Source organism: Panthera uncia, chromosome B4 (assembly GCF_023721935.1).
Source record: "Panthera uncia isolate 11264 chromosome B4, Puncia_PCG_1.0, whole genome shotgun sequence".
NCBI lineage: Eukaryota > Metazoa > Chordata > Mammalia > Carnivora > Felidae > Panthera > Panthera uncia.
In genome coordinates this window covers 122,196,103-122,268,191 of record NC_064809.1, presented here as the reverse complement: position 1 = coordinate 122,268,191, position 72,089 = coordinate 122,196,103, and the positions used below count along the sequence as shown (strand labels likewise).

The following is a 72,089-nucleotide window of genomic DNA, read 5'->3' as shown; positions in this document are numbered from 1 at the left end:
AAAGACCTTGGAATTCCTTACCCATTGGCTTCTTGAGTTCTCTCTAACTTCTTGTCTCCAGAGCCAACGTCTTTGCTGGGCTGAGAAAGTCTGCCTTGCTCTAGTAGGCCAACAGCCAGAGGCCGCGGGGCCTCCAGATGCAGACAGGAACGTGCAGGGTGGGGTCCATGATAGCAGAGGATCCAGGCCCAGCTGGAAGGCAGCCATGGGCGCTGCTGGAGCAGGAGGCTGCAGGAAGCGAAGGAAGGAGGAAGTTATCTTGTTGGCAAACCCCACCCCTCCTCTATTTCCCAGGAGGTCAAGCAGATGTCATCAGATGAATTTTTCCAGACTTGAATGGAAGCTCAAATATGATTCTAACAGGAAACAGTGGGGGGTACACTTTTGCCACTTTCTTTCTTCCTTTTTCTCTTTTTAAACTCAAACTTAGGAGCAACAGCAACTGCCCTGGTATTGTGTTAGGTTGTGCATCACTCTGTGAGGCCCACATGAGCAAGAAACAGTCGCCCAGAAGGACCAAGGCAATTTGACAGTCTCATGCATGCTACATGACTTCCTCCAGGATCAAATTAAGACATGTATTCAGACACATCTTAGGGGAGAAGGTGGGGAGGGGTGCTGGGTGGCCAAAAGAGTTCTGCCACCATGATGGCCTCCAACTAGTTGTTGAGTCATATCCAAAAATGTGTTGCCTGTTTTTCTGTTTATGAATTATCCTTCCCCAAACAGAACAGCTGGAGCATTTTGTTCTCCATTCTTTGAATACAACTGAGCTTTCCAATTTCTTGTTCTCCATAGTTTAACACACACAGCAATAAAACATAGAGCCATTTTCTGTGGTATTTAGTTAATGATGCAGTATCTGGCAGCCTCTCCTCCTTCACCAAAGCCATCCTTGGGAAAAGTTCTCATTCAAACACTCTAGAAGTTGTTTTTAACTGGCAACTCTGAAGACATAGACATTTTTGGGGGCAATCTGGTTCTTATTTTAACTGAAACTAGTTTATTCTCCTCAGAACAAAAGAATGCCAACAATTCATCGGTCCTTCACACTGCTATGTCACCAGCCAAAGTCTTCCTGAGCTCTGAGAAACAGCACTTCGGGAGATTAAAATAGAGAGAAGTCCTGGTGGTTGTGCAAGGCATCTGTTTTTAATTGTTCTTTTTCTTTATTCTGTGTGGCCATGCAGCCAGGAGTATGCTGAGACCCAGTGTACATCACGACTGAGAGCCTTTGGAGTCAGACACACAGAGGTGTGAGCCACACTCCAATGAGAACTGGGATGTGGCCAATACAAGACTGGTAGGGAAGTGGGTATTTCTGTGCCAGACCAGGAATGCAATACTGGATCAATGCAATACTATAACATGCAATAGAATCTTCTCGCAGAGCATCCTACAGTCGTCCCTTCTTAGAAGACCACAGGTACCAAGGAGAATTGGAAATACCATACTCAGGGATTAACCTGATGACCACCCAAAAAAGAACAGGATGCCCCAAGACTCCTGGATCCCATAACTCAAAATATGTTCTCCCTTTATAATTATATCTCAGTCTTTTGGAAGCTGTGGAAAATCCTTATTTTTATAGATTGGAAAAATATTTATTGTTTCAGTCCATCTGTAGAGAAGATGAACCCTTATGAGTCATTTTAGTTAACTTCATCCTATGTCCAACTTTTTTCCTCCTCTCCTCTTCCCACACTTCTTTTCTTCTTTCCCTCACTGAGTTGGTCAATATATAATTATTGAGTGTTTAATTATGTGCCAGATTATCCTGGGCCCTGAGGGATATAGCAATGTATCTGTCAGAATGGGCTACATTATATTCCAGTAACAAACAATCCAAGAACATAATGGTCTTAAAAACAACAAAGGCTTATTCTCCTAATGCTTCTTATCCATTGAGGAATGCAAAAAAAAATATGCAAAACAGAAAAGTCAAGAGGATATATTGATTATTTCCTATATACCAATGGAGTATCAGCTCCTCTGCCCACATTTCCTCATTTAATTTTCACAACAGCCCTACAAGATGTGAAAATGAGGCTTAGAGAAAAATTAGTACCTAAGTTAAGATCTACCACATAGTAGAAGCTCTGTAAACATTAGGTTATTACTATCGTTGTTGTTGTTGTTGTTGTTGTTGTTGTTGTTGCTATTATTCTTATTATTAGAAAGGAGGGAGAGGATTTGGGTCAGCGTATCCCATGCAGGTGGAATAGCATGTTCAAATCAGGAAGGAGGGCCCAAGTTAGAAATGCTCCAAAAATAGGAAGGAGGGCAGAAAGTCTTCAACCCTAGAGAAGTGTGGGATCCCTTTGAGACTCTGATGAATATCATGGACCCACTCCTTAGATATATGTATACACACACAAAGTTTGTACAGATCTTCAGATTTACAGACACACAAAAGCCCATTCACGGATTCCAGAATAATAAATAATAATGGTGACCATGTAGTGCCAACTCTGTGCCAGGCTCTAGTCTAGACACTTCAAATAAATTATCTCATTTAATCCTTAGAGCAACCCTAAGAGGAGCTACTATTATTATTTCCTTCTTTGTAGACAAGGAAACAGAGATCAAGAAGTTAAATAACTTGCCAAAGGTACACTGAAGTGTGAAAGTAAGTGACATTGTTGAGATTTGATCCAAGCTGGCTCTAAAGGAAGTACAATCCCCACTGCACCCTACTGCCACATAAGACCCCACTCCCTGAAGGGTACTGAGCACCCCTCCTGCACTAAAAAAAAAAAAAAAAAAAGACTTGCTTTTTAAAGAGCAGGTTCTTTGACCAACGAAACAAAAGCATGACCACCTATTCCTCTTACCTGGCACCTGCAAACCAAGGCCCATGAAAGTAAAAACCACTTGATTCTATGGCCATCCTGGTTGAGAAATAATCAGTTCCAGAGGTGTTATTAAGCCCCATGCAAATCCTTTGAAATAATGAGCTGCCTCACGCAAGCAGAAACTCCCTCCCCACCGGTCTCTTCATGAGAAGGAAGTGTGCAAAAATTCCTTTTCCACCTGAGGGTCTCACACATACTGATGGCTTAAGCTCTCGCCTGCGTTGTGCCTTCAGGTTTACACCAATCCTTCTCCATTAAGCCCAAGAGTGTAACAGAGAGAAGAGGCCAAAACTGTGGGAAGGTCTCAACTAGCAGGGACAGGTAGCACACCCACAATTAATTATACACATTTATTAGAGAGCTGGTAAGCAAATCAATGTCATCGATGATTTATTCCCTAATTTGCTTTGAGTATGCACCTCATAAATCAATAATAGAAAATGGCATTAAAGCATGGGTGTTAACTGTCAGCAAAAGGCAGTGTACCGATTCTTTAATTAAAAGAATGTGTGTGGTGAACATGTCCATGTGTTATATTAGATATGGTACATTTTAAAATTGCTTTTTCACATCAAAAGAAATGCTAGGAGTTTGGAAGAGGACGAAGAACTGTAAATTCACAGTAAGTGGCAAGAGTCCTGGTGTTCCTGGGTGATATATGGTAATTCGATATGTAGGCTCATTCGAGAGCATTCTGGGAATGGAGATAATGTTCTCTGGTTCCAGGCCAGGCTAAATGGATCCAGGATAAGAGCCATTGCTAACACTCCATCAGAAAGACATAAAAACACAATGAGATGTGGCATCATATCCTTTTGGGTACCAGATAAAATTGATTCTATGTTTCCCAAAAAAGTATATATATATATAAACTACAGAAATTGAGAGGTTATCCAAAATGGACGGTCAATGTAGTAATGCTTTCGCCCTCCCCCAAAGTTCTGCGGATTAGATAACTTTTTTAGATAATAAATCAACAAAAATTAATATTAAAAAATCACAGTATTTGCCTGGATGAAAAAGAAAAGCCATTATAATACAGCATGAATGTCTATTTCAGTCTTGCCTGAAAATATCAGCTATTGTTAAAATAGATGGCACATGGAAGAAATACACTTTTGTACTTTATTTTAACCAAAAGGCCAAGGAGCAATAAGAAGCACACTTCTAAAAGACGAACCTGTTACTTTTGTGTAGGGACACCCATGTCTCAGAGAGAATATAGACTGCTAGCCAATCAATGCTTCTAGCCTAAAAGCAATCAGGCTTCCATGAGAGAGAAGACGCGGGTGAGACATTGTAGCTGACTGGATGTGAGTACAGGCTTCGAATTAGGTAGACACGGGTTGAAATCCTGGCTCATATAAATAACCACTGTATGAGCTGGAGGAGAGCACTTTAATCTTTCAGAGTCTCCGTTTTTACATCTGTAAAAAAAAAAAAAAAAAAGGCATAAGAATATCTATAATTTACAGGATGACCATAAGATTACAAAAGATAATGCGTGTAAATCGATTAGTAGAGTCTCCTGTGCTGCAATGATGCTACACAAATGGTCAAAACAAAGTAAAACATGGCAAAACAAACATACAAAAACCAAAGGTGTGAGGGCACCTGGGTGGCTCAGTCAGTTAAACACCCGACTCTTGATTTCAGCTCAGGTCATCTCAGGGTCGTGAGATCAAGCCCTGCATTGGTCTTGTGTTAAGTGTGGAGCCTGCTTAAAGTTCTCTCCCCCTCTGCCCCTCCCCCACTCACTCTAGCTCGTTTGCTCTCTCTTTCTCTCTCTTTCTCTAAACAAAAACAAAAACAAAAACAAAAACAAAAACAAAAACAAAGGTGTGGGGCAGTGTAGATGCAGATTACAAAGCCATACAGTGAGATAATAAATGGAAGTGTGTGCCTGAGGGTAGAAAAATTTACTGGAGCTGTTGAGTTGGGAGAAGAAAGGACGAGTCTGGGAGAGGGAATAAAATTCCTGAGTAAAGGGCTGCATGATTTTCGGGTGGTCACTTCATATTTTAAGTCTCAATTCACAGGCAGTCTCAAGTCAATGGGAGTTTTGGGCCACATGATCTCTGGGTCCCTTTCAGTTCTAAAGGTCTGGGAATGTGTTAGCCAGAGACCACAGTGGGTTGAAGATTTCCTGACTTCCAGAGGATACCATGGAAGTTCTGTCCCTGCATTTAGATCAATGTTAGGCACCCATTTCTTAAACAACATTCCTGTCGAAAATCCCATTATTCAAACTAGGATTAAGAATGGACACAGTTTCCAAGGTGGGATAGTTGCTGAATTTGGTTCTTTGTTGCTCAAGAATTGTAGAAATTGGGGTCCTAATGAATATTCAACACCAACTACAATGCTTTGTGTGCCCACATGCCTGTAAGAGCCCCGTATGCTGTTGAGGGTGTCTGGAAACAATAGGCAAGGCACAAGAATGACCTGGCAGGGTCCCCTTAAGTAACCATTCTGCCTCTGCCAACTTCTTTTTCACATTCTTTTCTCTTCTTAGAATGCCCTTTATACCCTTGATCTCTGTCTCACTGCAGAAACTCTTTTGTATTTCTCTCAGGCTCTAAAGGTAAAGGTAACCTCCCTGGGAAGTCATTTGTGCTTCTGTCAGATAGATGCAGTCTCTCCCTAACGTCCCTCTTCAGCACGGTGTACTTCTCTGCTGGTATTCATTGCTTTCTCATTTGTGGTACAGCCCCTGCACAGAAGCTTCCTCCAGGGCCCAGGCTTATTTATCCAACTGCCTGCTCCGAGGCAATCCTGGAGCTCATGATATCTCCCTGCAGAGTAGAGTGGTTAAGAACTCTGGAGAGAGCCAATCTGGCTCCATCATGCTTAACTGAGTAATCTCTAGCAAGTGGCTTACTTTCCCATGCAGTTTCTCATCTGTAAATCAGAGGTAGTGGCATCCCCAATTTGGATCATACCTCTTGTTAAAGCTCTGCTAGTGTTCTACGTACTTCCTTCTTTTGTGGCACAGATCATCAATGTAGTTAAGTCATTGATTAGGTAGTTAACACTTTAATATATGTCTTCTCTGTTATAATACAAGCTCCATTGAAGCAGAGACCACCTCTGCATTACTTGCTGCGTTATTTCAAGGTTCTAGAAGTTGGCTGAATGAGTGGAGGAATGAATGAATGACTGAAAGAACATATGTAAAAATGAATTAGACACTTGTTATATTCTCCACCAAATGGTTAGTACCTTGAGGGAAAATTGTATCTTTCTTATCTTTATATCCCTTACAATGCCTAACAATGAATAAGTGTTGAAAATTAAGAAGAATTTAATTGAAGGGTCCTCTCAGTGGAGGGGCAGGTACATTCAGGGGAGCAATGAGAATTCTCCCCATAAATCCTGTGTTCTCCTGAGGTAGACCAGTTGTCTTTCTGCTGTTTTTGTCTCAGCTTCTCCACCTGTGAAAGCAGAGTAATTGGCCCATGACATGCACACACTACATCACTATACCTCAGGCTGTCAGCTCAGGACCCAGGGCCAACCTTGTCCGGTTCCCATGACCTCATCAACCAAAATCATGGGGCAGAGTGGACCCCACCCTAACTGTCGTTTACTGGCATCAACACACAGCCAACCTCAGGGCTCGGACATCCATGCTTACTAAGTGGAGTTGTAACCTCAGCCATACTCATAGGGCTTTATAAAAGATATTTGTGTGGCCACAGGCCATTGCTTCAAATAAACCCACCTCAGGAATACTGAATCTCAGAACCTGCACTTAAACTACATGGGTTTTGAAATTGGGGTTCTTTTAAAATTTTTGTATCTTCAACATCCAAACCTTTGGAAGTAAGCTGGTATTTATCCTTCTCTTATATAACTGTTGCATAAAGCACTGAACATGAGACCTGGAAAAAGTCTAAAAAATCACATATATACAAAGCTATAAATACATGATTGTAGACACATTTTCGTTGAAATATACTTTATATTAAACATAGTGCTATATATGCCAAGTAGTACAAATACAAGCGTAAACATGAAACAGACTCAACTCCCAAAGATCTTGCTGATAAGCAAGAGAAATGGAATCATGATAATAATTTATATCAATTAGAGTACCTTTGGATGCAAGTAACAGAAAATGCTAATTCATAGTGGCTTCAATAATTCAGAAATGTAGCAGCAAGTCCAAAGGTGGGGTAGGTTTTAGAATTGGGTGAGTTTGTGACTGACATTATTATAAAAAATCCAGGTCTTTTTCATTTCTCTGCTCTGTGTCTTCAGTGTTCCCTTCTTCTTCAGTTTAGGAAATGACTTCACTCCTATGTGCCAGATCCAGATGTAACATCTGGATATGACAATTTCCAGAGGCAAAATGAGTCTATCTCTTCTTTTTTCTCTTGTAAACCCCCTCTTCCATCATTGCATTGTTTCAGACCTGGGTCACATTCCCAACTCTACCCCAACCACTGGCAAAATGGGTTACGGAGCATGGTGAGGATTTATTCCTGAGGTTATGAGTGTGGTCAGTGTTCCCAGAAACATGTGGAAGAGGTAGACACCAAAACATAATTGAGGCTCTGGAACTTGGGGCAAGGGAAGGTAGATGGTAGGAGGGCAGCTCACATCTGCTATATTATTTAATATTAACTTGGCATTCGATGCGATGCAACTCCTTTTAATATCCATTATCACTTGAATATGAACTCCATGAGCTCAGATATCTTTTGTATGTTTTGTTCTAGGATCTATCAAAAATACAGTGAAAGTTCCTGGCACATAGTAAATACTCAAGAAATATTTGTTGAATTAATGAAATATTGACTGCATTATTTCACCCTCATGCAAAGAGAAGTTGAGAGTGGTTATATGGATTGTCCAGTCATCTAGCTATAGAATTTCAAAAGAAAAATTTTAATTTGTATTTGCTAGATTTCATATCCAGTGTTTATTTAAATTATTTTGGCTTAGCTGCCTTATTTATTACAGAGGTATGGATAAAGTGTTCTTCAAGGCATCTTCAAGAAATAGGTATTGATTCTTACTGGAATAGTTAGGAAACTTCATGGAGAAAGTATGTACAATTTCTACATGGAGTTCTCAATGCACACCTTCATACAGATAATAGCAAGTAACTCTAGCTGGGTTCAAGTCCAAAATCCCAAATATTCATGCAATAATTATATGCATATAATCTGTATAAGAGCATAAGAAAAACATTTTTCTTATTTAAAAAAAGTTTGCTCTATTTTTAACCACTGTATTTAATAATAACCCACTGGATTTTTTTTCTTATCAGTTTCTACTTTGATATGTCAACATTTGCCTTAAATTGCAATGTAAGATTGGCTTCATGATCTGGAGTAGTGTGCCTGGGACATTTCATTCACTGGTATAGTCATCAACAGCTATTTACTGAGTACCTCACAGGCCACACAGTGTTCTAAACGTGGAGAACATGGCAGGGAACAACACTGGCCAAGCGTCCATTTGTAGACTATGCCAGGTGGTGGTGAGGGTTATGAGGAAGCTCAAAACAATGGAAAGGAATAGAAGCCCAGGATGGTGAGAGAAGAAAGGGATGTTCTTTTATACACAAAGTTAGAGACAGCCTCTCAGCTAAGGTAATATTTGCACAGACTTGAATGAAGTCAGGGTGAAGAACATTCCAGAATTAAAGAACAGAAAGCACAAAGTCCTGGAGACAGAAGAATGCCTGATGTGTCTGAGGAACAGTAAAGAAGTCAGTGAGACCAGAACAGGACGAGGAGGTGAGGTCAAGGGTCCCCAGAGCGCACTGATGAAGGTTCACAGGCTGGGCCGGCATGGCCCATGGCAGGATGGGTAGAGGAGTATGCACGTTGCCTCAAGCAGCCTCATGGAATTCCTTCCATGGGAGAGGATACACCAGCAAAGGCCATTATATGATATCCACACGCACAAATGAAGTTACTCCCAGTTCACCATCTGAGGGAAACCTTGAGGACTAGTGGCAACCAGGCTGGTCTGGGAAGTCAGAAAGGCCAGTGACAGAATCCAGGTTCTGTCATGTGCTTGCCATGACATACTTTGTCCCTGGGAAAAGTATGTAACCTCCCCGAGTCTCAGCTTTATCATCCTAAAATATTATCATACCTACCTCATTTTGCTGTGAGGACTAAGCAAAGTAAGGCATGCAATGCGATTAAAATAGTGTCTGGCAGGGCGCCTGGGTGGCTCAGTTGGTTAAGCGTCCAACTCTTGATCTTGGCTCAGGTCGTGATCTCACAGTTCTTGAGTTCGAGCCCTGCATCAGGCTCTGTGCTGACTGCGTGGAGCCTGCTTGGGATTCTCTCTCCTTCCCTCTCTGTCTGCCCCTCCCCTGCTCACTCCTACGCACACATGCACATGCTCTCTCTCTTTCTCTCTCTCAAAATAAACAAATAAACATGAAAAAAATTTAAAACAGTGTCTGTCATATAATAGGTGTTTGTTAAAGCACACAATTTTTATTATCATCATTATTACTGTTATTATTCACTGGTATTTCCTCAGCATGGCAGATGCACTTACCAGGGGACGCTCTTCCCAAGCTAACTATTCAAAACTGAAGAGTTTCCCCAGAAACAAAAACCATTTGCACTTGCAGAAACAGTGGCAATGTCCCTTAGTGAACGTCTGGTGGCTGCAAGAGGCAGCTGAGAAGCTGGCAGCCCTTCATGTGGATGAGTAGAAGACAGCCCACCTGAGCCAGGTGGAGGGGAGAAAGAACAAAGCACCCTCTCTGACAGCCTGGGACACTGCTGCCTGGATTCCACACCTAAAAGCTCTTTCAGAGCCCTGTCTCAGCATCCCAGGAGCAGACTGTTTTCCCTGTGTGTTCTCTGAAGAGCCAATATGACTCATCCAAACTGCACACCTGGGCCTGTGGCTTGGGCCATGGTGGAGGGCAAAGGAGGGGGAGCTGCCATAAGGCCCAGGGTGCATGCAGGAGGCCTTGGTGTAAGCAACCCCAAGACTGCATGACTGCAAAGCTTTCTTGCCTCCCTACGCTGCCTCCATTTGTCTTTCTTAAACCGCATCCAAGGGGTCTGACCTTATGGGGGAAGATGACTGTGCACCTGAAGGACTTGGGGTATCAGGCAGGAGGGATGGGAGGATGGGGCAGGCATAAAGATACAGAGGGATGCGGGAGGGTCACTGTTTGACAACACAGCAGGGCAACATGGAGACAGAAAAAGTCATCTCGTTCTGCTTCCTGGTCCCAGGATCTTCCTTTCTGACTGAAACAGGGCAGAGCCACATATTGTATTGCTGTTGTGCTGTACAGTTTACAAGCACATGCCTCCAGCAGTCTTTCATTAAAACCGTGCAGTGCACCAGACCCCCATGTCAGTGCCCTGGACTCTCCCCAGCCAGGACTCCTGCTTATCCCTCTTCTGGCGCCAAGCCAGCCCTGACTTCTGTTGGTTTCCTTTTAACACATTTTAATAAATATCTGAGACCCCCTGTGACAAGATGGCACAGGGCTGGCAGCAGGATGTAAAGGTAGAAAACTGAGCCGCTATGTTCACACCTCTGAGTCCAGCCTCACTCCCCATAGCTGCACTGGTACCAACACCTGTCCGCTCCCAGCCTCCCGCCATTCAGCAGGCTCCTTATGAGCCTTTGAGTTCAGCCTAAGCGCTGCCACTCACCAACTATGTGACCTCAGGAAGGAAATGTGTTCTCCTAGAGACTGTTTTCTCATCTGCAAAATGGGGATAATCCCTTTGTCCTGCCCACATCAGCATGACTATTATGAATCCTACAGACAACAGTCACAGAAGACTTTGAAGAAATTAAACATAATATAAAATTCAGATGTCAGAAAGGGCTTTAAATCCCCCAGCTGGTATGAATAGCAAGCATGGGAAGCTTTAGGCACAATGGGATGTCTCTCCCAAGGCATCAATGGTGGGGTTCTAGAAGCTCATAGAGTCCTTCTCAGCTTTATTCCAGTGTTAATTAAATTCCTTGGCCACTGGGAAGGGACTAAAAGACCATCCATAACCAAAGTGAGTAGCCCCAAACACTCACACAACTTCCTTCCTGTCTCTCCTCAAGTGACTTGTTTTTACTGGAACCCAGTTTCCTCTTCCTGTCTGGGAAACTCTGTTTACAAAGACTAGCTCTGTACAGAAAGCAAAAAAAGAAAGCTCTTTCCACCAAATGGCCTTGGGGTTTCACCAGGTTATCCTCCCTAACCTGAACCAAAATAGCTCATGATGCATCATGTATGCTTGGGGTGGGACTGGGGTGGGGGGGTCTTCCCCATATATCTTCCCAGGAGAACCCATTCTGCATGTTTGTCTGTAAAAAGCAATCTGTAGGGATGCCTCTGTAGGCAAATGAATTTGGAAAAATATTCATTTTGGGGAAACTCCATCTCCACCACACTTGTTTACAATATCTAGACTCCCTTGCAAGGCTGTCTTCTAGAGAAGATCTCCTTGTCTCACACTTCAATGCACTCCCCACTGCATCTACTCATCCAAGTCAAATTTTCTTTCACTGTGTACCGCTCCACCCCAAGGTGACAAAGTCCTGGGTGTGTGACCCCAGACACAGCTTTTCAAGCTTGAGTTTCCTGACTTGTAATATGGCTAATAATGGCAGTATTAGCCTATGATGACAGAGCTCTTTGTATCTGCCCTCCCGCAAAGAAGCTATGAGGAGGAAGCTCCTACTGTCTTCATTTCACAGATGAAGACACTGAATCACATGATGGTAAGTAATTCACCCAAGGTAACACACCAGGAGTAGAGCCAGAATCAAAATACAGGCACTTTGGCCTATGGTTTTAAGCAATATTCTATACCTGTCGACCCAATTCATTGGCATGTTTTGAAGGTCAAAAGAGATAACTGGAAAATGGTAAGTATTTAATAAATATTGCTATATTATTGGATGGAAATACATGTCAAAGCACCTGTTATAGTGTCTGATTCATCACAGGCCTTCAACTTATGTTAGTTCCCTTCCCTTCATCCATCATCTCAAAGCAATGCCCCTGACCATCATCTTCCCTCAGGTAGCCCAGAATGTGCTGTTTGAAGGTTACTCCTGAGAGAGTTATAGCATTCAATAAATCTTTCCTCAAAACAGAGTCTTCTGAGTAATTGAATCATTGAGGGGGGGCGGGGATCTGCCATTTTCTAGCTAGTGCTTTAGCTCAAAGGTTCTCAGCCATGGGCACAAGTGTCATCAGTGCAACACAGAGTTTCTGTGATAGTTTCTAAGAAACCTTGATTTTTGGTGAGAAAGCATGTTATTTTTCATGATGGAACTCCAGAGTAATAGTCTTATCTTTACCCATTGTCTTCTCCTCTTTCACTTGATTATCAAGGATAAAGAAAGGAATTATATAATGATAAAGGGCCAGTTCTCTAGGAAGAAATAACAATCCTTAATGTGTATGCACCAAACAACACATGAGGCAAAAATTGATACGGTTGCAAAGAAAAATAGAAGAATCTACTATTACAATTCAGACTTCAACACCCTTCTATAAAAAATAGATTCCAGCAGGCAGAAAATCAGTAAAGATACAGTTGAACTCAACAGTGCCATCAGTTAATCCTCAAGCTCACATGGGACATTCACCAAAATAGACCACACTCTGAGCCATAAAACACACATTAACAAATGTAGTGAAATAGAAATCATACAATATCTGCCCTCAGCCACAGTGGAATTAAACTAGAAATCAGTAACAAATAGATAGCTAGAAAAATCCCAAAATACCTGGAGATTAAGCAATACACTTCTAAATAACACATGGGGGGTCCCAGCTCTTCAGATGAGGGATAGGCATGCTGTGCAGTTGGCCAGAACGTTATAGGCTATTGGACCTGTGGATGAGGAGGAGGAGCAGGCAGAGGAGGGCTGTCTTGATTTGGTCCCCATTGAGATGAAGGAAAAGTCTAGTCCTGGTGCTAAGATCCCAGTCACAATTATCACCGGGTATTTAGGTGCTAGGAAGACAATACTTCTGAACTATATTTAGACAGAGTAACATAGTAAAAGATTAATAGTTATTTTAAATAAACTTGAGAAAGGAAGTGCAGTGGATAAATCCTTAGCTGTCAGCCAAGGTGGAAAGTCCTACCAAGAAATGTTAGGACTTAGAAACGGTTGGTTCTGCTGTTCAGTAAAGGACGGTGGCCTTAGAGCTAATGAGAATTTGATGCAGAAGAAGGGAAATTTTGATTACATACCATTAGAGACCACTGGATTAGCAGATCCTGGTGCTGTGGCTTTTATGTTTGGGGTTGATGCTGAATTAGGGATTGATATTTATCCTGCTGAGATCATAACACTTTTGGATTCAAAATATGGATTAAAACATTTAGCAGAAGAAAAACCTGATGGCCTTATCAATGAGACTTCTAGGCAAGCTGCTTTGGCAGATATCGTTATCATTAAAAGAACAGACTTGGTTTCACAAGAGGATTTAAGCAAATTAAGAACAACCATTACATCCATAAACGGAATGGGAAAAATTTTAGAAACACAAAGATCAAGACTTGATCTCTCTAATGTATTAGATCTTCATGCCTTCAGTCTCTGTGGAGTAAGCTTGCAGAAAAAACTCCACTATGTGCCAATAACACAGTCTCACCCTGATCAGAGCATTGTTATGGTCACATTTAAGTATGAGGAAATGCAAAGGAAGAAAGTCTAAATGTATCTGTCCAGAATCTTCTGTGGGAGAAGAGTGTGACAAGCAAAGATGGAGGTCATATGACTGAAAGGACTGATATTGATCAAACACAAACCAAAACCAGGGATCGTCTAAAATGTCCATGAGCTCTCTGATTTGGAGGAGACTCCGGTGAACAGGGACAGTGACACTGAGAGTACAAATTGATTGGTTCTTTTTTTTTTTTAAGGTTTATTTATTTTTGAAGGAGAGAGAGAGAGAGACAGTGTGAGTGGGGGAGGGGCAGAGAGAGAGAGTGAGAGGCACAGAATCTGAAGCAGGCTCCAGGCTCTGAGCTGTCAGCACAGAGCCCAATGCGGGGCTAGAACTCACAAACCGTGAGATCATGACCTGAACCGAAGTCGGATGCTCAACCGACTGAGCCACCCGGGTGCCCCTGATTGGTTCTTATTGATGGGAATTTAGACAAGGATACCCTTAAATAACTATTTATAGCTACTGTGACTGAAACATAAAAGTGGACAACACATTTCAAAGAAGATCAAGTTGGTCCATAGCACTAGAAACACTCCTTATCAAAAAGATTGGATGATAAAATTGGGAATAATTTCCTACTGCATGTGTTTCAAGCATCTATTCTTTGCATTACTTCTGTTATGAATTCTAGTATATTTTCAAATAGTGCTTATTTTATGGAATACATAAAATATGGTAAATAAGTACTGTAAAATATTTGACATTCATACAACAAAACATAATGTCCTCTGGAAAATACATACATACATACATACATAACACATAGGTCAGAAAAGAAATCTCAAGAGAATTTAAAAATATTTTGAACTAAATAAAAATACAATGTATCAAAATTTGTCAGATGCAAAGAAAGTAGTGCTTAGAAAAATGTTCATAGTACTGAATACATGCATTAGAAAAGAAGAAAGATCTAAAATCAATGATCTAAGCTACCATCTTAGGAAACTAGAAAAAGGAGGAAAAGAAAGAGCAGATCCAAACTATGCAGGGTTCAGTTCAGAATTCCACCTGTGTTGGCCTCCCTGAGCTCCATCCTCAACTAAGGAGGTTCCTGGGCTCTGTTTCTGTTCTGCCTCCTCCGTGTAACACCTCCTGGAACTTTTCTCCAAGAAGTAACCTGGGAAGCATTGATTTCTCCTCTCTCATGGATCACTGTGTTGAGTTGCCAGCTACCCAGTGTCATGTACTACCAATGTTTCACAGCTTTGTCTGGTCTCTAGTTGTTTAACATGGGAGGATAAATCCAGTGTACCCATTAGTCCATAGTGACCATGCTATTTCAAAGCTCCCTTCTCACTTTCTTTGTCACACAGTTAGCAGTTGGGTTGGCCTCACTACAAACAGACTAATTTCTGTGTGAGAATCACAGTTATGAACCACACAGGGACCCAAATGTTTCGTATGGTTGGTTTCTTAGGGACCACCAACAATTCACATTTCGCATGTGTGTGGACACGTGTGGCATGGTGGCAAGCTGCAGGCTTGCCTTCTAGGTAGCAAGGCAGCCTAAACAGCTAGAGGTTACAAAATATTTTCAGGTTCTGGCCCACGGTGATCACAGCATATATATTTAGCCCTTGCATCTATTACATCAGTGGCTCCATGAGTATGTGTGTGCTTGCACACACACGTGCACGCGTGTGCATAGGTGTGGGGGTGTGCACATGTGCATATGTGCATGTTGGGACTTCAATGTGGATGGTAGGAAGTCGATGCAAAAATTTCCACATCTTACTATTTTGTAACCTACTTTGTGCTATGTGCCACACTTGAAATACATTATGATTTTTAATCTTCACAATTACCTTGAAAAACAAATGCAACTCTTATGCTCATTTTACAGAACTTGAGTTCAATGACAGGTTCCCCAAGGTCATGCAGTGGATCTGTGATGAAGCCAAATGTTGAGCACACAGTCATCTCTCTTCAAAGCCTGTGTACTTTATCACCATGCTCTCCTGGTTTTTAATTTTTCACTTCCTGTACTGCCTAGAAAGATGGTCAACATATGGCTGGGCCTTAATAAATACTTTTGCATTTACTGAATCTTAAGGTATATTACTTTCAAAACTATTTTTAACATACTTGCTGTGTCCTCAGTACTTAGCTCAATCACAGTGCCTAGCACACAGTAAATGTTTAATAAATAACTTTTGTTTCAATAAACAATGTTACATCTAAATAGGACATAGTGCCATGGAGTGTGACAACTCATGTTTAATGATAGATGGCATTTTTTAGCCCTACTTGCAAGCACTATTTTCCCATTTTAATAAAATTTGCTTTTTTGATTTTATAAAGAAAGATAAAGCATCGCTAGCAGAAAAGAATACTTCCTGTGACCAATTCTTTCTTTTGTAACCATAAAAGTCTAATTACTCAGCCCAAGAGGCACTAAGTTCAGTACTATCTATTTCCTTCTTGCATAGATAAGTTGTATAACAATTTTGAGAAAACAAACATCCTCGTGAGTGTTGACAAAGGTGGAACAAGGAGGAAAAAGAAGGGAAGTGAAACTTGTTTTTGCTTCTCTGGTGCCCATTCACCTTCATCCTCTCAAGAGCCTTTGGATTGTTTCATGGAAAAGTAGCCCTGCCCCCTCTCAATCTACGTGTTCCTGGAGGTTCACTCCATTCTCCATCACCATGACCCCCAAGCTCCAGGACTGGGCATATGACCTCAACCTGACCTTCTGATCTATCCATACGGCATATGGCACAGTAAATTGTTCAATACCTGACTCGCTCTGTTCTATATTTTATCAGAGTTAGGCCAGCGTGACTTAATTCTGGGATCTTTAGTAAAAAATATTGGGAAATAAAAGTTTTCTCTTTTCTGGATTGGAACTTTGTAAGATATGAACCTGGAGCTGCTGACATCCATTTTGTCACACCAACATGAGCTGGCCTGAGAGTGTCACTTATGCAGAAGAAAACTATAATTTCTAATATTAACATTTAGGCCTATAGAACCAGCCTCCCTTGAACCAAAATCTACTCAGAGTCATACAGGTGGCCTAACAAATTCCCTGTTACGCTCAAGCCAGTTTGAGTTTCTATCATTTATAACCCAGAAGCTCTATGGAGAAGGAGACCAAACAGCTACTGTGTTTCACTTGCCTGGTGAATACCATTTCACTTAATTGTCACAAATCCTTAGGAAGTAGGTCTTAGTCCTCTCCGTTTGATAAATAGGAAAACTAAGACCCATGGAAGTTAAGAAACTAGGCACAAATGGCTAGGAAGTACTTGAACTTGGATTCACTCCTACTCTTCCCTGGCTCTAAAATCTAGGTCCTTCCAACTACTGAATACAGCAGGAGCAAACTTCTGTGATAAATCATCCTTTCTAGTTGAGTGTTTCGAAAGAACACTAAACAAGGGAGGCAGAGTCCTGGATCTTTCTTTCTTTCTTTCTTTCTTTCTTTCTTTCTTTCTTTCTTGCCTTCGGCCTGGGTCACCATACCTTTCATATGATCTTGAGCACTTTTCCTTTCTAAATCTCAGGGGCTTTTTTGTTTTTGTTTTGTTTTGTTTTTGTTTTGGTCTACAAAACCATGGGGTTTGGATTATATACTAATGATCCAAGTTCTTCCCAGCTGTAAAAATGTAAAATGTCAATTCTTGACTATTTTCCTGAAATTCCCAAGTTAGGTACTTGAGGAACCAGACATTAAAGCAAGCCAATAGGCGAAGCTTCCCTCCATGAACCTTCTCTCCTAATTTGGTCAAATGGATGAGGTATGTGTAATTAAAACTGCAAAAATAACAAGCTTCCGGCCAAGTTCTACCCTCACTTAACCATACTCTTGGGGGTTGATTTCAGGGGAGGGGAGGGGGGGCGGGGAGCGGATGTTGAACCCAGGGTGGAATTTGGCCTGATATGTGGATTCTTATAATTTCCAAATGATGTCAGTGCACTTATTTGAGAGACTGAGAAAGTGCTGAGTTTAGTCTATTCGACTCCATAAAGAAAAACTGAAAACCACTGGGCTAGGGCCAGTGTCGACCAACGTTATAAAGCCAAGAACACTTTTGGCAGGGCAAAGTCATTCGGGGATGATAGTACCCAATTCCTGTCGATTTATGGTTGTTGTCTTTCTTTCTGATTAATAGTTTGTTCTAAGATAGGGAATACTACCCCTGTACTTGTCAGCTGGCTCAGAGAAAATGGATCTGCTAAAAAGTTTCATCATCTGTTGATCCCAGAACCATTGAGGTTATAGAAATTTCAACAGCTGCTAAGAGGGGCCAGAGTTAAGTGCCCATTCAGAAGAGTCCATCAAGCTATTGAAAAAAAAAATCTGTCTAGCTGATGCAATTCAAAATAGAGCTTTGATTCTAATCAGACAAATAATGGCTTTGTATTCTTGTGTCTTTTTGCTTTTGAGTTGGCCTCTATCATACCAAGATGGTATATGTGCAGGGGTCCCTAGAATTCCAACATTTGACCTTTATTACCCATACCTTCCTCCAGGCAGTTCCTAATATGGGAAACTATAGTGGGTGAGAGGAGAATAGGAATGACAAGGTGTGTGCAATTAAAGGCAGATGCCCTAGATTCAAATCTTGTTCACTCACAAGTGAGAAAACCTTGGGCAATTTTTTTTTTTCATCTGGGGGAAAAAAATGGGATAATAATAGTACTTTATCACAGGGTCATTATAAAATGATTTACTTTATGCAAAACACTCACTGTTTGGCACATAGTATGCACTTAGTAAATGTTAGCTAGTATTCCTGAAGAAGCTAGAAAACAAAACTGGAGCACCTGGGTGGCTTAGTCAGTTAAGCAGTCGACTTTTGATTTTGGCTCAGGTCATGATCTCAGGGTTGTGAGTTCGAGCCCTGCGTTGGGCTTTGCGCTCACAGCACGGAGCCTGCTTTGGATCCTGTCTCCCTCTTTTGGCCCCTATCCCACTTGCACTCTCTCTCTCCCTCTCCCCCCCTCCCAAAAATAAACATTAAAAATAAAATAAAAATTTTGTAAGCTTAAAAAAAAAGGAAGCAAAACCAAATTTATCCAAGGTAAAAAAAAAGTTTATTGAGACCAATACCTAATATATCCAATGTAACACTCAGTTAAGACTGAGGGAAGCTTACAAACTAGTCTAATTGCCTACAAAGACCCCTCCTCCCAACTACAATTCTTAGGTATTATCACCTTCTGGCTGGGCCATATGATCCAGTGGACCAGAGTTTTCATGACAACATTCAAGAGAGCATACAAAGAAAGCAAAAGACAGGAGAAAGTAGTCAGGCATTGAGAGATCTCGGCTCATCTTGGTGATGTCCCTCCTATCAAAGCAGCAGCAAGAAGTAGAAGAGGATAAGAAAGACAACTACTTAACATTTTAAGAAATAGTGATCATGTCCATCAGTAAATATAGCCTAGTCCATGTCCCAGAATCTGGCTAATCAGATAAGCAACTCTTCCTCATCTAGAGAATGGGGGGTGGGGGGGTGAGAAAAGAACAAGGGCTGAGACATCTTTCCCACACCTATATTCCCCCTTGTTTCAGTGATTCTCAAAATATGGAGGGTGAACCATCCACAACCTACTCACTTGGGATGCTTGCAAAAATGCAGAATCCTGGACTATAGACAGACATACTGCAATGGTTAACATTGCATATTAATTTGAGTGGGTCATGGGATGTCTACATATCTGCTTAAGCATTATTTCTGAGTGTGTCTGTGAGCGTGTTTCTAGAAGAGATTAACATTTGAGTCAGCACCCTCCTCAGTGTGTGTGGGCATCAACCAATCCACTGAGGAACTGAATAGAACAAAAAGGCAGAGGAAGGGGGAATTCTCTTTTTCTGTCTGACTGGAGCATCTCTCTGAGCTGGAACATCAGTTTCCTCCAAGCCTCAGACTAGGGCTTACACCATGGGCACTACTGGGTCTCAGACTATTGGGCTACGAATGAAACTATACCACCAGCTTCCCAGGTCTCCAGCTTGTAATTTGGGGACTTCTTGGCCTCCATAATCATGTGAGCCAACTTCTCATAATGTATTTGTATCTATATCTATATCTGCCAATATATCTCTTTCCCTCTCTATATGATAGATAGATGATCGATAGATAATAAATAGATAATATATAGATGATAGATAGATAGATAGATAAGGATATGTAATCTATTGATCCTGTTTTTCTGACGAACACTTACTAATACATGTATTAGAGTGGAATCTTTTAGGGTGAATCTCAGAAATCCGCATCTTACAAGTTTGCCAAGTGAACCAAAGTTGAAGAACCATTTATGTTGGGGAACCTGGGTGGCTTACTCAGTTAAGCACCTGACTCTTGGTTTCAGCTCAGGTCATGATCTCATGGTTCATGCCTGTTTGAGATTCTTTCTCTCTCTCTCTCCCCTCCCCACTGTCCCTCCTGAATTCTATAGATAGATAGATAGATAGATAGACTTAAAAAAAGAATCATTTATTCAGTTCACTATGAAGTCATCAAAGAGTGGAGGTGGTATTATGAAGTGTTTTTGATGAGTCCTGTTTGGGCACTGCCTGAGAGGAAGGATCTAGAAGGCCCAGCACCTCTGTGAGCCAGGGTGGAAATTACACTGGGTCAGCTGGTATGGGATCTCGTATCTATCATGGGCTTAGCTGTTCAAGTCTGTACACATCATGGGCTTTGACTGCGTCCCTCGTTCCTCAGTTGTCAATGAATAAAAAAAGCTCTCCCTTGCTTTATTCATAGGATTCTTATGAACCTCAAATGAGCTGATGTATAAAAAAAAAACCTGCAAAACTTACACAACACAATGAATTATTTATTCCTGTGAACTCAGAAATACCCACCCTTCCCAATTTTCCTGCAGTTATGGGGAACCAGAGGTTTGTGTTTTCCCCTCAACAGGCTCTCCACAAAGATCATATTCACCAGATAATTGCAGACTTCATTTTATTCAGCTTGTAGATTCCATCATGGGATGGATGCCCATAACTAATGGGAATATACCTCACCATTTCAGTCCAAAACTTTAAAATGTCTATCTTCTCTCATTAATATCATTAAATAGTTCTTGCATTTTAACCTTACTGACCTCGCTCTTGAACTCCAGGCCTGGATTTCCAGTTGCAGCCTAGTAGCTCCCCTTGGATATGCTTTTGCATAACCCCAGAATCTCTCCGTGTCCCAGACTGAACTCGTTTTCCATCCTGAACACATTCCTCCTGCTGACTTTCTCTTTCCTATTCATGGTCTCACCATCCTCCCAGCTCCCCCAAGTGAAGAACCCAGAGTCAACATGGAGCCCTCCACATCCAATCGCTCTCCATTGGGAAAGAGTGTCTCACTCACAGGTTCTTTCTTCTCTAAGCCCACCACCACTGCCCCCCTTCTGGCCCCAATCTATCACCACATTGGCTCAGGTTCATGGCTGTGCAATAGTAAAAATGTTGTAAAGTCAAGCCTAGAGAGTCGGCTCAGAGTTGAGTCATTCTTAAATAAGTGAGCATAGCAAGAGGACAAAAGACATCAGCTGTGTTGACACATATGTGCTTGTTAGTTGACAAGACCCAGGGGAGGATTTTGGAGGTCTTTGCCCCATGGAGCCTCTGCTTTGGAACACACTGAGGGTAGTTCTAGCTGAAATTGAGAGCAATCTCTCTCCTGGGAACCCTGAGAGACACTGAATGATTTTGCTTGTTTATCTCACCATCATTATATCTTTTCCTGAAAATAAACCACATTCCATGGACAATGTTGGGGTTATATTTTTGTCCCATAGTAACCCCCTAAGGATGCAGGACAGGAAGCTGGAAGAAGCTGATCCACAATAGAATCCCTGAGCCACTGTGATGGCCCTGGCCTGCCTCCCCCTGGACTTCTGGTTGTGTAAGATGAATAGCTCCCCTGTTATTTACTGGTCAACATTGATCTTGCTTGCAACCAAATGCAATCTTGACTAAGAGTGAAAAAGATGGATCTGGAACTTGAGCCATAATCTGTCTGACCCCAACACCTGTTCTCTTAACTGTTACTTTATACTGTGGCTTATCTGAGGCAAGAGATATACAGATGGAGAAGAAATGAGATGTCCTAACATGGCCAAAGCTAGCAAGAGATACCCCACACCTGGACGGCCACTCTAAGAGGCACCATCCATAGCCAGTCACATCCAACTTGAGTGCCATTTTCAACATGCTAGAAGATGATGTAGTAATGTCTTAGGGATGGAGTTGGAGTAAAACGCTGATTTGGTTTTCACAACTTGCTCCGGGCTATTCCTTTCCTTTGACCATCCCCCAGGCCTTCCAACCTGCACCTCTACCTCAGGAAATGTTATAAAACCAGGACCTCAATAACTGAAGGCACAGCCTCCATCAGCATTTGAGCCAGATGGTCCTTCCACTCAGGGTGACAGAAAGGAATCCTCTTTGCCTTGTGTCCTAGGAAACAAGAGGCTCTCATCTAATGTGATCTGTATCTGTACCCTGTAGCCTGGCATCAAACGAGAAACATGGACGAAAATAAAAACAGAAGGTAGGCAGTTTCAGACTAATCAGAACCTTGCTTCCAGAGCATGCCTACAGGGTCTGAATGAAAGAAAATATCACAGCAGAGAAAAAAGAGGCTGAGGGGAGCTGGAGGGAGAGAGCAGCCAGCTGACTAACAGCGAAGGAATGCATCATCAGCTTTTATCAGGTTTGACATGGCATCCGTCCTCTGTAGCAGGCCCCATTCTCCAGTGTTTACATTTGTCACATCTCCTTTCCTTCCAAACAAAAGATGCTTGACAGTCTGAATGGATAATTTGTAAGGTGCCACAGCTCTTCAGTCCACCACGCATATACATTTTTGGATGGGGAGAGGGCAATTGGAGGGCAGCAGCTACATTTGGGGGGCAATGAGGCTGTGATACCCCTGAAACATGCCCAGCGCAGAAAGAACCGGGAGCCACGATCTCCATCATGCAAAATTAAACTAACGACCCTCTCACCCACTGCAGAGGTCAGCATGCACCAGAGCCCAGGAGGGCAAGAATGAGGCACAAAATGTGTCTGCAGGAAAAATTAGTGATTTTGACTTTCTGCCCAGACTAATAAACTTCTTTGTGTTTGTAAAATTCTCGTTTCAGCTTTGGTTGTCCCGGCCTCATCTACTGAGTGAAAAATTACTTCACATCCCTCCTCTCGGATGCTTAGAACAGTTAGAGGTTTGCCTCCATTTCTGTAATAGAACTGGAAGGAGGTGTATGGGGAGTGCAACGTGAGCACAAGGTACAAGTCTCCACTGAACCTTGCATCCTTCATTAGAGTTTTGGCCACAATCACCGGGCCTGATTAAGTATATTTCACTTTTGCAAATAACCTCAAACTGTTGATCGGCTACTTGTTTAATCAGCCTCACTATGGGAATACCAAACTTCCTCAGCTCAGCCAATCAGCATATTTATTGGAGTTATTGTTCTGAGCAGACACAAGACCTGACAGAGACAGGACCCAGGCCCTTAAGGCCTCACAGTGGAGAGAGAAAAAAAAGTGAATGCAGATTTATGTGTCAGTGCATGTGTGAATTTTTCTTGAAAATGACTCTTTTACTTGGACCCAAAGGATCTGGGATGCAGTAAAATGTTATAAGAGAGAATACTGTCTACTAAGCTCTGTAAACAACCAGGATGCTTGGGTGAAGGATTGACTCTCAATGAACATTGATTTCCTTATTTGTGAAATGGAAATGGTATGAGGATTAAATAAAATAACATATAAAATCATTTAGTGTGGTGCCTGGCACGTGGTAGGTTATCAATACAGTTTAGCTATCACAAGGAAGGAGGCAGAGAACAAGAGGAAAAAAGGCATTGGTGCAGGGAATTTTTCTAGAAGGTATCACATTTTTTGAGCCCCAGGTGCTCTGGGGCTAGAGAAGTCAAGGAAGGCTACCTGGAGGTAGTGAGACAGGATTTGGCCCTCGAAGACCAAAAAGGATTCAAATTGAGAGAATCAGTGAGTGTTGGGTCAGAGCTAGTGTCAGGTAAAGGTAAGGGAAAGGATAGAAGCTAGGTTAAGGGTAAGTAAGGTTTAGTCTTAATGTTAGAGATCCAGGCTAAGGAAACAGTAATATTCTAGCACAGAGAATTAACAGAATCCAGTCCAGTAAATGGCAGCAAGAAGTGGCTAGGGCAGACAGCCTGTGTTGCCTAACAGTGGGTGATGAGTTAGAGAGAGTCATGGATCAAAACAAGTGGTTTCTCCATAGTGTTGTTAGAGTAGGCTCCCCTAGCCCACCTGCTCTTTTATGCACGTTTGTGCAAGCTAATCCAGGTCAGTGCCTGTGCTCATCAACAACAAAGGCCGTACTGTTTCCATCTCAGTCTTCCCAGCAATCAGCCCCACACCAAACACTCACCCCAAAGTCCAAGCTAAAGAACAGTCTCTTGGAACCATGGAAGGGGAAAAAGTCACTCCAAAGCAATAGCCCCTCATATTCTGCATCTATCAGCCTTCCACTCTCTTCCAGAAGACCTTGTTCCCCACTGCCCTTACCTTTGCTTTGTGATATTTTCACACAGCGAAGAGAGGGCAAGGTGTGCCTTCTCTTCTAAATCTTTGACTTCTCCTTCTAAAACCACTTTTGAGATATAGGCTGCTCTAGTCAAAGGAATAAAGAAACAGGGATTTTTTCAAATGCAAGCTCTGCCATCTCTACAGGTATGATTTATGGTTAAGTCTTTAAACCTTTCTCTCCCACATTTTCCTCATATGTGAATCTGAGTGTGAATGATTATCAAGCTGCAGTGAATTTCAGAGAGTTACCATTTCTGGTGCTTTTCATCCATTCACCAAGATCTGTGTGTCCATTTCTTTTCTTTCTGGGGCCACTTTTCCTTCACAGTGAGTAACTTTGTTTTGAATTTCTTATAGTACATGTCTAGCAACAATGACTCTGCTCAGCTTATCTTTATCTGAAAATGTCTTTATTCTGCCTACATTATTGAAGAATATATTTGATGGATATAGAATTTGAGATTGATAGATTTTTTTTGGCACTTTAAAAATATTCTTGCACTGGCTTTTGGCGTCCATGGTTTCTGATGACAGGTGTGCAGTCATATGAAACATTTTCTCATGTACATAATGTGCCTTTTTTTTCACTAATTTTAAGATTTCTTTTTTATCTTTTCTACTGTTTGGCTATGATGTACCCAGATACAACCCCCCCCCTTTTTTTAAGCTTATTTATTTATTTTGAGAGAGAGAAAGAGAGAGTAGGGGTAGCAGCAGAGAGAGAGGGAGAGAGAGAATCCCAAGTAGGCTGCCCACTATCAGTGCAGAGCCCAATGCAGGGCTCAAACCCATGAACCATGAGATCATGACCTGAGCCAAAGTCAGACACTTAACCGACTGAGCCATCCAGATGCCCCCAAATGCAATTCTCTTTGATTTTATCCTGTTTCAGTGTGCTGAGCTCCTTCCCAGAATGTTCACCGTTGCTTTCACTATTGCTTCCTTAGTGCCTAGAAAAGAGCCTGGCTCTGCACTCTGAGGCTCAGAGAAGTGTGCTTTTCCCAAGTCATGTAGCTATTGGGTTTTAGGAGTCAGAATTTAGAACTCCTCATTGACTCCCTGCTAGTGTTTCTAGAGGCCAAACTCATGTTGCATCTCTTGTATTAGTTGATGTGCTTTCTCTACACCTGTCATTTCCCGCTTAGGGAGTTTGTGACATTCTCTCCATTGGTCTATTTCCTTTGGAAACAAGACCTGGTTTTAAAGTATTTAGGGCACCTGGGTGGCTCAGTCAGTTGGGCATCTGACTCTTGGTTTCAACTCAGGTCATGATCTCACAGTTTCATAAGTTTGAGCCCTGCATTGGGCTTTGCACTGACAGTGCAGAGCCTGCTTAGGATTCTCTCTCTCTCCTCCATACCCTCTGCCCCTCCTGTACTTGCACCGTCTCTCTCTCTCTCTCTCTCTCTCTCTCTCTCTCTCTTTCTCTCTCTCTCAAAATAAATAAACTTCTAAAAAATGTAAAAAATAAAATAAAGTATTTAATTTGCATTGAATTAACAGTAACCTTAAAATGAGACGAGCTATCTCTCCTCTACATGGAAATATTAGATTCTGTAAAAGGGACCTAGCATGAGAGAAACTTTAGTCTAATAGAATTTTACTTTGGAAACCAGCAAATCAAAAAGTTTTAAAACTATGTTCAAATTTATTTCTTCTGTTACAAAGCGGGAAAACAAGCATGTATGGAGCCATTTTTTATTTGTATCTGAATGCACTTAATAAATACCAATTTATGCATCATGATTTACTAGATAAATCAAAGGAGCCCCACTTCTAAGTTCTTTCACATGGGAGTACCAGGTACAGAGAGGTACCAAAAGAATGAAATAGGTAATTGAAGCACACTTGTGGAATATTACATTTCTAAATCCCTCACGAGTTTTTCAAATGTACTCATATGCATAGTTTCATTTGATCTTCTGACATTTCTGTGAGGAGTGTGTGATATCTATTATTATTATTAAGCCTACATTTTACATTTAAAGCTTGAGGGAGTTATTACTAGTTAGAAGAAGACCTAAGATTTAGATTCAGATCTTGTAAACCTAAATCCTATTTCCTTAGGGTTCACCAGTCTGCTTGAAGGAGTTATACACAGACCAGGTGAAATATTTGCTCCAGCTAGGACGAGAGTTGGTAATTTGAGTATGAGATGGGGCAGTGCTATTGAATGTTCATATTTACATGAAGTGAGATGGAATTGATCAGGAATACATGAGAATGTGCAGTGTGCACATGACATATACACATGTATACACATTCATATGCATATTTTTTATATGTGGACACATACATACATTCACATACGTGTATGTGATATACTTGGGGATTTGCATATATATGTAGTTGGGGAAATCTAAAAACATGACAATATCATAAGCTGATTGGATGAAGAAGAGATAAGTTGAACTCTGAGAGAAGAATCAAAGAGCAAAGAGGAAAAGTTAGAAGTAAAAACATGAGAAATGGTCCCAGCTGCCTGTCAGTCCATTTGACAGGAATAAACAGGGTTTTGCACTCCAGACACCATTATCTCTTCACCCACATTGACCTCTTTCCTTGATCATGGCACTCTTTCCCACTGAGCCTGGATACAGCCACAGTCCTCCTCAAAACTGCACTCCAAGCAGCCACTGACAATAGATCAGAGATAGCACCCAAGAAGCCTTCCCAGGACTGCCTTAGGAAATCCCCACTGACTTTATTCTCAGCAATATTTTTAATTGAGCACAGTAAAGCATGAGGATCTCCCCTTTAGATTTCTTCGTTCAATGAATGATTGAGTTGTCAGTTTGATTTGTTCTAAAGTTAGTTCTTCTTTCTTCAGATCTTAACTTAATTTTCACATCCCCCAAGAAGCTCCCTCACAATCCCATTTATAATATAGTGTATTTCCCATTTCTTTATCTCAATAGCTTGTTTGCTTCTTTCACAGCATTTATTTTTTTTTTGGTTACTGTGTTTTCTGTCTCCCTTGCTAGACTGAAACAAAGGCTATGTCTGCTGAGCTCTCCCTTGTATCTCTAGCACAGTGTGTGTAATCCAATGATTCAATGAGCACATCAGCAGATGAACAAATGAATGAATTAACTTCATGCCTGACCTCAATTGGCTCAGAGTCTAAGGGTGAGAGGCTCTCATGTGAACAGATAAATAATGTTATCAACACCGTCAACAAGCCCAAACAGCACCTGAGCAAAGTGCTGGGAGAGAACAGAGAGAGGGCACATAGAAGACTTCCCAGAGAGAGGATTCTTGAAGGGTGGGTAGAGATCAGCAAAGCAAAGAAGCAAGAAAGGATACTGAAGCTCAAAGGAAAATTGAAAATAATAGCACTGAGGGTGAATCTGAGCTTGAGTGAGGCTAAAGCAAAAGGAGGTGTCATTGGGGTAGGAATGAATGAGGCCAGCAAGGAGGCCATGGAGGCCAGGAGAGGTCACATCAACGAGGACCCCTAGCTGATAGCTTCTTCATGCATCTCTAGCCCAGCACCCACCACTCTGCCTCTCAGACTGCTTCCCTAGAAGCCTGTTCATTTTTACAATGAATGTGCTTCTCTTTGGTAGACAGTTTAAGCCCAAAAATGGAATAAGATTATCTTTGTGTTTATTTTAGTCTCACTTTAAGGATTTTATCTCTAGTAAACCCACCATCATGGGTCACCATAGCAGGACATGATAGGAGGAGCCACATTGAAAAAAAATTAAGAAAAGGAAAGAAAGAAAGGCAATTATTTTCCCCAACCCCATTAAACTGTCATGAAGTTATTCCTTATTTACAAATGCAGATTCATTGCCCCAAGAGAGGAGGGCAGTGAGGTACAGGATAGTTTTGGTGTCTGGACTTTGGGGGAAAATTTTCAGGGTTTTATGAAGAATTAGCTTTCATACTAAACTTTATTAAATTCTATCCCTGAATTCTTTCCCCTTTGGAAAGGACCTCTCAGCCATTAAGCCTGGAGAACAGCCCATGTCGGATGAATTCCAAATGAAATGTAGTGAAGGGTCTGGAATCCTCTGAGCACAGACAACAGAAGTCTCATTAAATGTGTATAGACACTCTCAACAAAGCCCGCCTCACTTATAGCCTGGAGAGACTGGGGTGAGGCCTGGTCAGGGGTCTCACAGGCACACACACAAAGAAGGTAGCAAGGAGAAAGCAAACACCACTCTCCCTCATGAGAGTTTCTTTCTCCAATCGCAAAGGGAAAATCACTTGGAAATGCCAATTAGCCTCACTTCTTTTTGTCCATTTTAATTCTCTTTCCCTTATCACATCAAGATCTGTGACTGCTTAATCTCAACTCAAACTCTGGTCAAATATTAAGAGGCCAAAAGTGGTTAAAAAAAAATCTGAGGGAATCCCTGGCCTGGGACCCAAGTATTTAATTTACCTTGATGTAATAAGTAAATTGGTAATCTCTTTTAAAAAAATAAAATTGTGTCTTTGGACAAAAAGAGCAAATCCTCTCATTTTCACCCCTTTCACCCTCTCCAGGAAGCAGAAATAATTAATTCTCAGCTGCCAGCAATACAGAATATATATATTTGGGGGCTATTTTTTGGTCCTATTTTTAACAGGAGCTTTTTCCTTAAAATATAACAAATATTACATAGCTAGTAGGTAAACCCTTATTCTCTTTGCAGACCCAACAATCTCGCACCACATAGATTCTGTGAAGTTTGATTCTAACACAAAAGAACAATCTAGAAGTCATGTATAGAGGGGCAGGACTACATGTTGAGAGTTCCTTGGAGGCAAATTAGCAAGAAAATATTCATTAGCTAAATTCGTACAGAGTCCTTTGTTGATGCTTACTAAATAGTACCTATTAGGATATGTCTTCAAAGCTCACACCTGCAACTTGTTCACACCTTGATGTTTCTAGAATTGCAATATGTCTTACAATTAAAATGTTCATTTGCTTAGTGTAGTAGTACTTCTTTTGTTCCTGCAAGCTATTATTAAGTTGAAAGTGGATTTTCTTATAAGTGACACATGAATATTCAAGAAATTATTAGAAATTATTACTATTATTATTAAAGTGAAGAAATGACACAGGGAGACATGGAGACATCATATGGGAAGGAACTCTGGCTGGTGGATTAGTAAATGAACAGTTAAGTGGCCAGATCATGAAGTCTGTTAAGTACAATACTTGGAGTTTGTAAATTTATTATCTATAATGTTTAATGTGTTTTGAGTAATGGAAACCTTTATATACCTAGAGACATTTATAATAGTGACATGGAAGGGAGACAGTGGATAAAGAAATGAGGTGTTAGAGAAAGGGAAAAAAAGGCAATTGAGGATGTCCTGAGGAGAGCTAAGGGAACTTGAGCTAGAGTAATTTCAATGTCCAGATGGGGAGAAAGAGCAAGATTTGAGGGATGCTGGGAATGGAGAACTCTTACAATTTTGTGACCCACTGGACATGGACAGGCTTCCTTGGTTTCCCATTGATGGGAAATCAGACATAGATGTTGAGGTTCCTTAGTTAGCATGAAGTTTGAAATGGAAAGCCACAACTAGGCCTCCAGACTATGGATCTACTACAACCTTTGGAAGCCCTGTGCTCTGCATGCCTACTAAATCTGTCAACCATTTAGCCTGAGACCCCCTAGAGTACAACAGGTATGCCAACACATAAGGCATCCCTGGAGATGAGAAAAATGGTTTCTCATGCTACAGAGACAAGTCCTTTTTTTTTAAGTTTGTTTATTTATTTTGAGAGGAACAGAGACAGTGCGAGTGGGGAAGGGGCAAGGAGAGGAAGAAAGAGAATCCCAAGCAGGCTCCGTGCTGTGAGTGCAGAGCCTTTTGCAGGGCTTTCTTGAATCCACAAAACTGCAAGATCATGACCTGAACTGAAACCAAAAGTTGGTCGTTTAACTGATTGAGCCACCAAGTACCCCTGCAGAGACAAGTCTTAAAGGCAGCACTGCTTGTATCACAAGGAAAAGAAGCAGAGAATGATATCCAGAACATGTCACCTCCAAGGGCAATATCACATCTGAAGTTGAAGAGGGTTATTAAGCCCTCAAGAAATTGATTATGTAGGTCTAAACTAAGCAGAAAAACTCATTACTCCATAGGTAATCATGTCTTTCAAGTAAAAGTTAGATTTCCTACTCTCATATGCAACTTATCATTCTATCCTCCATGGCTTTATGCATTTTTACTCATAATTACTAATAACAACAACCCCTTACTGAGCATTTGCTATATGCCCGGCATTTTGCTAAGCACTTTACATTTTCTTATTTAATCCTGACTAACTTTGTATAATTTATCATCATCATCATCATTATCATCATCTTCATCTATAGATGAGATTGCTAAGGGTTCCAGAGATCAATTTGTCTGAAGTGAAGATGTTAGTAAATGGCAGATCTGAGAATCAAACTCAAGTCTAGCTTACAATATAATCAAGTACTTTCTCTAGGACCAACACTCTCACAGAATACAACTAAAATCTCTGGAAATTTTTAAAACAAATATTTGAAAGCAATATAGAGTAATTAAAAGCAAAAAATATATATATTGGAAGAAAGGTGAATTGACATTGAGGGCAGGCTAAAATTCCAGTCATACCAGGTTGAAGAACCAAAGAACAAAGATTAAGGCAATTCCAACCACTGGAAACTATGGAAGAAGATCTTAGGAAAGAGAAAACCAAAAGGAGATAGCCCTAATTTCTATGTATAAACCATGTCCAAATCTCTGGCTAAGCCCTGAATTATGAGTACATGAAGCATACTTCAAGCAGACCAGTAATGAATAAAAGATTCAGTTGACATTAGAGCTTCCACCCACTATAGGGGAAGCAATGTTTGCAATTGGAGTTCAGCCAGGTTAGATGCCCACTAGGAAAACAACAACAACAAAGTCCACTTTTTGGTAGAATATCCCCACACCAAAATTCTCTACAACACAGCATTCACAGAGTCCAGGACACAATCCAAAATTGATCAACATACACAGAAATAGGAAAATGTGATGTATTTTTAAAAGAAAAGGCAATCAATGAAGACCATCCTGAAGTGACCCAGATATTAGAATTAGCAGATAAGACTTTTAAAGCAGCTATTTAACTATATTTAAGAATATTAAGAAAAATACACTGGGGCGCCCGGGTGGCTCAGTCAGTTGAGCATCTGACTTTGGCTCAGGTCATGATCTCACAGCTCATGAGTTTGAGCCCCGCGTCAGGCTCTGTGCTGACAGCTCAGAGCCTGGAGCCTTCTTCGGTTTCTGTGTCTCCCTGTCTGCTCCTAACCCACTCGCATTCTCTCTCTGTTTCTCTCAAAAATAAACACTAAAAAAAATTAAAAAAAGAAAAATACACCATAATGGATAAGAAAGTAATAAAACTTCAAATGGAAATTATAAAACTGAAAAATAAAATATCTGAAATAAAAACTTCCCTGAATTTGATAACAGTGGACAATAAATATAAAAATAGATCAATGACAATAATTTCAATATAAAGAACAAAGAGAAAAAGAATTTTTTAAAAAGGAGAGAGAGAAAATCCTAGGGATCTATGAGACAATATCAAAAAGTCTAACATGAGTATAGTGTAGTCAGAAATGAGGAGCAAGAGAATGGGCAGGAAAAAAAATTTAAGAAATAATGACTAAAATTTTCCCAAATTTGTGAAACACATGAACTACAGAATCAGGAGTCTCAGTGAACACCAAGCAAGATAAATACAAAGAAATGCATGCTTAGGTTTTCAGCATACAGATCTTTAATGGGTGATAGGCATTGAGGAGGGCACTTGCTGGGATGAGCACTGGGTGTTGTATGTAAGCGATGAACCATGGGAATCTACCCAAAAACCAAGAGCACACTTTATACACTGTATGTTAGCCAATTTGACAGTAAGTTACATTTTAAAAATAATTAAAAATAATAAAGAAAGAAAGAAAGAAAGATAGCAACCTGCCTTGACAGATAAAAAAAGAAAAAAAATAAATACTTGCCTAGGAATATCATATTGAGACTGATGAGACCAAATATAAAGAGAAAACTTTGAAAGCAGCCAAAGAAAGATGCCACATTACCTAAAGGGAACTGTAATTAACTGAGCACTAACTTTTCATCAAAAGCCAGACAGTGAAATAAAATCATTGAAGTATTAAAACTACTCTCAACCAGATTTCTTTATCTACCAAAAACAGACTTCAACAATGAAGGCTAACTAAAGACATTTTCGGATTTAAGAAAATTCATTGCCAGGAGACTTGCACTAAGAAGACAAACAAACATACAAACAAACAAACAAAAGCTACAGGAAGTCCTTCAGACTGCAAAGAAATGACACCAAATGATCTTCAGAGAAGAATGAATAGAACCAAAAGTGGTAAATATGTGGGTCAATACAAAGGGCTATTTTTCTCCTCTTAGTTTACTTAGGACATACAGTTGTTTAAAGCAGAAAAAACGATAATATGGTAGTGTGGGGTTCATAACATATGTAGATGTATTATATAACAAGTACAGCATAAAGGATGAGAGTGATAAAATGTAACAATATTAATTCTAACTATGCTGTTAAAAGTTAGGAATGTGCAGTTGTAATTCCTACAGAAATCGCTAAAAAATGTAAAAAAATAAAAGACGGCTAAAAAGTCAATAGATAAAATGTTATTCTAAAAAATGTTCAGTTAAAACAAAAAAATAAAAATACAAAAAAAGAGTATTCAGTTAATCCAAAAGAAAGCAGAAAAAGAAGAACATAGGAACAAAAATCAAAAGGCATAAATGGAGAACAACTAGTAATATTCCTGTACCAAATTCAACCATATCAAAAATTAAATTAAATATTAATGAACTAAAGACTCCAAATAAAGGGCAGAGATTGCTAGAACAAATTTAAAATGGAAGACACAGCCATACATGGTCCATAAGTGATAAACTTAAATATGAAGCCACAGATAGAATGAAGTAAACGGACAAGAAAATAATTGCCATTCAAATAGCAAGCATAAGAAAGCTAGAATGGCAGTACTAATATTAGATAAAATTGACTTCAAGACAAAGGAGATTATAAAGTTGAAAAGAGCATTGTATCATGTTGAAATGCTCAATTTTTCAGGATGACATGAAAACCATCAACGTGTGTGTGCCTCATGACAGCGTTTCAAACTACATAAAGCAAAAATTGATAGGAGCAAGGGGATACACAAGTCCACAATCAGAGTTAGAGATTTTAACATACCCTCTCCAGAAACGGATAGAACTAGACAAAAAACAAGCAAAGACATAAAAGATATAAATAACACTACCAACTGACTGTTATTAACATAATTAATATTTATAGAACATAACACCAGCAACCGTAGAATAGGTGCACTTCTCAAGTGCATGTGGTATCTTCAACAAGACAGACCATAGACAAGCCCATAAAACAGGTCTCAATACACATAAAAGGATTGAAATAATGCAGGGTAGGTTTTCTAACTACAATGAAATAAAACTGGAGATCAAAAACAGTAAGATACAGAGAAAACTTGTAAATCCAACATAGTTCCAAATAAACCATGAGATAAAGAACAAATCATGTGATGTAGAAGTGAGAAAATATGTTGAATTGAATAAAAAAACATATCCAAATTTGACAGATGTTGCCCAGAGAAAGTTTTATAGATATGAACGTTTATATTACAAAGGAAAAACAAAGTGTATTAGTTTGTAGGAACTGATAGGGGAAAATCTGTTGTAAGATGGCTGACAGGACTGATAGGGAAATTCCAGTCCCTTCCTGAAGACTCCCCTTTCAGGTTTTTCTTCCCACCCTGCTTGCCACGCTCGAACAGACTATAAGAGTCTGCTGATGCTCTGGACTCAGACCTCTGGAGAATGATCTCCTCTGAGGCAACCAGTGCAAAATAAACCTTCTGCCTTCCAAGATCTCCGAGTGCTGCTTGGTTCTTCTGTCGGGTGATCCGGACCAGTTTCCATAACAGAACTGTTATAACAAAGTCCACAGATTGGGTGGAACAGAAGAAATTTATCTTCTCATGATTCTAGAGGCTGGAAGTCCAAGATTAAAGTGTTGGCAGGTTTAGTTTCTTCTGGGGCTTGTCTCCTTGGTTTATAGATGGCATTTTATCTCTGTTTTAACACAATCTTTCTTCTGCATCCATCTGTGCCCTAAATTCCTCTTCTTACAAGGACACTAGTCATATTGGATTGGGGTCCACTCTAGTTACCCCTTCAGCCCCCACCGATCTCCAAATACAGCCACATTCTGAGGTACTAGGGGGTTAGGGTTTCAACATGTGCATCAAAGGAAGACAATTCAGCCCAGGACAAAAGGTCTGAAATCAACAACCCAATGTTCCAACTTAAGAAACTAAAAAGTTAATTAAAATCATAATAATAGAAAGAATAAACTTAGAAGGAAGGAATGAATAAAGAATAAAAAAATGTATTTTCAAAAAACACAAACTATAGAGAGAATTAACAAGGACAAAGGTTGAGTTTTTGACAAGGCTTTCAAACATTGATAAATTCCTAGCAAGACTGGTTGGGAGGAAAAAAAAAAAAAGAGAGAGAGAAAGAAAGAGAACACCAAGTACTAATATCAGAAATGCAAAAGTAAGGATTAGCATTACTGATCTTACAGACATAAAAATGATAATAATGGGGAGCACCTGGGTGGCTCAGTCGGTTGAGCGTCTGGCTTCGGCCCAGGTCATGATCTCATGGTCTGTGAGTTCGAGCCCCGCGTCGGGCTCAGGGCTGACAGCTCAGAGCCTGGAGCCTGCTTCGGATTCTGTGTCCCCCCTCCCTCCCGCCCCTCCCCCAGTCATGCTCTGCCTCTCTCTGTCTCAGGAATAAATAAACATTAAAAAAAATTTTAATGATAATAATGGAATTTTATGAGCAGTATTTCACCATCAAATTTGACAACTTAAAAGAAATAGACAAATTTCTCTAAAAATATGACCAGAAATTGACATAAGAAGAAAGAGAAAATCTGCAGAGTCAAGGACCTACTGAAGAAATTAAACTCACTTTCAGAGAACTCCCAACAAACAGAACTCCAGTGCATGGTTTTAATGATGCAATACATCAAACATTTAAGAAAAAAAACCACTATACAAACTTTTTCCTATATTGAGGAAGAAGGCATACTTCTTAAGTCATTTCATGAGACCAGCATAACTCTAAAGCAAAACCTGACAGATATTACAAAAGAAAAAGTTACAGACCCATGTTTCTCATGAACATAAATGTAGAATCCTTAACCAAATACTCTCTAATTGAACCCAGCAATGTACAGGAAAAGGGTAATACTCTATGCCCAATTCGAATGTATCCTAGAAATGCAAGGTTTTAACATTCAAAAAGTAATAAATGCGATTGCACATTTTAAGAGAATAAAGGAGAAAAAACATGTCTTAATAGATTCAAAGCATGTGACAAAATTCAATATTTCCTCATGATAATTCAGTTGGTAGAGCATGAAACTCTTGATCTCAGGATCATGAGTTCAAGCCCCACATTGGGCATAGAGCTTACATTAAAAAAGAAAAAAAGGAAAAATAAATTCTCAGCAAACTAGGAATAGAAGCAACTTTCCTCAGTCTTGCAAAAGGCATTAACAAGAAACTGATAGCTTCAATCATACTTAAATCACTTAAAGGCAGAACAGTAAACACTTGTCCTCTAATATTCAGAAAAGGCAAGACTGTTTCTCTCACCAATGGAAATGGTAATAACAACAATACCGCAGGTGTTTTGTCTTGTTTTCTTTTGTTGAAATTGAAGCACCCATTCTGAATTCATATCCAACTCAAGCTTGAAAAAGCCAAAGTTAGAGGTTTCTTAAACACTAAACATACACCTGCAAAAACTGTGAAGTGTGTAAGTTTACTGAACTTCACTCCAGACAGAAGGGACTAGGGACTGATCAGCCTTTAGCCACTACAGTGTCATTGAAGACTAGCCCTGCTGGCCCAATACCTGTCAGTTGTGGCAACTCATTATACTCACAGTGGTTCTTGGACCACAATGATCATCCTAACCACTCAAGGCTCAGCTCTGAAATGCTTAAGTTTACATGCTGAGAGCTCAGACTCTCAGCTTTCCAGCTTATTTGAAGTCTAAGCCCTCCCAAAAGCACTGAGTCAGGATGGCTTATGAGATCTGTCAGCTCTTAGACCCAGAACTGCTGTCTCTTTTCCCTCCAGGGTCAAGCAGCTTTTCTTTACACCTTCAGAATACTTTTTTCCCCAAAGGCTGTATATCACCCTTCTATGTGAAAAATAATAATCATGACTCTACTACTAAGAATAATAGTTCTTGGTGACTCAAAAGTGATGTATTCTTCCAAGAGAAACTTTCCAAGTGGCTGTGATATTCCATATCCACTCCAGCAGGAAGTGGGGGGAGAACGGAGGTATGCAAGAGGTATCACCTTCAGTGATTCCAAAAGCAATATTATGACACCTAGCACACTGAGAAGTAATTTCTAACACACAAATTTTAGTTTTTGGTGGAGTATTCCACTACTTATATGTATGAGTATTTTCAAATGTATGCTTATGTTATGGTGATTAATAAAACACAAATTAATTTAAAGACATTGTTAATTGGTAGTGACCTTTGTCACTTCCTGGGTATTGGTCTATGAATAGCAAATGCTCAGCAATTCTTGTACATGTGAGTCAAGGTGGGGTGGGGGATAATAATGCAAATTTTAGGATACGAAAAGTGTTGATACTCAAAACAAAGTGTGCCATTCAGCTAATACTATTCCCCGTATTTTATCTACTACTTTTCTTTATTCACCCCCTTATCATTTTTTTGAGTCTCTCCCATGTGCCACACAATGTACTTAGGTGCCATACCTACCATCATGAGAAATAGAGATGTTTTCCCTGATTTCAAGAAGGCCAAAGGCTGGCTGGGATGCTGTGATTAAGCCGTCCCCATATGATTAGAAAGCACCACTTTAAGGAAACATGGAGTACTAAGGGAGGAATTATCAGGACTACCTAACTAACCGGAGGAGGAGCCAGCAAGATTTCACAAAGAGAGCTATGTTAAGGTCAGGCTTGAAGGATATGCAGGAATTAGCCAAGCAAGGAAGGAAAGGAAAGAATATTCGGGAGTAGATCAAGGAAGGGCTTGGATAATGGCTAGAGGCAAGAGGAAGAAGGGAAGGTTGAAAAAGATGAAAGATGCTCCACAAGGCTGGGGTGTAGTGTGCTATTCAGGGGGCGGGGGAAGATGAAGTTGGAGAGGTAGGCAGCGGCCCAATAATAAGGGACTACAGGAGCCATGTTAAGTTAGAGAAAACGGAGCGCCAAGGCATACCAAGAAACTTGCCCAAGGGAGCAGAGCAGATTAGGCCTTGAGCCAGTCTAGACTCCAGCCTCTCCAGGTTTTAAACTAAAACCTGCCCACTGACTCCCCTAAGATAGGACTAAGGGCAGCCATTTCCGCAGAAGGACAATGACATGCAGGGGACCTGACTAAGTGCAAACAGGTGAGAATGCGTTGGTCCTTATCACCCACCTGGGACTGTGGGGGCTAATTAATCATAGTGACAGCTCCCTGGATGCAGTCAAAAGGATTATTTTTTTTCCTGCATGCTGCTAGTTTAACCTGCCCAAGGCAAGACTTCACTTTATGACACCAAGACGAAGCCTTGTTGAAAATGATGAATGCCTTTCGGAAAAGAATAACATTTTGATAAAGGCCCTTCCAACCAGCCTCCAGGTTAGAATAGAGTGGCTTTCCTTGAGTGTTTTTACAGTCATTTTACAAGAAAGCCAGCTTTATCTCTGGTCTCCAAATCAACTAACCTAGAGAGGCCTTTTACGATTAAAAATCAAATAAATAACTTGCGTTGTATCTGGCTTTTCGTGAGTAATGATGGCAGGAACTGCCACTTAGATCCCAACTTTCTGCCAAAGCCCTGTGTGGATCTCATTACTCCAGCTCTGACTCCCCAGCAGCCCCTGAAGATCACGATTTGGGTTTAAGCTGCCTCTCCATTGCCCAGAAAATAGATGTGATGAGAGCTTCAGGGGCTTTTTGCTGCACAGAATTACTTTATCCCTGTTTTTGTTTTGTTTTTGTTTGGTTTGGTTTTTTGGCATTAAATTTAGCCTTTTTCTCCTTCTCATAACTCTCCATTTTCTTGTTTGGAAAATGCTTCAGCAGGAAGAGAACGAAGAACAACAACAAAGAGATGGAGGGAAGGAGGAAAATGGAAGAAAAGCGACTTCCAGAAAGTATTGGAAAGTCTACTAACAAGAAGGAAAAAAATGCCCTTTTTTGTTGCATGATGGTGGAGGTGCCTCCCAGAGCTGTGATCTTCCAGTGACAACCCCGACCCAATAGCCTGAATTCCATTCACTGGGTTGGGGGAGAAGAGGGTCTAGGAAGAAGCTCAGCTGGGCACATCCCAAGGAAACCAATGCTGACACAGGGCAATACCCATCTCTGGCCCAAAATGGAAGGTCAAAACTAAGAAAGGAGGCTCCCTAGAAGCAGATACTGCTAGCTTTTGCTTGCCTACATGGGAGCATCAGCAGGATATGTATATGCTCAAAAGCATATGCATGTGTGTGTCACACACACACACACACACACACACACACACACACACACAGGTATACATATTGTGCCTAAAATACAACAACCAGTTAATACATAGTGTGATTAACTAAGGATTGACTTGAGCCTGCCTTTACTGTTCCTGCCTTCTTTGCAACTTCTGTTTACAATTTACTTTTATCATAGAATATCACTACTAGTTACTGTTGGCACACTTAGATCCTTTTTAAAAAAGAAAAGCTTTGGCGTGCCTGGGTGGCTCAGTCGGTAAAAGCGGCCGACTTCGGCTCAGGTCATGATCTCGCAGTCCGTGAGGTCAAGCCCCGCGTCGGGCTCTGTGCTGACAGCTCAGAGCCTGGAGCCTGTTTCAGATTCTGTGTCTCCCTCTCTCTGACCCTCCCCTGTTCATGCTCTGTCTCTCTCTGTCTCAAAAATAAATAAACGTTAAAAAAAAAATTTTTTTTAATAAAAAAGAAAAGCTTTGAGGGCCATCTGAGTGGCTCAGTCAGTTAAGCATCCAACTTTGGCTCAGGTCATGATCTGTCTCACGGTTCATGGGTTCAAGCCCTGTGTTGGGGTCTGTGCTGACAGCTCGGAGCCTGGAGCCTGCTTTGGATTCTGTCTCCTTCTCTCTGCCCCTCCCCGACTCAACTCTGTGTGTGTCTCTCTCTCTCAAAAATAAACATTAAAAAAAATTAAAATAAATAAAATCAAACAAAGAAAAGCTTTGAAAGCCAAGAGGGAAACAGGCCTTATGAAGGTATATATTCTTTACCCCAATAATTCCGATTTATACTAAAAATTTACACTATGGATATATCTGGATATATGCAAAGTTGGAGCATTGCTCCTGGAGCATTGCTATAGACCAGGTGTTTGTGTCCTTCCAAAATTCATATGTTGAAACCCTAATCCCCGATGCAATGGTGTTTGTTGGTGGGGTACTTAGGAGGTAATTAGGTCATAAGGGTGGAGCTCTCGTGATGGCATTAGTGCCCTTATAAAAGAGACTGGAGAGAGCTCACCTGTCCCTTCCACCAGGAGGGGGGTGGGGGGACACGAGAAGGAGTTAGCAGTCTGCAATCCAGCAGAAGCTCTCACCAGAACCCAACCAAGCTGGCACCTTGGTCTTGGACTTCCAGGCTCCAGACTTATAAGAAATAAATTTCTGTTGTTTATAAGCTACCCAGTCAGTGGTATTCTCTTACAGCAGCCTGAATGGAATAAGACAAGTATTGATTGTGAAGTAATTTATAATAAAAATATCCAACAATACGCGATTAGTGAAATCATGGTACATTGTAAAAAATCAAACCTTCTCAAGGATAATATTAAATCATTTAAGCAGACAAAAAAATATTTATTTGGCATAAACAATGGATGACATGTGATAAGCAAAGTGGAAGAAAAACAGCAATTTATAAAGTCAAGGTCATGATATGCTTGCATTTTCTTAAAAACTCGTAAATATGTGTATAAAAATGTCTGAAAGACATCAAAGTGTTAGCCGATGTTAGATAACTGGAGGGGGGAGAATTATAGATCCTGGTAACATTTTTATTTATAATGAATATATATATAAATTGTGTAATCAGAAAAAAAGTAACACTTGTCTTCAATTCAAGCCAATTGTTTTGTTTATCCATACCCAAAACAACTGATTTTTGCCATGTGAATAGCACTAATATTAACAATAACTTTTAGTTAAACAATAAGTGATTGGATTTTAAAGGTTCCATCAACCCCAAGCAAAAGCTAGCAATTAACATTCCAATTATTGGCAGCCATAGGCCAGCTGATGAATTTTAACTCTGAATGTCACATTACCACCAGGCCTTCCCAAAAATCTCTTGGCAAGGCAAACAGAGCTCAGGCAAGGTCAAATGCAAGCATAGAGATTCCTTTTCTCCAGGCAGCAGCCCAATATTGTGGCACAAGAACTTAGGGGCTCTGCATTCAGTCACTAGCTTCCCAGAAGGCCCTGCTCCAGATGGTTCAGGTCCATAGCTTCTGAATCTCCACCAGGTGTGGAAAGTACCAGGTATTGGGGCTTAGATAACCCTAGGGATATTTTGATCGCTCCTACCACACGGATGACATCTCAGTTACCCAGAAAAAGGTCAGAATCATACCTACAGGCCCCATGATCTTTTTCCTTAAGTAAGTTCTCTGAGGCAAGTCAGGAAGAATATGGACCATTTCTCCAGGGAAGAGAAGAGAGATGGAAGTTCTAATAACACCAGGTAACCCACATGCTCCTAAGGTATAAAGGGATTTGTTCCAGCCTTCCCCAGACACTCCTTTGACATTACATACATTTCAAACTCTCACCCAGCCTGGAAGGTGGGATAAAGGATGACTAAATCTTTTGCAAAAACAAAAAACAAAAAAACCCTCAAAACGCAACCCAAGTCTATTAATAGCATAGTGAGGTTATTACAAGTGGAGTCCCTGAGGTTGAACAGGCTTAAGTTTGAATTTAAGCTCGTCTACTTGCTCACTGTATGACCTTAGGTAAATTATTCAACCTCAGTTTACTCATCTGCAAAAGGGAGGATATGGATGTATCTCACCAGGCTATTTGCAGGATTGGCAGTGAGATGGTATAAGGCACTTGGCTTGGATCAGGAATACATTGTAGTGAAAGCTCTAGGGAAAGTAGACCTTACTCACTGCAGCTCTCCAGGCCATCCTCTTAAGGTCAAGCTCAGCTAACAACCTTAGGGCTCCTACTGCTATGTCTCCACCACCATTTAACTCTCTGCACGCTTGTTTTCTCCCCTAAAATAGGCTCTTCCAGATCACTGGGGACCTCAAAGCCCTCAGTCTTCTTTCCTCTGGAGTCGTTAATGCTTGTATGCCTGCCTCTTAAGTGACCATCTTTGTGGAACTCCCCCGCGCTGACCTTTCTCCTGTCCTTTTAACCTTTTCTTGGTCTGTCTGTCTCATCTTCAGTGCATGAAGCTCACAGCCGTAGGCACGAGGGAACAGGCAGGGAACAAGCTCCCAGGGAGCTTTAAAAATATTGAAGCCTCGGACTTATCCCTGGAGTTATTTATTTAATTGGTGCAGGGGCAGCCTAGGCATCAGGATTTATTTTTTTAAAGCCCCCCCAGGTCATGCTAATTTGCAGGGAGGCTGCAAACCATGGCTTCAGAGAGAGGCCCTGCTAATGGCATACTAATGAGCATCCAGAGATGTAGGAAAATTTCCTGCCATTAGCATCCGCTCCTAGTGTAAACAGCAGGAAGATTATGAGGATGCATGTGAAAGGGAGAGGTGAGGAGGGAAACAAATAAATTCAGCTCCAGTCTGATTTCATTTGTTTAACACATTGGCTCAATAAATATTTGAACATCTACTATGATGATAACAGTGCACGTTGACTGAACATTTCCTATATAGGTCAGGCTCTCTTCTAAGCCCTTTACACCTTTTCCCTTCAATAACCCTAGGAGGCAATTACTTTCTTTATTTCCATTGAAACTGAGGCACAGAGAGGTTAAGTCATTTGCTCACAGTCACATAGCTACTAAATGGTAGAGGGAGGATTTGCACACAAACAGGTTAGCTCTGGAGTTGTATAGCATAATACTGCATGCCAAACTCTCCGAATGTGGTTGATATGTCATAGTAAACAAAACAAGTAAGAGTTCCTGCTTTCACATAAAGTTTGCCAGAGGATTACGGATATCAATAAATAAACACACAATATTTGAAGGAAAATTACAAGGTGCTATAAAAGGATATAGTCACATATTCATGTTCACAGCAGCAGGAGTCACAATAGCCAAAAGATGGACGTCACCCGAGAGTCCACCCATGAATGAATGGATAAAGAAGAGTAGTATCTACCTACCACGGAACATCATTCAGCCTTAAAAAGGAAGAAGATTCTGATAAATGTTACAACATGGATGAAACTTCAAGACGTTATGTTAGTTAAAAATAAGCCAGTCACTAAAGGGCAAATAGTCTATCACTCAACTTATAGGAGAATAGAGTCATCAAATTCTTAGAGGCAGAAAGTATAATGGTGGTCGTCAGGGGCTGGGGGGAGAAGGGAATAGTGAGTTATTGTTCCATTTAGAAGATGGAAAATGTTCTGGAGATGGGTAGTGGTGGAGGGCTGCACCACAGTGTGAATGTACTTAATGCCACAGGACTGCATACTTAAAAATCGTTAAGAAGGTGAATTTTGGGGGCACCTGGGTGGCTCAGTCAGTTGAGCGTCCGACTTCAGCTCAGGTCAGGATCTCGCAGTTTGTGAGTTCAAGCCCCGCGTCGGGCTCTGTGCTGACAGCTCAGAGCCTGGAGCCTGTTTCAGATTCTGTGTCTCCATCTCTCTGCCCCTTCCCTGCTCATGCTCTGTCTCTCTCTGTCTCTCAAAAATGAGTAAACATTAAAAAAAAAAATTAAAAAAAAAAAGAAGTTGAATTTTGCTAGGCATCTTACACCACCACTTTTGAATGAATGGATGAATGAATAAATAAATAAGTAAACAAACTTCTAAAAGAATGTAACCAGAGGCCCCAAGTTAGCCTGAGGAGGGAAGGTCTATTTGGTGAGACTACATTTAAACTCATACGTGGGAATCAGAAAGATCTGCTGGGTAAAGAGTACAGAGAAGCTCTCCTGAATGAAGAAATGGCATACGTGCAAGGGCCCTGGAGCAGTAATTATGTGACAGGTGAAGCCTAGTGAGTGAGGACAGGGTGGTGCAGGGTAAGGCCGTGCAGGGCTTCAGGCCTAGACAGGAGGTTGGAGTTTACTCTGAATGCTTTGGGAATCCACAGATGGATGCTGAACAGGGCATCCTGTTGACAAGATTTACTTTATGTTGTACAAAGCTCCAACATTCTTCCCTAGAAGAGTGGCTTGGAGGAGGGCAGGTTAGAAAGCAATCACCACAATGTGCTGAGAAAACTGAGGTTCAGAGAGGTTAAGTAACTCACCAAGGGCCACACAGCACACGACCCTCAGAACTCAGAACAAAGGTTCTCTGAATCCAGAGCCTGTATTCTTTACACTTTGTAGATTTAGAAAAAGAAAAAGAAAGAAAGAAGAGAAATTAGAATATACAGGAAAGAAGATACCTCATAGATCAGACCCTCTTGGGCGAGAGAAAAGCACTAGTACACTGTTCCTCCACAGATGTTTCATATTTATGGATTTGAAAGCAAACAATTTGACTATAAAAAGGGGCGGAGAAGGGAGAAAGACACACAGAGAAATGGAAAGGTGGAAAAGGAGAGAAAGGAGCACCTCAGGGACCTTGCCCCCTGGCTCCTCCCATCTAGGCCCTCTGAACCAGCCCCACAGCCCTTGTAGGCTCACCTAGTGTGGACCAGCCAGTTAAGGTCCCAGGGCCTGAAGGCCGGAAGGCGCCCAAGTAGAGATGGAGGCTATGCGTGTGTTGGAGCAGATGTGCTCAGTAGGGCTCTGAGGCCCACTGGCAGCTTCCCCTGTGGAGAACAGCAGGCACCAGGGCAAGCTTCTAAAACTTGGAGCCCTCGGGGTGTTGGAGCCTCATTAATTGCTTGGAAGATATGATTGGGAATAACAAAAAGGACTCATGAGCACATCTTTTGAAAAGAAGAAAATTCTCTGGCAGGGCTGAGTCCCCTCTCCCAAGATTAGGTCACGTCCAACAAACAGAGAGCAAAATTCCAGTTTTCCACAACCTACCGGTCAGAAACCTCGGACTCCTGGGCCCCTCTGCAGTCCTCTACATGAAGCAGAAAAGGCAAATCCTTTAAAAACTAATAACAATTTGTGTTAGAGGTTTATCCGAAACAACAACTGGGGGCTCAAAGACCCTATTTAGGTGAATGCACAACCTAGAATCTGAGAGAGTCACAGCTGAAAGAGACCCCAGAAGTGTTTCTTGGACAACCCCTCATCTTAGAGGCAGGTAAAGGAAGCGACTTGTCCAGGCCACGCAATCTTACTGGCCAATCAGCCAGTGCTCCTTCTAGCACATTCTCCATGCCACTTGGCTCCACATCTGCATTGGACCCACACCCCTACATAACAGCAAAAACACTGACCCACACCCATGCAGCTCCACACTGCATAAAATATTATCTCCATTCATTTTGTCAGCTCTCTTGAGAGGTAGAGGGGCTGACAGGACAAGATTGCATCCTTGTTTGTCTTGACAAGTGTTCTAGATGCAGAGCCTGACACGTAGCAGGCTCCCGAGGATGCAGTAATGGCTGCCCTCTGTCCCTTTCTGACTCTGTGCCAAACACTGTGCGCAACCTCCGTCCCCTATCTTCTCATCACTCCTCACCCTAAACCTGTGAGGTCAGCCCTGTTATCACTCTCCTTTCACAAAGAGAGAAACTGAGGCTTGAGGACATCTGGTGACCTACAGGGGTCACCTGTAAGCTCTTCTTACAAGTGCCAAACCAAGATTTAAGTCCAGAAAGTTGGACTCCAGAATCTACTTTCCTAACAGTATACAATTTCTCACTCCTTCTCCGTCCCTGGCAAATGAACAAATGTCCATTTGACAAATGAGAACCAGAAGGCTGAGGCACTTGCCCAAGGGTGCGCAGCAAATAAGTCATAAAGTGAGGCCCCCCAGCCAGTCCTTTAAGGTGCAACTCTAGTGTCCCTCCCTCCATCCCTAACAGACCGCACAACATGAGCTTCTCAGTGAAGGAGGCAGCTGAATTACACACAGTCCAGTGGCTATAAGAGGAACCCCAAAGGATCTGCTTCTGGAACACAGGTAGTGGGTGCACCATAAAGTGCTCAGCTTTGAAAGGCAGACAAGCCTGACTCAGTCCGAGATGCCTCGCAGGGGGCTGGCTGACTTTGAGGTTAATTTTGCTGTGCTTCAGTTCTTTCCTCAGTACCAAGGGGATGATATGACCTCTCTCCAGAACTCTGGTATGACCCGCTGGCTGAGATTTATTAGCATAGATAGCACTCCAGAGACACACACATTATCTGAGCCTTGGTATAGCATGGTGTTTATCACGGACCACCACTTCCCAGCTGGGTGACTTACGTCTTTCTACCTTAGGTTTCCTTATCTATAAGCAGAGATAACAAGAAAGCCTACCTCCAGGTTCACCTCTTGGTGAATGTTACATGAGCTGTTCTAGGGCAGTGCCCAGCACAAGCTACGTGTGTGTTAGCTGTTGGTTATACTCCATTCATGTAGATAGAAGCTTTCCTTCACCCCTGTAAAGGTCTAGAGTTTAGTGTCTTTAGTCTTGCACATACCTATGGAAGGAAGGAGAAGCTTGTTGGAAGTGGGGAAGGAGAACAAGACAGGAAAGGTGTGTGGAGAAACCGGAAGACAGTCCTCATGCTCCAGGCCTGGTAGTCTGGCTGACGGGGACTTAGACACTGGACACATACAAAGCTGCTTTGAGGGCCCAGCTGCAAAGTGAGGCACAGAGTTGGAGAGGAAGCTCGTCTAGGGATAAGGACTCTGCAAAGATACAACAGTTCCCTCCTGAGAGCAATCAGAAGTCGAGCTGACAATCAAAATGGTGGCGAACGCTGTAGGAGAGGAGGCTGAATTTTCCCAGTGGTTGGGCAGGCACTGGCCAATGAAAAGGGGAGTTGGCACAGAGGAGAGGGCACAGAGTGAGTGACCTTGGGGGCTTTGACATCTGCCCTGTCATCAGGCAGGAGAGGGATATTGAGGTGGTAGACATTTGGATGTGGCTGGGGACACTGAGCTAATGCATGGATTATCAGTGAGCTCGTCCCAGTATAGGTGCCCCAGAAACAATAGGAAGGCCCAGAACATTTTCCACGAGGAGGGCTGATTAACCCTGACTCACAAAAAAATTTTGATCAGGGTCATGTCCTCTGGGTAACTGAGGCTGTGCTTTGAATATGAGAGATTTTCATTCATTTGGGGGGAAACCAAGGAAGATGTAACATTTCTTTTCTGTAGCCTAAGTTGACACACTGAACATTTTTAAGCATGAGAAAAGTTGGAATTAGCAAAGGGCATTTTGACAGCACTGAAATTTATGTCTGGCTGGGAGGAGATAGTACCCCACACTTTTAAACAGTTTCGGTCAGAGGAAAAAAATGTAAAATTGGTCCCTAGCTAATGAGGCCTGATCTTCCTTTTATGGCGCTCTAGTATGCAATTAAGGTTAACTTCATGTAAACTGCCAGCACGCTCAGACTTTTAACAGCCTTATGTATGTCAGGAAGGAAAATAAATAGTCCCCTGTTTGTGCTTTATGCGGGGGAATTATTGAGATAAACAGCTTGGGCCTGACAGGTGTGACTTCTTACGGCTTAACGTGATGGATTTGCCAATGGCAGCTAGAGCTGATAGCACCAAACTGTTGATGGAAATAAAGCATGGCGGAGATTCTGACAGTTACATAAATGCAAGAGCCAGGCAGGGTCTGACTTTTGACTGTGAGGTACTCAGCCTTTCGGTGTTTGGGAGAGTGGAAGGAACTGGAAAACAGAGATGGAGGAGGCTGGTCTGCAGAGCAGGCAGAGTCCTAGAGCTCCAGAGGAACTGAGAGATGGTGACAGTGAGGCCTAGAAAGTGCTAGAAACTGAAGCACCTGGGTGGCCCAGCTGGTTAAGCGCCCTACTTCAGCTCAGGTCATGATCTCACTATCCGTGAGTTTGAGCCCCGCGTCGGGCTCTGTGCTGAGAGCTAAGAGCCTGGAGCCTGTTTCGGATTCTGTGTCTCCCTCTCTCTCTGCTCCTCCTGCACTCATTCTCTCTCTCTCTCTCTCTCTCTCTCTCTCTCTCTCTCTCTCTGTCAAAAATAAACATTAAAAAAATTTATTTTAAAAGAAAGTTCTAGAAACTGAAGCACCTGGGTGGCCCAGTTGGTTAAACGTCCAGCTTTTGATTTTCAGCTCAGGTCATGATCTCACGGTTGGTGAGAATGAGCCCCACGTCTGGCTCTGCACTGATAGCTTGGAGCCTGCTTGGGAGTCTCTCTCCCTCTGTCTCTGCCCCTTCCCAGCCCATGGGTTCTCTCTCTCTCTCTCTCTCTCTCTCTCTCAATCTCAAAATAAATAAATAAACATTAAAAAAAAAAAAAAAGAAAGAATTAAGAAAGCTCTAGCAACTATCTAGATGTTCAGGATTGGACCCTAGGCCTCCTGCCTTTGCAATTTCCTCCATTCTAAACTGCTTTCTAAGAACCTTGCAGACAGGAAATCTGAGTTTGGTCCTGTGTTGGCCACCACCTCCTTGCCTCTAGTCACCCCCTCCTGGAATCCCCACTGTAATCCACATTCTTCACCACCATTATAATTTTTCAAAATGCAGATCTGAACATGTCTCACAACCTCTCCCCATTTGAAACCCTTGGATACCTCCCCTCTGCCATCAGGATAAATTTGTCACATTGGCTTATAGGGACTCTCACAAACCTGGTCTATGCCTTCTTCTCCAGCTTCATAAACCCTATTTCCCACCCACCCAATAGCTATACTCCAGTCATTGTGAAAAATCTGCTCTCTCCCCAGATGTAGAATTGCCAGATAAACTACGTGATGCTAGATAAAATGTAAATTTCATAAAGACAATGACTAACTTTTAGTGTAAGTATGTCCCATGACATATTTGGGACATACTTATCCTAAAATATTATTTGTTGTTTATCTGACATTCAAATTTAACTGGAAAGTCTCCATTTTTATTTGCTAAATCTAGAATAAATCTTGCAGGCCTACTTCAATTGGACCCTGATTTTCCTCACCTCTAGGCCTTTTAAAAATGTACCATGCATAGCTAAGATGTCAAGACTTTTCTCTCTCTAACTCACTGAGTTAAGAACACCAAAGCTTCATGTTCAGCTTCATACTGTAAAATTTTTGCTAGGCTACCAAGTCAGCAACTATATTTCCACGCTCCTTGCATACAGGTGGGGCCCTTTGAGTAGATCTTACCTGTGGAATATGAGAGTAAACACACATGTCACTTATACACCAAAGTGGGAAGTAGGTGTATCTTTTCCTCACTATTCTTTCATTCTGACAACTGGAAGTAAAGGACTCCAAGTCCTAGAAGCTGGTGGAACACTGCAAGATAGAGGAGGTCTGGTCCCTGCATCACAGTGAGGAAGGTCACTCACAGACCAATCACATTGGCAGTAACATGGATGAGAAGCAAACATCTATCATGATGCCACTGAAGTATGGGGGCTTGTTTGTTACAGAAGCTAGCATTATCTAGCTAATATGCCCAACTTTGGGTCATTGTTTGGGCATTGATATCTCCTTCTCATAGACAGTCCCTCAAACTGGGTTAGGGGCCTCTCCGACATGTTCCCATAACATGCAATCCATTCTTACTTTGTGAGTAACACCTCTCATGCGGTATTGTAAGAGACTTTTTCCTTGTCTGTATATATTTCCTACTGGACAAAATGTCTCTTAGAGGTAGGGACTAGAATTGTCTTGGCTACAGTTATATCTGCACAGCATAGCATTGCCAAGTGAATAACTAAGTAGTGTCTCTTCTATTGTGTGTGTCTATTTCTTGATTTTTAAAAATGAGGTGGTGGACAAGTGATTTCTAAGAATGCCCCCCCCCCGCCCCCGAGCATGTAATTCAGGAATTAGGAATGTAACTGAAATGGAAACCTGTGGTTTTTGCCCTCCCAGAACCCTATTTTCTACTGGGGAATGGCACCCCCTCCATTCCCATGGTTCTGATGGGCTGGGAATTATCATGATTCATGGCACCCACCCCCCAACCTTCTACTACCACAGAAGCCAGCAGGTGGTGCAGGCAGGACTCTACTGTCCCGCCCTCCTACAACAGTGATTGGTCAGAGACAAGAACAAGACCCAATCCGGATTCTTCCCTTAGTTCATATACTCATGTTGAAACAAAGAAGCTGTTTTTTTCTACCGGGGCTTCTGTGGTGGAAATATGTGTATTAGTGGCGATCTTGCTCCATTATTCAAGAGGGCGCGTCCCCAAAATGAAACTAACACACAACGGAAATCAGAGCAAGAATGAAGGAAAAACCTAGAGCCCCAAAAACATTTTCTAGGTTCCTGAATCCAGCTGTGCCTGAAGTCAACCATCTCTGGACTTCCTTCCCACTTATGTGAGCCAATAAACTCTGATTTGGGCTCAAGCCATCTCTTAGATTCTGTCACTTACTCCTAGAAAAGTACTGACTAATGTAAAAATAGTAGTTTTGTCAGTTTAAAGTACAATATCACCAGAATCATACACTTTTTTTGCATAAAGAAGGGCTAAAATATATAAAATAAACCTTATTAAATTGATTAGAATGAGTTAGCAATAGACAAAATGAGTGTCTTAATATTTAACACACAACATCAAGTGTGTACCTGCACTATTGCTGTGAGAGTGAATGAACTTAGAAATGCTTTTCTAAACTTCAGTTTCATTCTGTAAGAACAAACTTAAAGAACAGTTAAATGCGATAATTGTAATGATTTGGAGAGTTTCGTCAGTAGGCACTTGTTCTTTCCTTGTTTTCACACAGTAGTGGAGGAGGATAGCTTCTAGACAAAATTTCTGCAGTGAGGCAGCTGTCAGCTTAAGACAATGCCTCAACACCCAGATCTACGCCCCTCCCTGTCCCCAGCACAGCCCACTGAGCCAGGAATAGAAATACCCTACCAAGCTGGGGTAACCACCTCCCATCTACCTGGAACTTAAAGCGTGAACAGAGACGCAGCCTGAGAATCAGGGCCCTGTGTTACATGAAGAGCCCATCCAAAAGAGAACGAACATAAATCCTGCTTCTGTATTTCAGAAGATGTGCTTGGGCGCCTGGGTGGCTCAGTCAGTTGAGCATCCGACATCCATTCAGGTCTCACAACTCGAGGGTTCGAGCCCTGCATCATGCTCTGTGCCGACAGCTCAGAGCCTGGAGCCTGCTTCGGATTCTGTGTCTCCCTCTCTCTCTCTCTCTCTCTTTCTGCCCCTCTCCCCTCTCAAAAATAATAAAATTAAAAAAAGAAAAAGAAAAGATGTGCTTGTTTCCTCTTTTCTGATTCTTGATCGTCTATTTACTCCACCATTCCTATGAGCCTCCCAGCATATGTTTCCAGAATGTTTTTCTTCGCTTAGACAGCACTGGGTGTTTTACTGACAATTAAAGGAACTTCACTAATTCATATGGGGTGAGAGAGAAGGATAGTTTAAAGTGGATGTTAGCTATCACTGCTCCTGGGCCCGTCAACAGTGCCCTCCTGCCAGCATCCTGCTCCTGACTGAAGCACTCCTTCTCCCTCTGGGTTTTGAGGAGCAGCCCCCCTCCCACTGTCACCAACATCCTGAAACCCAAGCCCGCAACTCTCCTCAGACATGTAAAACTTTCCAGATTGCAACTTGCTATGTCTTTTCACACTGCTATGCAGAATAGTTTGCCTATATTGTTGACCTCTTCTCTGTCTCAAACTTGTCCACTCCAGAGTAGGATTTTGACTTGACCTTTATGCACTCCAAAATTTTGTGGTTTTCACAAAATAGAAGTCCACCCTTATTCCAGAGATGAATTCTGCTTCTATCCTTAAAGGGAAAATAATCGGTGGCAGCTTTAAAATATCAGTTTGTTCCTGGGTCACCTGGGTGGCTCAGTCGGTGAAGCATCCGACTCCAGCTCAGGTCATGATCTCATGGTTCATGAGTTCGAGCCCCACATTGGGCTCTGTGCTGATAGCTCAGAGCCTGGAGCCTCCTTCGGATTCTGTGTCTCCCTCTCTCTCTGCCTCTCTCTCTCTCTCTCTCAAAAATAAACATTTAAAAACAAACAAACATAAATAAATAAATAAATAAATAAATAAATAAAATATCAGTTTGTTCCTGTTTCTAGCCTTGAAGATTCAGAGCTATTGGAAGTCAGCCTTGCAGTCCCTGCTTTGCATAGAAAACCTGGTTGCTTTCCTGTCTTGGAACACCACAGGGCTTAAGACAGACACATCTGGATTTCTTGCTTCCTGAATTTCTCACCAGGTTGTTTTCCTCCTTGAGAGAAACAAGGTGCCTTGAGAATCTGGTGCCTCCTTTGACACATCCAGGGTCCCCTTCAGGTCACATGACACCATGCATCCTCCTGATCTTTTTGTTCCTCTCCAAACTCTACCAGTAATTCAATGCCAAGGAGAATAATCTGGAGGAGAGATGCTTCTCTCTGTCTCTAGCCTCCTTCCAGGCATCTGGCGCTCCTCACACAGCTAAGGTGGACAGGCTGCATGGAGACAGACAAATAGGAAACAGGCTTCCTTCTGGGTGGTCTGCTGCCTGGTGTCCACTGTAGGCCGAGGAGCAACAACAACTGTCCGACAAGGAGGCCAACACTTTCCCAGTGTAGACAGTGACAAAGCAGCCCCCCCTAAGGCTGCCAGCACGCCCTGACTTCTTCCCACAGCATCACCCCACTGGCTGCCAACAAGGAGGAGAGACTGTCTTTCTTCACTGAGTAGGTCACAGTGGGTTGGCCAACAAAACCATCCGAAGGCTTTGTCCACATTTGGACAGTCATCCCAGCTGAAGCGCCAATCAATCTGTAAATGGGGAATCTCAGTCAGGCACCCTGGGGTTTGGAAAAGAAAAGGAACCAATGAACAGCTGATTGGCTGCCAGAATCTTCCCCAGAGCTGTAGTGGAAAAGAGGCTGGGGCAGCAGCTCCTCTCCTCCACCAAATGTTTGGAAAGTATTTCATATTTTAGGGCCACTTTCCTGACTGTAAGTTGAGATGGTTGGACTGGATCTTGGAATCACAGAATATTGGAGAATGACTGGTGAGCTAACCCAGCCCTTTGTATCACAGACGCTCAAGTAAACTGAGACTGATTCATAAGTTCAACATACGTTTCTTGAGCCTTGCTATGTGCCAGGTGAAGTGACAGATGCTAGGGATAAAACAAAAGTATATACAGCCTCTGCCTTCAAGGTGCTTACAGTACACTGGGGAGAGGGAGAGATGTTGATTGAGCGATAACATGAATAGATATTGAGCACAAAGTGCGGAGTTCTGTGAAGAGGGTCTCAGTGTACTAAGAACATATTTCAGGCAAATCTGACCGAGTCAAGTCATCCCTACAGGGAAGTGCATTCAGATATAAGAACTGAAGAAAGGATACGTTTTAACTAGATGAACAGGGGATGGTATGCGGAGGGGGGAAAGAGTCAGAGAGAAAGCATATGCAAAGGTCCTGAGAAAGAAGAGAGCAGGAGACTTCCAGGAACGTGAAAGCAGCCAGTGGGTAGTGGGCCAGAACAGAGAAAGATAGGAAGACAGTGGAGCAAAACAAGGCCTGAGAGGAGGCAAAAGCCAGTCTGGGCAGGTCTGGGAAGGGTTTATGTGGTAGGCGGAATTCTAAGATGGCATACAAGATTCCAATGCCCTGAAATCCTCTCCTGTTGAGTCTGAATGGACAAGACCTGTGACTAGAATGGAATAGCACTCTATAATTATATTACATTAAATAGCAATAAAATTTTTCAGATGTAATTAAGATTATTAATCAGTTGTCTTTGAGGTAATCAAAAGGGAGATGATCCTGGAAGGGCCTGATGCAGTCAGGTGAGCTCTTAAGAGAGAGAAGCAGCTGTAGCAGGCCTTCCAGAAAGCAACTGGCCATGTTTTGAGCTGCCTGTGTTGTGAGGACTCCCTGTGGCTCAGTCCTGGGGGCAGCCTCTAGGAGCTGAGAGTAATCTTTGGAGAGCAGCCAGAAAGAAAATGGGGGCCTCTGTCCTACCACCTCAAGCAAATGAATTCTGTCAACAACCTGCATGAGTTTGGAAGAAGATCCTGAGCTTAAAGTGAAGCCACAGCCACAACCAGCACGTTGATTTTTGTTTTGTGAAACCCTGAACAGTGAACCTAGTTACCCTACGCTTAGACTTCTCACCAGTGGAAACCATGAGATAACAAATGGGTTTTAAGGGGGCTCCTGGGTGGCTCAGTAAGTTGAGCATCCAACTTCGGCTCAGGTCACGATCTCGCCATCCATGAGTTCGATCCCCGCATTGGGCTCTGTGCTGACAGCTCGGAGCCCGGAGCCTGCTTCGGATTCTGTGTCTCCCTCTCTCTCTGCTCCTCCCCCATTCATTCTCTCTCTCTCTCTCTCTCTCTCTCTCTCTCTCTCTCTCTCTCTCTAAGTAAACATTTAAAAACTTAAAAATAAATGGGTGTTAGGTCCCTAAGTTAGTGGTAATTTTTTATGTTGTGATAGAAACTAATATAGCTCTTTAAGATTTTGCTATTTACCTTTAGAGCATTAGGATTTCATTGAAGAATTTTAAGGAGGACACAGGAGGGGATAACATAATCACACTGGGTTTATGAAGATCCCTTGGGCTACTGTATGAAGAATTAATTGGAAAGGCAAGATCTCAGTAAGGAGGCAACAGGTGAAGGTGAATGTGGTGGTGGGGATGATGTTGGTCATAGGAACAGGCAGATAGAGAAGATAACCAGACAGTAACAGCAGAAAACCTCAGACTCATCTTTACAGGTTTATACTGAAATGTTTGCTTCAAGGTAATCCAGAGGGTGGGTAAGAGTAGAGATGAAATAAAATTTGCCATATTTTAATAATTTTGCAAGCTGAGTAATAGGTATATCAGGTTTACTATACTATAATCTCTATTTTGTGTCCATAGAAATATACTGGTTTTAAATTGAAACATATACACAGTGAAACACACAAATCTTAGGCACACAGTTTGATGAATTTTGACACAAGCATAGGCTTACATGACCCACACCCCCTGTCACCTCAGAAAGCTCCCTCCACCCTCCCCCAGCTCATCTCAGCCCTCTATCCAGAGGCATCTACTGGTGTTCCAAAGTCTATCATCATAGATTGAGGTTGCCTATTTGAGAACTCATATGAACAAAATCGCAAGACACGTCCTCGTTTGTGTTTTGTGAGATTCACCTATGCTGTTGCATCTATTAGCAGTTCATTCCTTATGATTACTTTTTACTCCACTGTGGAAATATGTTAGTTTGTTTAATTATTCTATTGGTGGACAGACCTATGGCTTATTTCCTTATTTAAGCAATTATGAATAAAACAGCTATGGAATATGCTTGCACAAGCTTTAGTTTCTCCTGAGTGGGTTTTCTGATAAACGTGTGTTTAATTTTATAACAAACCATCATGGAAGCTTCCAAAGTGGAGGTAACTTTTTACTCTCTCACCAGTATGTAAGAGTTCCAGCTGCTTCTTTCTACAGTACCAGAAGAGAGCAGACCAGAGAAGAGAGGGCTTCACCTTGTGGTAGCCCCACTGTCACAGGCAGAGAACTCCTAATGTCACCTGCTGAGAGATAGCAAGACATGGGTGTGTGAGGGCTTGTCAAAAGTGTGAGGAAAATTCTGCTTTGCAACAGGCACTAGGAAACATGAAAGAATAAACTGATGTTATCAAGATTTCCGGGGCGAAGATGGCAGAACAGCAGGGAAGTTTTTTTTGTGTCTCGCGTCCATGAAATACAGCCAGACCAACACTAAACCATCCTGCACACCTAGAAAACTGATCGAAGGATTAACACAACAATCTGCACAATCAGAACCACAGAATTCAGCAGGTACGTGGCGCGGAGAGCTGAACTTGGGGAGAGAGAAGCCGCAGAGGGCAGGGAGCCACTTTTGTGGGTGGAGACAGGACAGAGAAGGGGGGAGGTAGGGAGAATATGGGAAAAGCACCCCCCCTCAAAAAGCAGCTGGAGAGAAGGTAGAAAAGTGGAAACAGCTGCAGGGACTGACCTAAAAAGGGAGAAAGGAGAAAGGAGAGGGTTTAAATTCCATTAAGACTCTATAAACAGGGGGAGCACAGAGTCTGAAACTCTGCAGCTCATTACCTGGCAGTGCTCTGGTGGGAAGGGTGAATCCCCAGGAGCTGTGTGGAGTCCGGAGGTCTTTGGGCCACATGGGGAGAGGCGGTTCCCCTGCTGGGAGGACATCGGATACAGGCTGTGTGGCTCCCCCAAAGGCAAAGGTGCCAGTGGACACAGGTGAACAGCCACATTCTCTGGTGCTGGAACAAGGTCATTAAGGGTGAAGCCTGGTGCCAGATGCACTTTCTGATTTGCCATAATCCCTGAAATGCTGCTGCTACACAATCGCGTGAACTTTCTCTGGGGCAGGCCGGCACCCGGCCGCAGTTTCTGGGCATTGGCAGCAGCACGGACCTGCGAACGTTCCTGGGTGCGGCCGGCACCTGGCCATTACTCAGTGAGACCCTCTCCCAGAAGGGCAGAAGGGGTTAAAGCTACAGTCCCTCAGAAGTGAGGGATCAGGAAACAGAGCCGCATCTGAGACAAAACTTGGCAGGGAGGTGCTGCCTGGGGCTTGGCCACAGACTGTGTAAAAGCGGGGAGTGGACAGAAGCCGAAGACAAGGACAGGTGCATGACTGCTGATCGGGGAGAACAGAGTTCCGATACTGGAGACTGAGTAGCTGGGTGACGCCATATTCACCGCTCCCACGCAGGCTCGACACACCAATGAGCGCCACAACAATCCAACCCAATTAGCTAAGCAGTGCCATCTAGTGGAGAACAGAGCCATTACACTAAGTCCCGCCCAACTGGGCCAACCTTGCTCTTCAGGAACACAAGTCTTTCCACCCGCTTAGTTTATGGACTATAAAACGCTTCATAGTTTGACTTTTAGAGGAAGCTATTTCAGTCGTACTTCAGTTGGTTCGCCAGTCCATCTATGCAATTTTCTTTCTTTTTTTTCTTTTTCTCTTTTCCATTTCTTTTTTTTCGTGAATACAGAAAGAGAAAAAATTCATTTTTATTTTCAATGTTTATTAAAAATATTTTTCTTTAATTTTTTTCTACTTATTTTTTAATTTGGTGTATATTTTTTCAAATTCTATTTTAACCGCATCATCTCATTTTAGTCTACAGCAGTGTATTCATTTTTTCAAACTTTCAAGTGATTTCTTTTTTTTTCTTTTCTGTCCCCTCTTTTCTCTAATCTATCAAGCCCCTTTCAACACCCAGACCAAAACACACCTAGGATCTAGCATCATTTATTCAATTTTGTGTGTGTGTGTTTTTAATTTTTTAATTTTAATATTTTTAAATTTCATTATTTTTTAAATTTTAATCTTTTTTTACCTCATTAATTCCTTTTCTTCCTTCAAAATGACAAAATGAAGGAATTCATCCCAAAAGAAAGGGCAGGAAGAAATGACAGCTAGGAACTTAACACAGATACAAGCAAGATGTCTGAACCAGAATTTAGAATCACGATAATATGAATACGAGCTGGAGATGAATATACATTAGAATCCCTTTCTGTGGAGACAAAAGAAGTAAAACTAGTCAGGACAAAATAAAAAATGCCATAACTGAGCTGCAATCTCAAATGGCTGCCACGGTGGCAATGATGTATGAGGCAGAACAGAGAATCAGCGATATAGAGGACAAACTTATGGAGAATAATGAAGCAGAAAAAAAGAGGGAGATTAAGGTAAAAGAGCACGATTTAAGAATTAGAGAAATCAGTGACTCATTAAAAAGGAACAACATCGGAATCATAGGGGTTCCAGAAGAGGAAGAGAGAGAAATAGGGGTAGAAGGGTTATGTGAGCAAATCAAAGCAAAAATGTTCCAAACCTGGGGAAAGACACAGACATCAAAATCCAGGAGGCACAGAAGACCCCCATTAGATTCAACAAAAACCGACCATCAACAAGGTGTATCATAGTCAAATTCACAAAATACTCAGGCAAAGAGAGAATCATGAAAGCAGCAAAGGAAAAAAAGTCCTCAACCTACAAGGGAAGACAGACCAGGTTTGCAGCAGACCTATCCACAGTACCAAGGCAGGCCAGAAAGGAGTGGCAGGATTTATTCAGTGTGCTGAATCAAAAAAATATGCAGCCAAGAATTCTTTATCCAACAAGGCTGTCATTCAAAATAGAAGGAGAGATAAAAAGTTTCCCAGACAAACACAAATTAAAGGAGTTTGTGACCACTAAACAAGCCCTGCAAGAAATTTTAAGGGGGGGAGCTCTCTGAGGGGAGAAAATATGAAAAGAAAAAAAAGAAAAAAAAGGATGTGTGTATATACATATATATATATATATATATATATATATATATATATCCCAAAAGCAACAAAGATTAGAGAACACCACCAGAAACTTCAACTCTATAAGCATCATAATGGCAATAAATTCATATCTTTCAGTACTCACTCTAAATGTCAATGGACTCAAAGCTCCAATCAAAAGACATAGGGTAACAGAATGGATAAGAAAACAAGATCCATCTAGGTGCTATTTACAAGAAACCCACTTTAAATCTGAAGACACGTTCAGATTGAAAATAAGGGGATGAAGAACCATCTATCATGCTAATCATCAACAAAAGAAAGCCACAGAAGCCATACTTATATCAGACAATCTAGACTTAAAAATGAAGACTGTATCAAGAGATGCAGAAGGGCATTATATCATAATCAAGGGGTCTATCCACCAAGAAGACCTAACAATTGTAAACATTTATGCACCAAATGTGGCAGCACCCAAATATATAAATCCATTATTCACAAACATAAAGAAACTCATCGATAATAATACTATAATAGTAGGAGACTTCAACACCCCACTCGCAGCAATGGACAGATCATCTAAGCAAAAAAATCAACAAGGAAACAATGGCTTTGAATGACACACTGGACCAGATGGACTTAACAGATATATTCAGAACATTTCACCCTAAAACAGCAGAATATACATTCTTCTCCAGTGCACATGGAACGTTCTCCAGAATAGACCATATACTGGGACACAAATCAGCCCTCAACAAGCACAAAAGGTCGAGATCATACCGTGCATATTTTCAGATCACAACACTATGAAGCTCGAAATCAACCACAAGAAAAAAATTTGGACAGGTAACAAATACTTGGAGACTGAAGAACATACTACTAAGGAATGAATGGGCTAACCAAGCAGTTAAAGAGGAAATTCAAAAGTATGTGGAAGTCAATGAAAATGATAACACCACAACCCAAAGCCTCTGGGATGCAGCAAAGGCAGTCATAAGGGGAAGTATATAGCAATCCGGGCCTTCCCAAAGAAGGAAGAAAGATCTCAGATACACAACCCAACCTTACGCCTTAAGGAGCTGGAAAAAGAACAGCAAATAAAACCCAAAACTAGCAGAAGACAGGAAATAACAAAGATTAGAGCAGAAATTAATACTATCGAAACAAACAAACAAACAAACAAACAAAAAAAACAGTAGAACAGATCAATGAAACCAGAAGCAGGTTCTTTGAAAGAATTAACGAAATTGGTAAACCACTAGCCAGTTTGATCAAAAAGAAAAAGGAAAGGACCCAAATAAATAAAATCAGGAATGAAAGAGGAGAGATCACAACCAACACAACAGAAATAAAAACAATAATAAGAGAATATTATAAGCAATTATATGCCAATAAAACAGGAAATCTGGAAGAAATAGAAAAATTCCTAGAAACATATCCATTACCAAAACTGACATAGGAAGGAATACAAAATTTGAACAGACCCATAACCAGTAAGGAAATCGAATTAGTAATCAAAACTCTCCCAAAAAACAAGAGTCCAGGGCCTGATGGCTTTCCAGGGGAATTCTACCAAAAATTTAAGGAAGAGCTAACACCTATTCTCTTGAAACTGTTCCAAAAAATAGAAACGGAAGGAAAACTTCCAAGCTCTTTCTATGAAGCCAGCATTACCTTGATCCCAAAACCAGACAGAGACCCCACTAAAAAGCAGAACTATAGACCAATTTCCCTGATGAACATGGATGCAAAAATTCTCAAAAAGATATTAGCCAACCGGATCCAACAACACAGTTAAAAAATTATTCACCACGACCAAGTGGGATTTATACCTGGGATGCAGGGCTGGTTCAATATCCACGAAACAATTAATATGATTCATCACATGAATAAAAGAAAGGACAAGAACCATATGATCCTCTCAATAGATGCACAGAGAGCATTTGACAAAATACAGCATCCTTTCTTGACAAAAACCCTCAAGAAAGTAGGGATAGAAGGAGCATACCTCGAGATCATAAAAGCCATATACGAAAGACCCAACGCTAATATCATCCTCAATGGGGAAAAACTGAGAGCTTTCCCCCTAGGGTCAGGAACAAGACAGGGATATCCATTCTCACCACTGTTATTCAACATAGTATTGGAAGTCTTAGCGTCAGCCATCAGAAAACACAAAGAAATAAAAGGCATCCAAATCAGCCAGGAGGAGGTCAAACTTTCACTCTTTGCAGATGACATGATACTCCATATGGAAACCCAAAAGATTCCACCAAAAAACTTCTAGAATTGATTCATGCATTCAGTAAAGTTCCAGGATATAAAATCAACACACAGAAATCGGTTGCATTCCTATACACCAATAATGAAGCAACAGAAAGAGAAATGAAGGAATCGATCCCATTTACAATTGCACCAAAACCCATAAAATACCTAGGAATAAATATAACCAAGGAGGTAAAAAATCTATACACTGAAAAGTATAGAAAGCTTATGAAAGAAATTGTGAAGACACAAAAAAATGGAAAAAGATTCCATGCTCATGGATTAGAAGAACAAATATAGTTAAAATGTCAATACTACCCAAAGCAATCTACATATTCAATGCAATCCCTATCAAAATAACACCAGCATTCTTCACAGAGCTAGAACAAATCATCCTAAAACTTGTAAGGAACCAGAAAAGACCCTGAATAACCAAAGCGATCTTGAAAAAGAAAACCAAAGCAGGAGGCATCACAATCCCAGACTTCAAGCTATACTACAAAGCTATAATATCAAGACAGTATGGTACTGGCACAAAAACAGACACTCAGATCAATGGGACAGAATAGAGAACCCAGAAATGGACCCACAAACGTATGGCCAACTAATCTTTGACAAAGCAGGAAAGAATGTCCAATGGAATAAAGACAGTCTCTTCCACAAGTGGTGCTGGGAAAACTGGACAGCGACATGCAGAAGAATGAACCTGGACCACTTTCTTACACCATACACAAAAATAAATTCAAAATGGATGAAAGACCTCAATGTAAGGCAGGAAACCATCAGAATCCTTGAGGAGAAAACAGGCGAAAACCTCTTTGATCTTGGCCGCAGCAACTTCTTACTCAACACGTCTCCAGAGGCAAGGGAAACAAAAGCAAAAATGAACTACTGGGACCTCATCAAAATAAAAAGCTTCTGCCCAGCAAGGGAAACAATCAGAAAAAGTAAAAGGCAACTGACAGAATGGGAGAAGATATTTGCAAATGACATATCAGATAAAGGGTTAGTATCCAAAATCTACAAAGAACTTATCAAACTCAACACCCAAAAAACAAATAATCCAGTGAAGAAATGGGCAAAAGACATGAATAGACACTTCTCCATAGAAGACATCCAGATGGTCAACTGACACATGAAAAAATGCTCAACATCACTCATCATCAGGGAAATACAAATCAAAACCACAATGAGATACCACCTCACACCTGTCAGAATGGCTAACATTAACAACTCAGGCAACAACAGATGTTGGTGAGGATGCAAAGAAAGAGGATCACTTTTGCACTGTTGGTGGGAGGCAAACTGGGGCAACCACTCAGGAAAACAGTATGGAAGTTCCTCAAAAAGTTAAAAATAGAACTACCCTATAACCCAGCAATTGCACTACTAGGCATTTATCCAAGGGATACAGGTGTGCTGTTTCGAAGGGACACATGCACCCCCATGTTTATAGCAGCACTATCAACAAGAGCCAAAGTATGGAAAAAGCCCAAATGTCCATCGATGGATGAATGGATAAAGAAGATGTGGTATATATATACAATGGAGTATTACTCGGCAATCAAAAAGAATGAAATCTTGCCATTTGCAACTATGTGGATGGAACTGGAGGATATTATGCTAAGCGAAATTAGTCAGAGAAAGACAAATATCATATGACTTCACTCATATGAGGACTTTAAGACACAGACCAGATGAACATAAGGCAAGGGAAGCAAAAATAATATAAAAACAGGGTGGGGGACAAAACATAAGAGACTCTTAAATATGGAGAACAAACAGAGGGTTACTGGAGGGGTTGTCTGAGGGGGGATGGGCTAAATGGGTAAGTGGCAATAAGGAATCTACTCCTGAAATCATTGTTGCACTATATGCTAACTAATTTGGATGTAAATTAAAAAAATAAAATTAAAAAACAAAAGATTTGCGGGGCAGGGAGTGCCTGGGTGGCTCGGTTGGTTAAGCATCTGACTTGACATGATCTCACAGCTCATGAGTTCGAGCCCCATATTTTCTCTCTGCTGTCAGCACAGAGCCCACTTCAGATGCTCTGTCTCTCTCTCTCCCTCTGCCCTTCCCCTGTTCTCACTCTCTCTCTCTCTCTCAAAATTAAATAAACATTAAAAAAAAAAAAGATTATAGGGGACAGTGTAGAGAACCATTAGTGGTTGTTTACTATTAATTCAAAGTGTTCCCATCCTGCCTTGTTGTGTCACTTCTTTTCCCCAGAAGTACACAAGGCCACTTGAATTTTGGCACAAAGAAACTAAATGTTTGGATTCAGCTAAGGTCTGTGTGAGATACGTAGGCGAGATGAAAAACAGAGGGACAGGATCATGATGGAAATAATGAGCTAAAGCACATTTGCTGGCTGAGGTTCTATATTAGTAAGGCGTTACCTTGAGACTATAGGTAAAAGATGCCGGCGACAATGGGGGGTTCAATAAGACAGAAATTTATTTCTGACTCACATAAAAGAAGTTGTAAGTAGCTGCAGGTCTTGTGTCCTTGGTGTGTGTCATCACTATGAAAAGGAACACATGTAAGTAAACACTTTCTGGAGGGCAGAATTTACCTCAACATGATAAAGTTCATGCATGAAAAGCCACAGCTAACATCAGACTCAATGGTGCAAAACTGAAAGCTTTTCCTTTAAGATCAAAAACAGAACAAAGATGCCCACTCTTGTCACTTCCATTCAACACAGTGCTGGTCATTCTGGCCAGAGCAATCAGGAAAAAATAAATAAACAAGTCATCTAAATCAGGAAGGAAGAAGCAAAATTATCTCTTTGTAGATGGTATTATCTTATATGTAGAAAATCCTAAAGACTCCACATACAAAAAAAAGGTTATAACTAATAAAGCAATTTAATAAAATTGCAGGACATGAAATCAGCATACAAAAATTGTGTTTCTATACACTAACAACAAACTACTCAAATAGAAAATTAAGAAAACAGTCCCATTTATCCTAGCATCAAAAAGAATAAAATATGTAACAATAAATTTGACTAAAGAGCTAAATTCTTACACACTGAAACCTATAGAACATTAATGAAAGAAATTAAAGAAGACACAAATAAATGAAAAGACGTCCTGTGTTCATAGATTAGGAGATTTAATATTATTAACATGTTCACACTACCCAACGCACTCTACAGATTCAGTCCCCATTATATATCAAAATTTAAATGTATTTTTTGATAACCAGAAGCCCTATTTTGGAACTTATGCTGTGGAGATAATCATACAAGGATATAAAGATGTATGATCACCATGGAATGTTTTAGAATGGGGAGAAATTACAACCTAAATGTCCATACATGGTACAATGGTACCATGGAATATTACATAGTCATTAACATGTTTATGAGGTTCTATATTAACATATTAAAATATTCAGAACACAGTGCACAGTACTTTCCCACTTATGTAAATTTAATATCTCTATATAGGAATAGTTGCACATCCATCCAATTCCTGAAATTCTGGGTGGTGGGATTTGTGATTTCTTCCTTATAATTTCCTGTGATTTCTGTACTTTTTTGATGAGGAGCAAGAATTTTTTTTATAATCAAGTAAAAAAATAAATAAAGTGGTTTCATTCTGGAGCGAGCATGCGAGTGAGTGAACAAGTGGAAAGACTCCCACAAGGTGCATTAACTGGAATGTGATTCTCGGCCAGAATAGCCCTATATGCTAATGGTGCGTGAGCCTTGTCATGCATGCTGAGGAGGGGACCACTGGTGACATTGGCCAGATCTCGAATCTACCTTCCCTCCAGCTCCACTCACCTCTGCCCTAGTTCGGCATCAGATTCCTCATTTGTAAAACAGCACTTTTCTTTAGTAACTTGCCTGTAATCACGGAGATAACAGGTGGAAAACACCTGAACTTGAACCCAGGCAGCTGACCCAGAGGCTATGCATTACCGCTCCCCTAAACAACCCTGACTCTGCCCAGAAGTGCTGACCAGCCTCACTCTGGCTCCCTCCTTCAACCTCTTCCAGATTTCTATCACAGCCCGTGAAGACTTTGTTGCAATCCTATCTTTATTATCAGCCATTCACTTTAGACTTAGGCTGTCCCGTGTGGCTATTGACATTGAAATTAATCAAAACTAAATAACATTTAAAAATTCGATCCTTCAAGGGCACTTGCCGTTTTCCCAGCACTCGGAGGCCACACAGAGCTAGTGGCTACTGTATTGGGGGACGCAAACATAGAACATTTCCATCATCACGGGAAGGTCTGAACTCTGAGAGGCCAGGAGTGGCATCCAGGTCACCACTGTGTTCTCAGCAGCGAAGTGAGGATCTAAGACCCAGAAGGCGCTTACTGAGTGAGGGAGGGATTAATGACGTAATCCATCAAAGCCCAGCACACTGATGCTAGGTGGGAAAGGCATTTAGCAGGAGCTAACTTTTCAGCCAAGTCCCCAAGGTAATTATGTACATGGGTGGGTCAAGAGGAGGGTAGAGCATTCCAGATGGGGAAAAGACTGATTTAGTGAGAAATGTGAAGGGGAATTGGCAGCATTAAGCTATTGTTCTCAAGTTATTTTCTCTCTGCCAATTAAAAATCATCTGAGGTGATGTTTTCTTATCGGACTTCCTCCCTGATTTGGTATTATTGTAAGGTCTGCTCTGACTAATTGGGCTCTTGGCAGTTCAACAGTCAGGCAATTTTTTAAATCTTTTCATTTTATTTTGTTTCATTATTAATTTTTGATTGGAGGTGAAATCATACACCCCAGAGAAATACAAGAAGTTTTCCAAGAGACTTTCAACCCAGATGCCCACTAGTTATGTGTTCATATACTTATTATCAAAATCGGTGTGTCCTAAATGGCCCTGGGGTGTAGGAGAAGACTGCCAAATTATGGGAGGATCTTTGTTCAATTCCTTAGGCAAGAGATTCTGAACCCGTTACCGCTTGAAGGAATAAAAACAGAGCTGGTCCCAAATTAATTCTAAGAATTATCTTTTTTATTTTAATTTAATGTTAATCCAGACTACATGGGGTTGAAATCCAGCTCCACCACTTACTAGCTGTGTGAGCCTCAGTTCCTCTTCCGTAAAATGGGGATGACATAAGTGTTAGGCATATTAAATAAGGTAATTTTTGTCAAATGCTTAGTATGGTGCCAGGTACAAAATAAGCACTACATAAGAGCTTGTTATATACAAAAACAAAAAAACAACTACAATGTACACGTTTTGAAATATCTCCAATTATCTGCAATTGGTTGATGTCATTAAGAATGAAAGTAATAGGGCACCTGGTGCCTCAGTTAAGCATCTGACTCTTGATTTCAGCTCAAATCATGATATCACAGTTTATGAGATCAAGCCTCACATTGGGCTGTGAGCTGACAGCACAGAGCTTCCTTGGGATTCTCTCTCTGCCCTTCCCTCTGTTCGAGCTCTCTCTTACTCTCAAATAAATAAACTTTTTTTAAAAAATGAAAGCAGTAACTTTACAAAAACCTGGAAATCCAAATTTTCACCCCCTAACTCCCTATTACCCTGATCCAAACTACCATCATTCCATGCTTGGACTAATGCCGTAGCCAACAGTTTGGTCTCCCAGTGTCCTCTCTGACTTCCTCTATGGCACCAGAGATATCTTTTTTTTTTTTTAATTTTTTTACATTTATTCATTTTTGAGAGACAGAGAGAGACAGAGCACAAGCGGGGGAGGGGCAGAGAGAGAGGGAGACACAGAATCCGAAGCAGGCTCCAGGCTCCGAGCCGTCAGCATAGAGCCTGACGCTGGGCTCTAACCCATGAACTATGAGATCATGACCTGAGCCGAAGTCGGACGCTTAACTGACTGAGCCACCCAGGCACCCCCAGAGGTATTTTTTAAATGGTAACTTAGATCTTATCACCTCCCTATCTAAAATTCACCAATGGCTACCTATCTAACAAGATGGTACATTCAAATTTGTCATCAGTAAGAATTTGTTGAGATATTCACTGCGCCCAAAGTACCCTGTGTCTTAAGCTGTCATTGCCCTTTGAGCAGGGTGAGGAAACTGAGGTTCAGAGAGAAAAAGTAACATGCCAAAGGCTTCCCAGCAAATTAGTGGCAGAAGTCAGGTTTGAACTCGGAGTCCACAACTCTTGCTCTTAATCAGAATGACGTATGGGTGGACTGTGATCGCTTTACTACTGAGTACAAGGATCTCCTAACACAAGTCCCCTCAGCCCATTCCCAGACTGGGAGCCTCTGAAGGGTCAGTGTTAATCTCAGGATTGCCTGGCTTTTTGAAAATACGTTTCACAGAGGGGAGAAAAAATATGGGGTGTTCTCTTTGGTTACAGTTCCTAAGACTCAGTCCCTATAGAGCTCTTCTGTAGGTCCCCAGCCCTGTCTGAGATTGACATTCCCACTGCCATGCCTTTGTGCTCCTCCTTTAGAATGTTCTTAGGCTTGCCATGAAGGAAATGCCTACACCATGGCTAAGATCCATCTGACATATCTACCATTTTGTGTCCAATAGCTCAGGAGGAAGAGCTCTGAGACAAAGACACATCACTCTCTGTGTTCATATTGCCCTTGCAGACAAATCCGTTTGGGATTAAACTATTACAACCTCCAACATATGGTTTCTGCCATTTTGGTGTCCATTGAACATTGATCAGTAATCAAATTCTCAGGCTGATACTATATATTATTCATTCCTGAATACTACCAATAACTTAACTCCATTGTATGCACTGTTACACATGTATACAACTTTCTGTGTAATTATCTGTAGATTCAAGAATAGTTTTATGTATTGTGTGTATCATACATTTTCACGTCTATGCCTATAGCTTCAGTTACTAGCTGAAATTCACGTCTCCATTCCCGACAACGCTTTTAAGTTCCAGATCCATATATCCAGCAGCCCACTCAATATCCCCACTTTCATGTCTCAGACACACAAACTCAGAAAATCCAGAACTAAATCCCTGATCTTCCTTCCAGAGCCTGCTCTTTCTCCATGCTCCTTATCTCAGTAAATGGCAGTCACCATCCAACCAGGTATTCAAGCCAAAAACCTGGAAGCAATCCTTGACACCACCTCTCTCCCTACCTATAAGATCTATTCACCCCAAGTGCTGACAACTTTACATCTTAAAGTCTTTCATTCAGCAACCTTCTCATTTCTTTAACGATTGCTTATTCTACAGCACTGTATGAAAAATGGATGTCACCATGGTGAAAAGATAAGATATAGTACTTCCTTCTCAGAGCCCATGGTCATAACCCACAACAGTACATTTTATTGAAGTGAATGAATAATGTATATACATGAAGGTAGTTTCATACAGGATAGGGACCTTACATAATTTCACTGATGTGAAATTGAGTATTTTGTACTAGATCTTGTCAAGGGATGACCTAAAGAAAAGTAGAGTATAGTGGTCAAGGGCATGGACTTGAAAATCACACAGAATCATGTTGTCAATCAGTTGATCAATATTTATTACACACCTATTGTCTTAGTCCACTCTGGCTGCTACAATAACATACCATAGACAGGGTTACTTAAATAAGAGGCATTTATTTCTCACAGTTCTGGAAGGTGGACAGTTCAAGATCAAGGTGCCAGCTGATTCAGCCCCTGGTGAGAGCCTACCTCCTGGTTGGGTGTGTGGCTATCTTCTTGCTGTGTCTTCACATGGTGAAGAGAGAGTCCTGGTGTCTCTCCTCTTATACAAGCAGTGATCTCATCATAGATGCCCCACCCTAATGACCTCATCTAAACCTAATTACCTCTCAAAGGTCCCACCTCCAAATTCCATCACACTGTGGTTGAGGGTTTCATCATATGAATTTGGGGGAGGATATAAACAGTCAGTATTTAACATCTACTATGTGCTAAGCTTTGTTCTGCGTCTTGAGAATTCAGGTAGGAACAAGAAAATCTCTGCACCCCCAGCATGGTGGAACAGGTCTCCATGTTTGAGATTTTCCCCACCTTAATAGGAGGAAGAAATTTCTCCCCTCTGTGGAAGCCATATACTCACTTTCTCAAACTCCCATGTGGCTAAGTTGCAGGCGTGTGACCTGGGCTCAGACTAACAGAAGCCTCCATAGACTATTTGACACAAGGGAAGTGGCACCAGGAAGAATCTGTTTAAACAAGAGTAGTGGCAGCTGCATCCAGCCCCTGGGAGCTGCAGTGGAAGAGGGTCTAGCAGGAGCAACCCAGTGGTGACATTAGCACAATCAGCTGCTGAACTAATTCAGTGATGTGATTTAGGATCCTGTTCCATGGCTGGTTCTCCAGGGCCACTCAGTATCTTTTAGGAAATCACTTCCTTGCCTAAACTAACCCAAATTGGGCTCTGTTGTTTCCAACTAAGAATCCAAGGCAATATACATGCCTGAGTTAAATCTCAAACCCTGACTGTACTGGCTGAGCATCTTACTTAACTTCTTGCAGTTTCAGTTTCCTCATCTACAAAGTGAAAACCGTTCAATGCAATAGCTCATGAGCTTGCTGAGAAAGCTCACTGTGGTTTTCATCAGGGCCTTCCAGCTTTGACATGTCAATGTGCTCTTATGGAATAATCATCATTCTAAGCACTCAGGAAATGGGCTTCCATTTCTCCCACCTTATATTCTTCCATTTCTTTCCTGAAGAGAAACCTCCTTCCTGAGCTTCCAGCCAATTCATCCAGATTCAGGAATGAGAACCACGCCTCCTGTAAAGAAGATAGAACTCAGAATCAGACAGACCTGGATGTAAATCCTGGCTCTGCCACTTGCCAGCTGTATGGCCTCAGGGGACTCACTCAACATTTCATGTCTCCCAAGTTTTGGACACCCTAATTGCAGAAGGAGATTTTTCACGCCCCTATGCACATCACCACACTCCAGACAACAAATAGCCCATATTGTAGATGTTATTGTTTGCCAATGGTTTATCAGATAGTAAAGGAAAATATTCATACCATCTGCTCCTTTGATAGAACATGGAACAGTTTGTTTTGTATTTATATTATCAAATTTATGTTCACAACAAACTTGAGAGAGGTATGAGGATAGTTATTCTAATTCCCATTTCATAGAAAAGAAACCAAGGGTCAGAGAAGCTGAGTCCAAGTCCGTACTTTTTTTGCTATACCCAAGTTTTAGGGGTAACTAGCGCATTTCAACTATATTTTTTGTTTACTGAACCAAAAGTTGTGACAACAAACTAAAGCTACCTATTTTTCTAGCATACTAAAAATTAATCTTTAAAATATCTTCCTACTTTTGAAAGAACTCCCTAGTCTGTGATCCCATGAGGGAAGCCAAAGGGGACTTTGGCTTTTATACACCTTTTAAACTTGGTTCTCCAGTCTTCCATAAATATTGGAAGCTATTCAGTATCTTTTCAATATATGCATTTTCTATGAATTCCGTCACTGGTACCTAGTAACCCCGATTGATACCCTTAGGGAAACATCGTGACATACTGAGACCTAACACACTCAGCCTGAGAGCAGGATTTATGGGTAGACTGGTCCTGTATGGGCTCCATCCAAGCTCCAAAGTCTGGAAGGACTAGGTAGCTTTGAATCACCTGCAGGGCAGGCCCATAACAAAGGCCACAAGGACATGAGCCAGCCAGGCTCCTGTGTCTGTGGACTTCTATCCCCTCTATAAATTTCATGGCCACATACAGACAACCTCGATAAACAATTCATTACAAACCAGGGCTGGTGTAGTAAGGGAATGGCTGAGAGGTATCAGTGAGAGTGTATTTATGGAATTATTTTAATGAGAAGCTACCACGGAGAGAAAACGGGCACAGACTTGGAGGAGAAGAAAGGTACTTCTTTAGAAAGCCTCATGATGACTGCTTAAGAAGAACTTCCTTATGCTGCAGGATTTCTGTAACTTCAGAGTCTTAAAATAAGTTCTGCTATTTATCAAGAGGAAGATTAGCCTTTAGTGGAATCTTCCCCAAATATTGAAACCTACTATCCACCATGTGTCTTGCAGGCACATTTTCCTGCGTTGAATCCCTCACCTTTCCAAACTGTTCTGCAGGGTCACGATTGTCATCTTTGTGTTGTTTGTTTTGCAGATGAGGAAACTGGAAGTCAAAGAGGTTAATTGGTGTGCCTAGGCTCACACAGGCATTAAGTGGCAGAGTTGGGAGTAGAGCCCAGGACTGCCTGGCTCCAAAGCCACATTCTTTCCACTAACCCATGGCGCTGTTTTCCTTTTCAAGGTGATTGTCGAGATCCTTTGCCAAAAAGTGCTAACATCGAATGTCTCTGACAGTGGAATGAACAGGAAGTCTCTCTGTGGCCTGGGTGACATGTGGGAGTAACTGACCAAGAGATATGGGTTTGTGGGGCTGGGCTGGGCTGTCAAGAGAGGTGGGGTGATTTCTGACTTTCTGACTTGGTTGTTTTTCTCAGGAAGTCTTGGTGGGGTCATTAATTCAGGAAGAGTGAGGAAGAGAGAGGTTGGGGGGTGGAGAGGAGAGATACTTAGCCCTCACTCATATCTTCACTACTGCCTTGAATGGCATCTACAAGCCCCCAAATCCAAATCGGCAACTCCTCCCTGGAAGCAGCTCGTGCCCCTTCAACAAGCCCTTCATAGCACTGACTCTCCCCCCACTTCAGAGGCTCTGTGTCAGTCAGGCTTTGTCCTGACAGATCCCCTTTATCATTCTTGTTTTTCCACTGGATAATCACTTCTTTGGAGCTATATTAGGCAATGTAGCTAGGCATAATTTGGGGTAGGATGTAGAAAATGGAACACCTTTTTAACCTTGAACAGAATGTCTATGGTAGTGATTCAATTAACATACAATTTGCTTCATTTCAGAACCTTCTGAGGGCAAAGCCTACCCTACCCGCCAGCCGCCCGAGGAGAACACCATAGGAGCAGAGGTTTATGGGAAGGGCAGCCTCTCAAAGTGGGGAGCCGAGCTGTCCCGAAAGAGGACTCCTGTCCCCTTAGGGGCCAGACCTTCTCCCCGCCAAACTACTCTGACTATAGTTGGCTATGACAAAAGCATGGGAACGTTCAGGGAACGTTCAAGTTTTTCAGATACTAGATGTTCAAAGCAATGAGGGAGGTTTCCCAGACCACACCTGGCCTTCTAGGTTCACTTCCCCTTACTCCCTGGGGAGACAGAGTGAGTTACCTGGTTGCCAAACAAGAGCACATGTTTACGTTTCTTGAATGGATGGTGCTGATCTGTCAAAGATCCCCAAGCGGGGGGGAATTTGGTTTTTCTTCCCCATCCTTCCCTACCTAGCAAAGGGCACTGTTTTACAGACGCCAATTTGCTCTCAGGTCAGGTGCTCTGAAGTCGGGTCTTGGGTTAGGGAATCGAGAAGCCCACTTGGGTTCTCACTGAAAGTACTTACTCCAGCCATAAAAGTGACATTTTGGTCCCATCTGCTTCACATCTTTTCTTGCTTCGGAATCAGAGAGGAAGAGAAATATTCACTGTGCCCCCTCAAAACTCCAGCTGTCACACTGAGAGCTATTATTATTAATATCATCATTCCCTTGTTTCTGAGGCAGATTTATTAACAATGAAAACTTAGGATTTCCATCTCCATTGGTTTAGTCAGAGATGTCCCAATATAAGGCAAGCAGCTTCAAGATCGGCACCTGTCCCCTCACACTTCCAAATCCCCCATCCATCACTCCACACCCACATATCTTCCTGTCTTCTCAGTGTGTAAATTCCTCTCTCAGACACTGGGTACCTACGTCACTTACAATACAAAAAAGGCTGTCATAAATAATGTTGAGATCCTCATTGTCCCGCTGTCTGAAACCAGGGCTTTGTTAGGTCATTTTTGCAGAAGCCTGTCAAGCATCTAGGAGGAGGAAGGGTCTTACCCATGAACCTGCTCAGTCCCTGGAGTGTTTGTACACATTCCTACCAAATGATGTAAGGGAATTGGATGACAATATGGTGTCATAGTATATATGGAAATAAGTGTGTGCATGCACATAAAAGTGTATGCTTGTCTGCACAAGCCCAGGCGTCTGCATCTGTCTGTGTCCAGATCTTTGGCAAGCCCGGTGTGCCTCATTTTCCAACTGAGAACCAACCATCAGCAATTTGTGAGTTTGCAAGGAATTGGAGAAAGGA

At 41.6% G+C, this 72,089-nt stretch overlaps 1 pseudogene; it reads left to right on the top strand.

Moving 5' to 3' along the window:
- Positions 1-11,483: 11,483 nt before the first annotated feature.
- On the top strand, positions 11,484-71,049 carry LOC125919917 (COBW domain-containing protein 2-like; annotated as a pseudogene).
- Positions 71,050-72,089: the final 1,040 nt, after the last annotated feature.